This window comes from Podarcis filfolensis, assembly GCF_964270895.1.
Source record: "Podarcis filfolensis genome assembly, chromosome: 2".
Taxonomy (NCBI): domain Eukaryota; kingdom Metazoa; phylum Chordata; class Lepidosauria; order Squamata; family Lacertidae; genus Podarcis; species Podarcis filfolensis.
Window position 1 is genome coordinate 40954281 of NC_139605.1, and position 54726 is coordinate 41009006.

Below are 54726 nucleotides of genomic sequence, written 5' to 3' on the forward strand. Positions count from 1 at the left end.
TAATAATGGTACCTCTGCTTGTTTCTCACCTTTGGTCCTCTTTCTGTGAGAACTGACTACATGGCAGGCATGGGGAATGTGAGGTCTAGGGGTCAAATGTGGCTCTCAGGGCCTTCTATCTGGCCTGGGGAGAGTCCCCTTCCTCAGCCACACCCCTCAGTGGCCCTGCTTTACACCTTCCTTGCATGTTCTTGCCTGACTGATAATGCCTCTTGCTTGTCTGAATGGAGGCCAGAGAGGAGTATGCATGCAGAAACTAGCCTATTGTTCAAATGCACAATTCAAATTTTATTTATTTATTTATTTATTTATACCTCGCCCATCTGGCTGGGTTTCCCCAGCCACTCTGGGCAGCTTCCAACAAAATATTAAGATATAGTAGTCTATCAAACATTAAAAGCTTCCCTAAACAGGGCTGCCTTCAGATGTCTTCTAAAAGTCTGGTAGCTGTTTTTCTCTTTGACATCTGGTGGGAGGACGTTCCATAGGGCGGGTGCAACTACTGAGAAAGCCCTCTGCTCAGCCCACCACTGGAATCTGGTCCACAGAGGGTTGCCAAAAGATAATGCGGCCCTCAAGCTGAAAAGGGTTCTCCACCCTTGTTGTATAGTTTGTGAAACTGGAGTCACTGTTGGCGTTACTGCAACCCTCCAGTAAGACTATCAGAATGGCAAACAAAGCCATTCTAAGTGTGGGTTTTATACCAGGCATAGGCAAACTCGGCCCTCCAGGTGTTTTGGGACTACAACTCCCATCATCCCTAGCTAACAGGACCAGTGGTCAGGGATGATGGGAGCTGTAGTCCCAAAACATCTGGAGGGCCGAGTTTGCCTATGCCTGTTTTACACCACCCTTTCTCCCCATTTTATTTTATTCTTTGGTAGATTTGCAAAAAGAAAAATGCAAAGAGGCAAGGTTAGACATGGGCTCAAAAAGCATTTTTTAAAAAATCAAGACTCCTTGTGCTCTGCTCTGCTCCCCCTTTCTTCCTGCCCAGGGTGGTCCTCTGCCTGCCCCTCAGAGCTGGTGCATCACACAGGGCTGGGCCTTGGTGGCAGCAGTCTCCTCCTATTCACCCTTTCTCCAGCAGCTGCTATGAGCTGCCCAAGGGAGGAGGCTGGCAGCAGCGGCCATGGAGAGGCCATGGGATGCTCCCTCGCTGCTGCTGCCACCGCTCCTCAGGATAAGTGCCGGCTCACCCTCCTCCCTGAGCTCAGGGGCGGGGAGAAATTGGGACATTCTGAGATCAAATCAGAAACCTGGGTGCCTTTCATAATTCTGAGACTGTCCCTGTAAAATTGGGGCACTTGGAGGGTATGCTTTCTGTCTGTTGCCTCCCCTCGTTGGTTCAGGTAACTTATTGCAAGTGTTGCCTTACTCTCAACAGGTGTGCACTTTGTTGCTTAGTCTTAAGCTGACAGTCGTGTTTCCGTGTTGCATCTGTGACATTCTCAGATAGCTAACCTTTCAGGATATAAGCGGCTAGGCCCCTGCATGTGAAGCTGCCAGACTGAGAACCTTCTCCAGTGCCAGGGTTGCGGGTGAGAAGCCTTCGCCAAGGAGGGATGAAACCACCACTAGCGGAGAAGAGACATCGGAAGAACTCATCAAGCAAGATCAACACTTTCAAATAATCCCATCCTGGGCAGACGAAAAGACAAGCCACAAAGGGAATTCTGATAAAGGAGCTGTCCTCAAAATGCCACAAGCGCTCGCAGTTGGCATCTCCTGGCCTGTTATTTTTCCTGTGCCAAGTATGCAGGCTGTTAAAAGCAGATTGCTAGAGGGGACATCCTGGGTCCTGACTTGAAGGTAATGAGAGGATCCATTGACAATATCCCAGCCTTTTAACTGAGAGAATCTCCTTCCTGAGCTCATTGACATCGACAGGGCTCTCAGTGGGGAGAGCTGTCTGGTACCAGTCTTCTCCCTGGCAAATAGATCCCCTGTTCTCAGGAGGAGGCACAAGCAGAGATTGTGTGGGTGAGCTAGTCCTTTCAGCTCTTCTGCTGTAACATGAAATGGGCAAAGAAAGCCGTTTGTTTTGCTGCACTGGTCCAAGTCAGGAGGAAATACAAAGTATATGGTGTGTTGTTGTTGTTGTTTTAGCGGCAGAGTATAAATCCATAAAACATAAATATGAAGTGATGTACTGGACCAACTTCTGTTGTGGTAAGGGTACGGCAAGTTCTGAGTTATATTGGATTGTTCATTGAGGAGAACAGGGGGTTCTGGGTGATGGTCAACAAAGTTATTGGAATTCATGGCCCTAACTTAGTCATGTTCATTATGTTCAATGGGTCTACTCTGATTAAAACTTAGTTGAATACCACACTGTGTAGTTCAAAGGCTTGCATATTCTCTGTGTCAGTGTTTCTCAAACAACTGTCTCCAGCTGTTTTAGGACTACAACTCCCATCACAGGAACCAACCCCGGGGGGCCGAGGTCCTTCAGCCCCCTCAATAAAACATTTGAGGGGCCCCCCAGTTGATGGGCATTGCCGTTCAAATAGTGTGCATGTGCTGTGTCTTGTGATCGATAATGCCAGGTAGGGCTTACCTGGGATCCCCCAATATTTTATTGAAGTTGGCACCCCTGACTCCCATCATCCTTAGCTAGCAGGACCAGTGGTCAGGGATGATGGGAATTGCAGTCTAACAACAGCTGGTGAGCCAAGTTTGAGAAACTCTGCTCTATGCAATATACATTTTCCTCTCCCTCAAGTGCCATCTCACAGCAGCCGGTCTATCAGGATGCAGCAGATTGAGAGAAGGGAAACGGGCATTATCACCTGCTCTACTGAGTCCCCCACCCCTAGTCTGCACCCCGATTGACTGCGGCTCTCCAGGGTTTCAGATAGGGACCTTTGACAGCCCTTCTTGGAGATGCTGAGGGTGGAGCCAGCGATCTTCTGCATGTAAAGTATGTACATGCACAGAAGCCAATAGATTCAGACGAATGAATTTTGTAGGCCCATATTCAAGTTCGTACATACACTACCTATTCTCCTGATTCCGTCTCCTGAAGCCCTAGTGATTGTAAAAAAAAGAAAAAAAGAAACCGCAAACCTCCCACAGGCTCATAAAGCAATCAGAAGCCAAAGATTAAAAAAAGGGGTGGGGGGAGAAAAGTATCTGTTCTCTGCTCACTGAAGATGTCCCACCACCACCCAGACCAGAGACTCCTCTTGGGTTTGACATGGTTCCGAATTCCAGCCTCTTCCCCATGCTATTGGGAGTGTCCCCCTAGCTGCGGCCGAGGGCACTGCGCTATCTGCCGAGGCCTGGGCTCAGGTATGCCTCCAATTCCCTGGAGTGACAGGAATGCCCTTTGTGGAAGGCAAGATTAGAGGCAGCACACGGCTGCACAGCCTCGGCCCAGGTGACAGGAGAAGCGAGCCCCACGCTCTGTTGAAAAACAAGACGGAGGCGAGAGAGAGAGAAAAGTGACAGCCTTGGAAGGAGTCCAGTGGAAGGGGGGGGGGAGGTTTGAGGAAGAGTCTTCTGCACAAAGGGCCAGCCTGTCTTCACACCTGCTCGGACATCCAGGGAGCACGGAGGCCCAAGGCGTACAGTTGTGGGGAGGGGGGGACACGCACACACACTGACAGATAGAAGCAGGGGGGAAATAATTCTCACTGAAAGAAGCATGTCATTGGGAGATAGCTCCGTGAGACACTTCAAATAAAGGGAAGCAGCCGTGGTGACAGGATACATTCTTTGCCTCAAATGTGCTGCAGGGCTGTGAGTGCCAGAGAGACATCGGGGAGGGGCCAGGGGGCGACGGCATGCGGGGGGATGGAGAGCAGAGAGAGAGAGAGAAGGCTATTTGAGTCGCATCAAAGGCGACTCCCAGTGACACGCAGTTGAAAGCCCTTGTGCAACGATAGCCGGCCTGAAAGCCGGCTCGGCACGGGACGCTTTGTTCTTTGATTGGCCCAGTCACTTCGCTCTCCGCTTTCCCAACACTGGGCAAAAACAAGCAGGCCGGGAGCTGGGCATGCATCCTTCTCATGGAGGCAGGCCAGGGCATCTGGAGGCGTGAGGCCAATGCTACGTTCCCATTCTTAAGTTCCATTGGTCCAGCCTTTCAAGCACAAGTCCAACAAACCCAAAAGTTCTGCCGCCTTTTGTTTTTCTCCTCACAGCAACCCTGTGAAGTAGGCCGAGGGAGATAGTGAGTGACCCAACGTCACCCAGTGGGGTGGAGATTCAAAAATGGGTCCCCCCAGGTCCAGGATTCCAAGCACAACACCACACTCAGCACATGCAGTGCAACTCAGCAGGGCAAGACCAAATTTGTGTGTGTGTGTGTACTTTTAAAGTGCAGCAGAGTGGATGGGATGGGGAGCTGAATTCTCCACCACCACCCTTTGAAGATAAGTTATTTCTATTCACGGGGTCCTACCAGGGGGACCATGCCTGTAAAGATTAATGTGGGGAAGGAAAGGATTCACACCCCGTTCCTACAAGGTTAATGGTATATTTAACTCTTCTCCTTCCCTTACCACTCCCATCCCTGCTTTTTAGAGATTCGGCAGTGGCCAAGTCATCATATCGACCGCAGCACAATCCTATACTTGGAAGTGAGCCCTGTTATATCTGATGAGATTTAAATCCAGTAGGTGTGCACACACCGGAAGTGGGAAAGCTTTCTGCATCCAAAATGGCCACATTCCCTCAGGGGGTCACATGCCAGTCGTGGGCTGGGCCAGAACCAAAAGTGGGTGAGACCACCCTCTCCACCCCCATCCCTTCCCTTTCCCCCACACCGCCCCTCCTTCAGTCTATCCACACACAAGCACATCCCATTCTTCTCTCTCTCTCTCTCTCTCTCACTCACTCACACACACACACACATCTTCAAATTGCATTGAGGAAAGGCCTGTACATTGCAGCTTGGAGAAGCTTGGAGATTCTCAGTTCAGGCTCCTCTCCATGATGCTTGGGTGCAGTTGGGAATTTATGTAGCTGAATGTGCCTATCGGCTATTTGGCAAGGAAAGGAGAATGGCAGGGACTAAATCCAGCCAAACCAGCATGGCCAATTGTTGGGAATGATGGGCTTTCTTATTCCACAACAGCTGAAGGACCTTCTAACTGGGGCTACGTATGTCCAGATCCAGCTAATGGAATGGGTTTAGGAATCACATGCCCAAGGACTATTTCCACAAATAATTCCCATTGGAATTAAGGCCAGGCGGAACAACTCTGTCTTACAGGCCCTGCGGAAAGAAATCAGATCCTGCAGGGCCCTGGTCTCATGAGGCAGAGCGTTCCACCAGGCCGGAGCCAGAGTTGAAAAGGCCCTGGCTCTGGTTGAAGTTAATCTAACTTCCATAGGGCCCGGGACCACTAGGGTGTTGCTATTTATGGACCTTGAGGCTCTCCATGGGCATACCGGGAGAGGCGGTCCCTTAGGTACGAGGGTCCTAGGCCGTGAAGGGCTTTAAAGGTCAAAAGCAGCACCTTAAATCTGACCCTGTACTCCACCGGGAGCCAGTGCAGCTTGAAAAGCACTGGGTGAATATGCTCCCATGGCAGAGACCCCATGAGGAGCCTCGCTGCAGCATTACGCCCCCGCTGGAGTTTCTGGGACAGCTTCCAGGGCAGCCCCGCGTAGAGCGAATTACAGTAGTCGAGTATTAGGAGAATATTGCACTAAAAGGATGAAAAATTTTCATGAGGGCTTTTTTTGTAAAATTGTAAATGGATGTGGAAATGTAGAGAACACAACTTAAGAGTGGGGTGGGGGGAAGGAACTGAGCGAAACTGAAAATGACAGGGGGCATTTCCAACCCTACCTGGGTATGCCAGGGTTTGACCTTCTTCATGCAATGCTCTACATCTGAGCTGCAGTCCTTCCCCAAAGTAGCCCTCAGTGTAAATGAGTATGAAAGGGGGGGGAAGTAAGTATTTCCCCAACTCACACAATATCACATGTTTCTGTTCAGCATGGTGAACCCACATTAGTGATGGCAAATGTGAAATTAAATGCAAGTATGCCCTAGAGGCTTTTGCATCCTCGCACAGAGACCTCTGGGGGTATCCTCATTTTTGGCATTGGGGAAAGTTCTTCACCCTGGGGTGGGTGGACCTTCGTGGGCCAAAGTGCAGAGTGAGCATGGAGGGAAGACAGTACTGTTCTTATGCTGGTGAAGCCTGACATCACAAGGGAGCCTAATCTAGAGTGCAAGACCCTGCAAGCTGTCATAAACCACAAGTATCTGTCCTGGATACTTTCCCAAATTGACCAAAGACTGCACTGGTTGGACAAGGCTTGTCTATGTCTTATGGTAGATTATGCACACTGTGACCACATAGATATCGTCATCATACATATACACAATTTTTTGGTTTTTTTTAATGGATCTCTCAAGGAACCCAGGCTGAAAATTCTCCATGAAATCTGAACTAACTCCTAGCAAAACTTCTTTTCTTTGGTTTTTTTAGGTAGTGGTGGGAACTGAAGAACTTTTCTCAGGATTTCCTGTTTGGAAGTGGCGACAAGGGCGAGCTGGGTTCAGTTTGCAGTGCTGTCATTCTGATGCTTGTCTCTAGATTTCAAACAATTTCTTTTTAAAAACCACTAAAATGCTAGGAGAGTCGCCAGTAATCCCTGCTATGGTGCTGTAAAGTGTAGTGTTTATTTTTTATTTTTTTAAAAAAGAAAGCTGATGCATTTAAAGCCATTCAACTCCTGGCCCAGACAGGAATATTCCAGACTAATTTGCTGATAATTGAGTTTTCCTTGGAAAAAATCTATGTCCCCTTCTCCTCACAGTGATATAGAATGAAATCAGTACAGACCAGTACCATTCCACCCAATTTCTCTGTACCACCGGCCTTACAACATTCACTGGTGTTTGTAGGCCAGCGGGTGACACATCAAAAAGAAAGTGAAGCCACAATGAACCCAACATATCTCTTTGTTCTTCTGGTGGGGTCTATGGAAGCAAACAAAATAGATGGCTGCCTCACTAACCTCAGCACTGGTGGTCAACACAGAAGAAGGCATATAGAGGGCCCCCTTGAGACTGGTGTGTGTGTGTGTGTATTCTGCCACATGTGACACACAGTACATTAGTGGTGGATTTATACTGGACTATCCACACCTCATTCCAAATTATTAGCTGTTCTGCAATGTTTCCCCAGTGTTGCTGCATTACTGCCATGTGCAGGCAAAAGCTTGCACTACAGTGCAACCAGTGCCAGATTTATGTATAAGCTAAACAAGCTATAGCTTAGGGCCCCACTCTCTTGGGGCCCCCAAAAAAAATTAAATGAAAAAAACAACTGGATGTACATTTCCAAAATATAAGATAAAAAAACAAATAAAGCCTACGTACAGCATCACTGTTTTGTTTTGTGTAGGCTCCTATGATGTAAGTAATGGGCCATGCCTCCTAGCCTGCTCCCTAAAATATCACTGGTTTGCTATTATTATTTCATGTTATAGCAAGTTTCTAGAGACTAGATTATGAGTCTTTATAAATAGTGTGTCTAAAGGAACTTTTGTTATTGCCAAATGCCAATGTGTTTGCATTATTAAGTTTGTTATGAATAAAAATCATTTTAATTTAGAGCTTAATAACTATTTCACTATTAATATACTTCTTAATTGTATTTCACTATAAATATACTTCTTCTTAATTGTATTTCAGTTGAACAATTACTTTGATAAAATACATATTTTGTTATGTGCAAATGGCTTTAGATACCTATTAGCTCCATAAATATTCAACACAAAAAACAGCAACAATTTGTTGTTGACAGAGGACAGCTGGACATATAAAGGGCCCCATTACCTTCAGTAGCTTAGGGCCTCATCAAACCTAAATCCGGCCCTGAGTGCAACGAAAGCAGAGCAGAAAGTAACACAGAACATTCGTGGTATGAAAAGCTACAGGATTTCAGCAGGAAGTTACAGGACATGCGCTGATTGGCACTGAAGCAGTATGTTCGTCCTGAAGCATCTCAAGGTGTGAATCGTTTTGAAAGCAGAATCACACGTAACCACCCCAATATCATGAGCACAAATTCTTGTGAGTCACATAATTCAAAAAATGGTGTCTGCAGGGTCCCATCATCTCCTGAGTTGCAGTAAGTGGGAGAGGCAACCGTGTGTGGTGCTCAGTTGGTGCTGAGCCCATCAACACATCCCTGGAATGGCTTAAAAGGAATCTTCATGTTGCACCAGTGCCCTTCATGTTTCCCTGCCACCCTTTGAGGATCGCTTTTGTTGTAAGGATGCTAGGAATCTCTTCCAAGCAAAGTCCCAGAAACCACTTTATCTTCATCTAAATACTTTAGAGCTGCTTTGTGGATCATCCCCCAGACATGCTGTTTATGAGATCACCTAATACACTTATTTTTTCGTGCTCATTAAAACGCGTTTGAAGTGAAGATGATGGAGGGAAGCTGCTTGCGACGCTGCCTCCCCTTCAACAGGACAAACATTCAAGAACATCTGTCCATGAGCCTGGTCGGCTAAGAAAGCCAAAATAATTTAGGCAATTGCACCCCCACGTGGTAAATCACAGTGTCTGCACCAGCAAAAGACAGACTGTTCTCAAAAAGTGCTTTCCACTTCAACTGTGCAAACCCGTTCTCAGTCAATCTTGTTTACTTACTTCTGGAATCCCAGTTGTTTCCGGATCCTTCTCTGAGACTGCAAACTTATTAAGGAAACGGATAGGTATTTTGGGCTTTCTTGAAAAGATTTCACCTTGCATTTCTCATGACTAGTGCTATAAACATGAATTAAATGCACAAGAACCATAATAAAGGAGGACTCCAGGCTTTAGAAGCTGGCCGTGTGACCCACTACAATAGACTCCTAGCATGTTGTTATGCTGAAAAGTACACGCTATGCACCATGTCAAGCGCTAAGAGCCAGTGAAACTAGCTTTCTCTCTGCCACATAATAAAAGCTGTTTTATCTAACTGCTAATACCCACATGCTCCCATAGCCATAGCAATGCTTCTTTTTTCAGTGACCTTGAAGACCTGCTTAATGAGAATCTGAGTGGTTTAGCTATGAAACTTTGAAACTGTTCTGGGCAGATCTGGAGATCTCTGGCATCTTGGTATCATTGTTGTCGTTGTCATCACCTCTTCATTCTTCACTCTGCTGGATGCCCCTCTACTTTGTGTGGGAGCATTTTTGCACTTCTCAAATTAGGGGGCAAAGGGCAAAGGAGACCCATCCCTCTTACCTTCTGAAATGTCCCCTAGCTGTTATTTTAAGATGCCTATGGTGGGCATGATTTGGCTAAGTTGGGAGGAAAGAACAGGACAGGGCTTGCGAGCTTCCCTTAGCTGCCCCCTTTCCCCTATAACATGACCACTACTTATGGAGCGATAGGAGGAATCTCAAAATGCTATAAAGGCGCGTATTTTCAGAGCACACAGTGGCATTCTCCTCTGGCTTAATGTGCGAAAGGAATGTGTTATCAGACAGACTGAACTGGGAAAATAGGCTTTTGATGCCATCATAATATGCAAGGGTGCTATTTCTAGGACACTGAGGTTCCCTTGTCTTAATTGTTCCCACCATCCTCAACCTACATACCAAAAGAGTAGTGTATGAAGAGGAAGTTCCTTTTGTTGCCAGGCTTTCTCTCTTGGAAGCATCAAGGGGCGTTGAACGTTGGTTCTGTTCCACCTGCTTCTCTCTCCTTGCTCCTGAATATTGTCTCCACAATGGCCTTGCTATTAGGTCACACAGATCCAGGTCAGACGTGCAATAATGCAACGCCTGCACATGAGAGACGTGTGCTGTCAGGCTCATTGCTTGACTTTGCCAAAATGCATTCTAGATGGATGGCGTCCTTTGGGTGATATTGTTCCCCCAGGGGACAATGGCAACAATGAAGCCTGGATTAAGTCAATCCCAGAAGAATGCCCTGTTCTTCTGAACATGGAGTCAATTCACCAAGATGATCCAAGGCTAACAATCATTCCCCTCCACACCCCACAGCTTTGTTCCATGCAAACATCAAAAGCCTTGTTGTTCCATTCCTTTGAACTCTGCAAATTTGAGCTCCATCAAACCAAAGGAGAAACAAATTCCAAAATGAAAAGTCTCTCTCCAGTGAGGATGACCTGCCCAGGAATACTGAAAGCTATGGGTGATATCTGGAAGACTCCCTGCTTACTGCAGTTGGAAGAAGGCCATACTTACAACTGCCAAGAAGGATCCAGCTGAGGTTCTACAGATTACGTGTAAAATTCTTAGCAATGCAATGTATGGGTCCTTAACCAACTTTTGGGTGGGGAGCTGACATAGGTTACGACATCATATACAGTATTACTGTTATAACCAGCCTCAAAGGTTTCCTTCCGAGGGTGGAACTATGTGTTGCTAAGTAATTGTGGGCTTCCCATATCCATGTTTACCTCATAACGCTAATTCTAAACCAGGTTGGAATTTGCAGAGGAAAATCAGTGGGCAAGAAAAGGTTGCTTAACCCTCTTCCTCCCTGTTGATTCTCTCCCTCTCTCTTTCCTGATGGCTTTCCACTATTCAGAGACCAGGCATAAGTCCTCTAGCATAGTGAGGTTATTGAAATGGCCTGGGAGTGCAGAGTTGCAGGGGAGAACTGGTGATTGATCCTGTTGGCATGTTGAGAATACACGTTGGCTCAGTCCATCCAGAAATCAGCATATTGAAACTTTGCCATCTAACACTGACAGCCTTATGGAAGAAAATTGAGAGAAAGAAGGAATCAGGTGAAGCTAACATTGGACCCATGGCCCAGATGGCTTTGTTTAGTGTAAGGATATGGTTTTTCATGTAGCCATACATATTATAAAGGTTGTGAACTGAAAAGCGGGATATACCGGTAAATCTATGTGGTAATAAACAAACACACAGGGGGAAAATGAACAACCCATAACTCCTGAATGTGTGCACTGGGTCTGCTTTCCATGTTGAAGCTTCTTTCTTCTTTCCAGAGAATCACAGTTATTATGCAGCCACACATCATGAGACCTGAGCCTTACCTATATCATTAGTCATCTTTTGATTTGGGAACAGGCCTCTCTGACCATCTTTCCTGACTCTCGGACATGGTCCAAGTCTTATCCAAGGGAGCCAGGCAAAAAAACCACTAAAAATGGGGTGGAAATAAATAAATGCAATTTAACCTCCAGTAGAACTCTCTGCAGATGAGAGATGGGTAGAGACAAAGGTTCTCAGGAGATGAACATGACAACAGGAAGATGAAGGCTCTTAGCTTGGCTCCCAGAGAGATTCTCTGATGAGCTGAGACAGAGATGATATCAAAGCAAGGGTCTCCCCTCCACAGCTTTGGAGATTAAGTGATTAATGGCTTTTATTGTCATTTGCAAGATCCTAGGAAGAGGAATACTTGGCCGGATTAGGCAGGTGGAGTCTCTCTCCCCTGCCCCTTTCATTGTGCTCTCCTGACAGAGACAGTAGGACCTCAAAGAGGAGAAGCTGCAGTGATGACAGACAGGACATGTCCCCGAAGAGTAGGCCTCCTTCATCAACCTCTTTGCCCCCTCTCTCCCTTAAGTTTGCAGGCTCCAAGTTGCGCATGCCTCCATAAGGAAAAAACGCAGTGCATCCTTAGCTGCACATCTGGGGCGCGGCTACAGTCACTGAGGGCACCAAAGTGGTTAAGAGTTTGCTCGCTGTCATGGTAGGCTGCTATAACATTGAGAGCAGTTGTGCAAACATGGCCTCTTCTTACTCAACTTGCAAAATCTGCATCTCACTGAAGAAGAGGAAGAATACAGCCTTGCGGTAATGGCAGCAAAGTGGTCTCCATGAAATCTGAGTGCTTTAGTTCTTGCCTGCGAGTAGGATCCTAATAGTGTGATCCTAGGCGTGTTCAATCCTAGCCATTTGTTTGGGGTTGCAGCCTAATGTGTCCAGGACTAGGCAAACCTCAGGCTTGTTGGGGGGGGGGGTCTACTTCATTTTTTGCTAGAACCCTGAGGTATGGCAACCAATGCCTGGTGTGAAAGAAATACATTTAGAGTTAAGTAATTTTCAGCCCAGGAAATTGGTTTGGGTACCAGAACAAAATGGAGCTCAAGGCCCTTCCTTACAAACCCCCACTACCATAAGCTTCCTTCATTTCAGCAGTGTAATTTAGGAGAACCTTTCGTTGTCACTGCTATTGTAAAGCAGCCAGGAGATAAAAAATTTTTTGCTGATCTACTGCAAATTATGCAGTCGGCCCTGATCTAACTTCTGCCCACCACTGACTTAGTCTATCCACAATGCAGATACTTGGTATAAAATAAAGGGTAATTCCACCCACTTTATGGTTAATCAAGCCATCCATTCCTTTGTGTTATGACTAGAGCGTCCCCTGCAAAATGGTGAAATGGCTGTTTGCTCCCTCTCCCATCCAGAGGCACTATTTACATGCCATATGTATGTGATTCTGCCTCAGGAGCACCCAATTTAAAGCCAAAAAGAGTTCTGGTTCTGTCTCCTAGCTCAATCTATACACAAGTGAGGTTGCGATGGGCTAAAGCCCAAACGGTGCTATGTGGCTCCTGCACAACAGGATCAGGCTGACTCTAGTCTTGCCTGGTCCACTTTAAAAACAAAAACTAGATTCCTCATTGCCCACCAATGTATTCTAAATATAAGGGTTCTCTTAACAGTTAAGGCAGAACTAATCTGGGTTATGTGAAGGCCATAGCTCAGCAGTAGCAGAACATCTGGTTTGCACCCGGAAGTTCCAAGGTTCCAACCCCGGAATCTGAATGACCCTGTTCTGAAGCCCCAGGGAACTGCTGCCAGTCAGTGTAGTCGATACTAAGTTAGATGGGCCAGACTGCTTCCTGTGTTAGGCCTATAAGTATAGGCTGTTGCTTATGGGCATATCAAATGACATGACGGAGCCCAGTGTGGTCCAGCATTTGTTTCAAAAGGAAAGCAAAGTACCAAAGCCAATCTGCTGCTGCTGGTCTGGAGCCGCAGAAGAGATCAGGAAGGACTAAGGCACAACTCCTTTCAGGTGCTTATTTGATTAAATCCACTGCACAAAGAGCATAGCTTGGCAAAGCCAGGTGTTGTCATCAGTGCTTTTTTCTGGGGGGGGGACGCAGGGGTACACATACCCCTAAACATTTTGTGAATCTAAGTTTGGCCTCATTGAGGGGAAGTATTTCAATATGAGTAGGAAAATGAGAGTACCCCTAAACATTTTTTTAGGGGGAAAAGCACTGGTTGTCATTTGGTAAGCAGTCCTCCGTGCTTCACTAGCTGTACCAAACACTATACCTGGGAGCACAGGAAGTCTTCAGGATGAGGAACATGTGGTTAGATTCTGGAGATATATATATATATATATATATATATATATATATATATATATATTGTCCATGTTTATGCAGCACATCCTCAAATCTGAGATGGGAGGGGAGAGAGATCACAAATGCTAGGTGCCTGAGCAGGAGAGCTGATGCACCCACCTCCATTTTTTGCTAGAAGCCCTCAGGAGTCCCTGGGCTAGGAGAAGCAGGAAGACCCTTCCCATGGTGAAATCAGGTGGGTTTGGGTTGGTGCAGAAGGAGGAGGCTGGCTATCTGTGTTTTGTTTCCTTTGGTTGGAAATCCAGTTGGTAGTTAGTGCCTCTGAGAGTCTGTTATGTGCCGGTGCTCAGGGCCCAGCCCTCCCCCCACGACGAGGAGGTACAGTTTGTGAAATACACTGAGCTTGCGGTTGACCAGAGTCTGAGGCCGGAATTCATGCACTGCTCTGTATCCTGATGTGGTAAGAAAGCTCAGGCCCATATGCAGGAGGCTGAGGTGGGGGAATAACCAAGGCTGTGAGAGGCAGCAAAGAGGCTGAGAAAGGCCTCTGCCAAGGAACCCGAGGGGAGGCTTTTGCTCTGAGGGCCTCCGAAGCTCCGGAAGGAGCGACCTGACCCTAACGGAACTGTGATAAAAATGAACGTGACACTGGAACCAGAAAGATTAATGTCCAAATTGTCAACAAAGGAGAGAGTGGTGGTGGGGTGTGGGTGTGTGGAGGGGATGTCACAAAATGAAGGAAACAAAGGAATGGTGGGACTCAAACAGACACTTGGAGAAGGATGTGAACCGTCCAACGGAGACCACAGATCTAACTCCACAGTATCCCTGGGCTCCGTCAGTTGCCTGAAGGAAGAGAACAGAACAATCTGGAATCTCCTCAGGGAGATTTGCTTCACCCACCCTCCTTGCCTGCTAAATATCTGCTTCTGCATGTTTTTGGTCTCCTGGCTACCAGATCAATCTCACTCAAGTCTCTCCAGGGGTTTTCTCATCTGTAATCCCACCAAACGCTGGTGTTTCAGTGATACATCTCAGCAACTGCCGCCGCCACCCCCCACTGCTCTCGTTCTGAGCTTTGTGATAACCTCTCTCGCCAATTTTCTGATTGTACCTCTTCCATGATACTGGCTGAGAAGTTTTCCACCCACATAAGACTATCCAGGCCTCAGCAGCCTCTCTTCTAATTAAGAAAAGATTGAATAAGAATGCTGCTCCCATGATGTCATGGTTTATTATTTACATGTATTCGTCACCGATTAGCCTAGTCCCATACAGCAGTGATCAAATAATACAATAAATATCAAATCAGATAAAACAGCAGCAGCATAGGCACGCACAAGCAAGCAAGCAAGCAAACAAAGAAAGGAAAACAATGTAGGTGAGAGAGGCCAAGGACAGTAAGGGCAAAGGAGACGGGGAAACACAAATCGCAGAAGTGGGAGGCCTCCAGGCAAACAAAGGGCACTACGCAGTGTTACAGCAGCATAAAAATAAAGCATGTGTTCAAAGCCTGCAGGAAATTAGGCCAAAAGTGAGGTCTTTTCAATCTTCACAGAAATGAGTATGAAACAAGAAGAGGAGAGCTATCTCAACTCGTAAGGCAGGCCTAAAGTCATGGCAGCCTTCAGTAACTTGGCATAGCTCAGCCTTCACTAACTTGCTACCCTCCATACGTTTTGAGACTACAACTCCCATCAGCCATGGGGCCTGGAGGGTGCTAGGTTGACGAAAACTTCAGCAACTGCATCATTCAAGTGTTCACACAACCAGTGGAAGCATCAATTGCCAGTGGGCTTTCACACTGAACAGCATTTGCGTCTAATGCATCGGTTACATATAGCCTTTTTTTGTTGTTGTTGTTCCATGCTCCAAAGCTGCATCCTATATCCACACTTGCTGAGTGGTTCTGGAATAAGCAGCAGTCCTTGGATAACAGTTAGGTTTCATCCTCCTCCCTTAAAAAAAAAAAAAGAAAGCAGGAGCACTCCTGCACTTTTTCCCATCTGCATGTACTTGCCTGGAAGGTTATTTTGTCTCTAAACTCTCCCTCCTCCTAGTTCAGGGCACACAAGTACAGTTCTAGTACCAGCTTAGTCTGATGATCTAGTGCAGGATCAAGGAGAGACCAGATTTACAACTGGCTGCCATGCTAAGTCTGTCATCACATTTTCTTGGCCAGCTGTTATCTAGAAACTGCCTTTTCCAGAGCTGAAGATGGTGCGACATTTACGAACAGGGCTCTGTTATTTCCAACGCCTGATATTCAGACAAACACTGCTTCTGACCATGGAGGCCCCACTGAATTGTCCAATTCCCTTTCGAAGCCGCCTAAGCCGTTGGCCATCACCACCACGGCAAGGTGTTCTGCAAGTTAATAATGGGGCGGGTGAACAAACACTTTCTATTCTCAGCTTTCAGCCAATCCATTTTAGTGAGCCGCCCACGTTTGTTGCAGTAGTTTGAATCACTTGCACGTTCACACTTTTACTCCAGTGAACCAGACAACTGGTTCGCGTGAAACAGACAACTCTGTGCAGCTCTGCCTTTCCCACCGACTGTCTTAGACGGCCATCTAGTGGCTGCCAGGCCTCACGGCAAAAGCTAGCCTTCTTATGAGAGTGAAATCGCAGGAACAGGACAGTGAGGCAGAATTTACTTAATACAAAGCATCTGCCCATAAGGCATTTGGGGAGGGGGAGGAAGGAGGAAGCAGGGTATTCATTAGGATCGATTCCATGCATTTTTAAAAGGCAGATCAGATGATTCCTCTCCCCAGATTCAGCCCGTACATGTGAGGTGGCCAAGAGAACACCTGTCTCCCATTCCCACCTGATATGCTTGTGCCACTTCCAATGTGTCTCAAAGTCCGTGCAAGGGACGTAGCCTTGGAATGCAGCCTACATGCATAAAATCCAGCTGAAACAGGACCAAACTGCAGAGCCAATTACTGGATTTAATAGGAAGCTGACATACCAAGCATGGGCATAACCAGTATTTCTTTGGAGGGGGGGAGCAGGCCTTTTGTGGGGGGGGGCAGAACCTCAGTTATCTTTGTATTTGTTATTGATTTTTATTGCTAGGGGTACAGCTGCCCCTTCCTGCCCCCCTAGACTACGCCCATGATACCAAAGCAGACCATTGATCTACCTTCTTCAGTACTGCCTACCCTGACTGGCACCAGCTCTCCAGGGCTTCACGGCAGAATTCTTTCCCAGCCCTAGCTGGAGATGCCAGGGGGTGAACTTGGGGGCTTCTGTGTGCAAAGCAGATGCTCTACCATTGAGCTGCAGGCCTTGCGTTGACCCCGCAAGCAACTGCCCTGCACACAGCCGTCTTTTATGCATATAGGCTGTATTGTAATGCCGCAGCCCCATGTGGGCAGCAAGACACATTGGGAGTAGGGCAGACACACCAACCGAGTAGGAAATGGCAGGCACACTTTGGGGCAAGGTGTTATCCTTAAAGAATAGAGAGTTTATTGCAACATGAGATTTCGTAGGCTGGAGCCTAGTTCGCCAGATGCAACAAACGAAGCATCAGCAACTGTTCTGATAATTATCCAGATGCGAGGATCTGTGTGGTACCCAAGTTCAAACCACAATCCAAGGGAGAAGCTATATAGAAAACTCGTTCACTGAGTCAAAACAGAAACATCCACATATCAGAGGGAGGTATCAGCAGGCTTGGTGTGAGAGCGTAGATGTGCAGAAGCGCGTGCACACGCTGACTTTAGGAGAAAGAATAATCCCTAAGGGGGCATAAGAACATAAGAAAAGCCCTGCTAGATCAGGCCAGAGGCATGTCTATTTCAGCATCCATTTCTCAAAGTGACAAACCAGCTACCTATAGGAAGCCTGCAAGAGGGACCTTAGAGCAATAACCCTCTCCCTGCTTGTGAGTCCCAGAAAATGAGATTAAGAGGCATTTGGAGCAGGAGGACAACCCAAAAACACCCCAATAAGGACAGTGGGCATGGAATGTTAACTGACATGGGGTAGGAAACAGGGGGATGAAGTATCCACAAAAAGAACATGGCTGGCCAAAAGGAAACTCAGTGGCAGAACATCTGCCTAGCATGTAGAAGGTCAGATGCAACCCCTTTCATTTTCAGGCAGGGCTAGGAATGTCCTTTGTCTGAAACCCTGAAGAGCCACTGCCAGTGTAGACAGTACTGACCAATGGCAACTTCCTATGTTCCTGAAGCCCTCCATGCCATAACATTTTGTTGCAGCTCCCCCTTGTGAAGTCATTACAAGGGATGGGTGGATCTGTCAGTGTCTCTTTCTCCAGTTCAGTTCTCCACAGCTCCATATCAGTTTGTGATATATATGTGTGTATGTGTGTGTGTGTGTGTCTTCCCAAAAATTCAGCAACATCTTAGTGCGAATTAGTAATCCTCTTCACATTTATATAGAGTTTTGATTCATAGATGCACTTCTAAAAAGCAATTTTCACTGAATAGTGCATCTGTGTAAGTTATCATTCCACTAATATATGCATCTTTATGCACACTTTGTCCAATCCACGCAATACATGGCCGGAAGGCCACATTGCAACATTCAGAGCAGTGCGAATGTCTAAGGATGGTGCTGCCTTTTGGCTCTTGTATTGTTTTGGAATGCATGAATTAGGTAGGTTCACGTCTTGATGCAATCTGAACCAAATTTCTCCCCATTCCTAGTTATCACTATAGAGATGGTGAAATGCAGTGGCAGTGATGTAGTAAGCATTCTACAGAACCTGAAGGGTTTAGAACGTAGGCTGGAAACACAAGTCAGAGCCGCCAAGTTAAAGGAAGAGTTCACTGAAGGTGTAATGGCAATGGGGGCAGGTGAAGGCTCTCTGCAAGAGGCTGTTGGTGCTTTTGAAAGTGTATTTAACACATCCTGGCTATGATTCTTCTTGCCTTCACAATGAGGCTCTGTAAGAACACACTGTATAGAAACATTTACTGTATTTGCAAATTGGGGGTGTCAGAATATGTTTCTTTTAACATGAAACATTGTAAATTTCATTTTGGTTCCATCAGCCAGGGCTGCATGTAAGCCAGAAGTCCCAGCAAGACACCCAGGATAATTAATGTCTTCTAGTACTTTGTTTCTCCTGTTATTGGGTTGGTTTCTTTTCCTTCCATGAAGATACAGTGGTACCTCGGGTTAAGAACTTAATTCGTTCCAGAGGTCCATTCTTAACCTGAAACTGTTCTTAACCTGAAGCACCACTTTAGCTAATGGGGCCTCCCGCTGCTGCTGCGCCACCAGAGCACAATTTCTGTTCTCATCCTGAAGCAAAGTTCTTAACCTGAGGTAATGTTTCTGGGTTAGCAGAGTCTGTAACCTGAAGCGTATGTAACCTGAAGCGTCTGTAACCCGAGGTACCACTGTAGTTCCTAGAGAATAGGAACTTATTTTAATAAGGAAATGCTTATTTAAATACTGATAAACCACACTTCCATAAAAAACAGTATGCAGACTAAAAATGCAGATATGTTAAGACATATTTGTAGTTTGTAGTTAGTTTGTTTTTAGTTGTTAGCTTATTAATGTTGTCAATATTGTTTTGTGGATTATGAGTGCTGTTATGCTTTGTGAATTTTATAACATGACTTTTCTTGTGGTTGTGCACTTTAAACTCTTTTTAAAGTTTTTTTTTTTAACTGTTTTATAGAAGGTGGTCGTTTTATTAAGGATTTGTCACTGTTTTACAGATGGTTTGTTAATTATTTTATATGATTTATGTTGTAATTGACGATCTACTGTGTTGTTATTTATTTTATGTAAGCAGCTTTGTGACTCATGTGAATGAAAAGTGGCTTTGAAATACAATAAAGGAAAGGAAAGGAAATCTTTAGGGATAGGGGAGAAATTTGAGTCAGTTCACATTTAAAGGCAATTAAATGGCAAATTAAAGGCAAATTAACATTTTCTGAAATGATACATGAACCAAAAGGCAGCCACCCTTCGAAATCCCCACTTCTCCAAAGTTTGCGATGCAGTCCTCCAGCCATGTTATGTGTACAAAAATGCACAGGCTAGGGTGAAAAAATGCTTTAGTAGCATACAAAAATGCAGTACCGTCAGGAAAATTGCTTTGCAACCAACTATTGGTTGGGTAAAACTGCATTAAAAAATGTGTATATTATGAAAAATTCACACTAAAATGCTGATAACATTCCTTCCTTCCTTCCTTTTTTAATGCAAGCTGAAATGTGGCAAACTATGCTGGCCTCCTCACTGCCTCACTCAGTGAGATATTTCTGCTAGTTTGCAGGTTTTCAAGAACTCTCCATCAAGGATCTGAGGACAAAGCAGGCGAGGGAGAAACAAAGTACAAAAATTCGGCTATGAGGGCAGCATGGGAACCCAGTCATTCATCTCTCTGCTCTCAGACAAAAGTTTGTGGCTCAAAAGTTAGATGGTAAGCAAAGTGGGGTGGGAAGAGACAGAGGGGGGGGGAGCTGGCTTGTTGGTATTAAGCTATGAAGCCTCTACTAGTTGTAGGTGCTCTGGAAGTTTCAGGATACTGGAATGAAGTAGTGTACAATGGTTGCTTTCCCATTATTGAAAATATAAAATGTATCAGTTTTCTAGATATGTCTCCAGCCTTGAAAGATTGACAAAGCTTCCTTGTTGTGGAGAAATAACTTTCTGTTTCTGAAGGTGACAGAAATGTGGGAGTCGGCAGGTTTGGGCAATTAAGAGCTCTGCCTTTACCATTTTCATAGCGAGATATTTGTGGGGCATCCAAGGGGAAACAAACATGAGAAAATAGGGTTTGAGATGGTGTTTTGCAAAGAAGGTGAGACGGCAGGACCAGGGATGGAAGAGAATTTTCATTCAGTATGCATTTAAAGCTGAATCTATCAAATCCACACTTTTTAAGACAATATGCAAACCAAAATACAGCTCTCCTTCTGAATTTTGTGTCGCCGTTCTCCAAACCATGCATGTATTGGGGGAAAGTGTGCCCAAAATGAATATACTAGTGAAAATAACATACAAAATTGCATTGTATTAGTGGAAATTCCTTGCCAAAAAAAAAGTACTTCAGTCAAAATTGCATATAAAAATGTGCTTATTGGGAGAAATTTGCACTAAAATGCTGCTGACTTTTTCATGCGGATTTTTTTTTTATAATGCCAAATTGCTGCAAAATGTGATGAACTGAATTTAAGATTGGGAAAAAGAGAAACTAAGAGAATTGAAACTGACAGATCCTTCCATTACTAGTCAGGACATTGAATTTAGTTTTGGGACTCACCTCTGGAAAAAAGCTGAAGCCTGCTTAATGTCAGTGGGAGATAGAGAAAGAAAGAAAGAAAGAAAGAAAGAAAGAAAGAAAGAAAGAAAGAAAGAAAGAAAGAATAACAAAAGACCAAGAAAGAGAAGAGCCCAAGGAAGATTGAATAATTTAGGGGAGATGCAGTGCTCCAGTGCTCAGGCCATATCTTTTCCCAAGCCACACCCTCTCTCCCTAGGCCACGCCCCTCATCAGCCCTGCTCACTGACTAATTGGAATGTGGCCTTCGATTCTGATAATGCCTATTGCTTGCTTCGATGGAGGAGATGGAAGGGTGAAAGAGAGTGTAGAGATTAGCCTACCGTACAAAAGTAAAATTTACATTCTGTGTTCCCCCACTTTTGCCTCTGGCCCCGCTAACCACTGGCATGTGGCGCCCTCAGGGTTGCCCAAGGAAATGAAGTCTTTGCGCTGAAAAAATGTGTCCCAACCTTGGATTAGTAGTATATATATGGCAGGGCAAGATTGAAGGTCTTTTAAAAAGGGGAAAAGGCTCAAAGTGGGTTTAGATGAATTAAAGAGATGAGGTATGGTTGATAAGAAGCAAAAGTGGGAGTCCCTTGAGCAAGAGGAGTAGAGGAACAAGGAAATATGGGGCGGGTCATAGCTCAGTGTAGGACGCCTGCTTTGCATGCAGAATGTCCTGGGTTCAATCCTGGCATCTCCAGCTAAAAGGATCTGAGATAGTAGGTGATGCCTGAGCCCATGGAAAGCCAGACCATTTAGACAATACTGTGGTGGGTGGACAAAATGTTTGACCTGCTATAATGCAGCTTCCCATTAGCTGGGAAGGGATGAATGTGTGAAATGGAGATTCGTAGAACATTTAGCTTGCTTCTCCTTGTAACCATTCCACTTTGGCTTTCTTGTTGCAGTTGAGGAATATGTGGATAGGAGACAGGTGCCCTGTGCATCCATGACTGAAATAAACCCTCCTGGATGCAGGTTTCACCTTTAAAGTCCCCATGTCCAATGGGGCTTGCTCCCAAGGTACATGTGCATAGAACTGCAGAGTTGGTTCACTGGCTGAGAAAATGGAGAAAGACTCTTTGGCTTCTATCACCACAGATGCCTGACTGTGGTGAGAAGGGACAAGTGGGTGCTTGTAGTTTTAGGGCTCTCTGAAATCAGAGCAGGAATAGGAGCAGGGTTCAGATGCTAAGCTTTGAATTTCTTTACTGTTGTGGACTTCCTAGGCCTGGGGCATACACTAACATGTTCATCTCTGATGAAAATTAGGACATCATATGCCTTATTATTATTAATACCCTGCCCAAAAAGCATAATTAAACATTTAAAAAACAGGGCTGCCTTCAAATGCCTTCTAAAGGTTGTATAGTTACTTATGTCCTTGGCTCAGGAGTTGCATAACTCCATACCCTCCTACATTTCTCCAGTGAAAATAGGGATGTCCTAGGAAAAGCGGGAAATTCCAGGATCAAATCAGATACCAGGGCGGATTCTGTAAATCTGTGACTGTCCCTGGAGAAGAGGGACACTTGGGGGGTCTGCTGGGGTTGCCAGTGTGGCACAGAAGCCTTCCCTGGTGCCTTTCAGGAGGGTCTCCTCCTCTGAAATTGGGTTTGAAAGAAGTGTTCTATTGTAGTCAACAGAATAGGTTGTGCGGTGTGCTTGGTTGTTGTGATGTGTGTGCTCACAACAGTTTCTCCAGTTTGTGAATGTGCCCACAGGCCCAGAAAGGTTGACAACTGTTGGCCTAGCCTAGCAACTCTTTGTTTACATGAATGTTACTTATTCTGCTCAAATGATGATGATTCTGACTTCTGATTGCCTCCTGATCAGGATATATGACCGACCCCACCCTCTCTCTCTCTGCCTTTAAATGCAGGGCTCTTTAGAAAAGTAATTTGGTTAAAATTAAAGCATGTTTATTCTATCATTCAAATTCTCAAACTGAGACCATGGCTCTGTATATATTGCCATGGCTCTGTATATATTGGCATAGGTTGCACTGAAATCTAGGGGGCAGCCCCACTATGGTTAATTTAAAGCCAGTTGCTTGCAGTGAAAGTGGGGCTTGCCAAACTTTAACTGTAGAACTACTAGGCTACTTTTCTGTGAAAATTCAGAACCAATTTGCTTTGTCATATTATGAATATTCACCTTTACCCTAGATGTGGGCATTTCTTTATAATTTCATTGGAATACATTATTTTACCCAGACACTCCCAGCCCTTTCTTCTGGGCAATTCTGGACCCTTAGTCATCTTTAAAAAGAAAGCAAAGAATATATGTGCCATTTTGTGTGTGATGTACTTCTAGTTAACATTTCCAATGCAGAGAAAATAAGCAAAATTAGCCATTAAAGAAGTTGTGAATTATGCAACCATTTTCTAAAATGACTTTAAAGAAAGTTATCTTTAAAAATGATGTAAAAGAAAAAATCCTGAAATGGGGCATGTGTTCTTTTTATTTGTACATGTTTAAATGGAAACGTTTTTGACATGATTAGCACCAGTTAAAGTTATCTCTGAAAAAACTGACTTCCCGTGTTTTCTTAGTGATTTGTATCTATCTACCCCGTCATATAGAGCAGTGATAGACAATAAGATACTGTCCAGAAGTTGTTCAGTTACAACTCCCATTATCCCAGATTGTTGGTCATGTATGCTCATGGCAGCTGTAGTCCAACAACATCTGGAGGGAACCATATTGACACCCTCTGACATAGAGTTTCAGGCTTACAGAATAGAGGACAAATACTTCTGGTGCTTAGGAGATAGGTGATCATTCATACATTTTCCAGTATTAGACTTCACAACATAATATGGTCTGTTTTTTTTTTGTTTTTTTTAATAATATTTTTATTTTTTCCATATAAACACAACACAACAAACAAACAAACAAAGACAAAAACAGAACAAAAAACATGTATCATTTCATATCCTAATTTCATATCCTATCTTCCCCGACTTCCTCATGCCTCCCCTTTCTGTATTCCAAATTCTTATCGATTGTTCAGCAAATCTTCCCTTATTTTAATTTAAATTTAGACTATACTTCCTTATTCTCCTTGTCTTAACCATTGCTAATAGCAACCATTTACTTTCCAGTCCAACATCATTCTAACTTTCATTAACTTTGTAATATTTCTTTAAATAGTCCTTAAATTTTTTCCATTCTTCTTGCGCTGCTTCTCTTCCCTGGTTTCGGATTCTGCTCGTCATTTCTGCTAAGCCCATGTAGTCTATCACCTTCATCTGCCATTCTTCCAGTGTGGGTAGTTCTTGCGTCTTCCAGTACTTCGCAATGAGTATTCTAGCTGCTGTTGTAGCATACATAAAGAAAGTTATATCCGTCTTTAACACCCCTTGGCCGACAATACCCAAGAGAAAGGCCTCTGGTTTCTTGGGGAAAGTATATTTAAATACCTTTTTAAGTTCATTATAGATCATTTCCCAGAATGCCTTAATCTTCGGGCAAGTCCACCAAAGATGAAAAAAAGTACCTTCAGTTTCTTTACATTTCCAACATTTGTTGTCAGGCACATGGTAAATCTTTGCAAGCTTGACTGGGGTTATGTACCACCTGTATATCATTTTCATAATGTTTTCTCTTAAGGCATTACATGCCGTAAATTTTATCCCGGTGGTCCACAACTTTTCCCAATCAGCAAACAAAATATTATGACCAATGTCCTGAGCCCATTTAATCATGACCGATTTAACCGTTTCATCTTGTGTATTCCATTTCAACAGCAAATTGTACATTTTGGACAAATTCTTAGTACTGGGTTCCATAATATGGTCTGTTTTGCTGCTGCTGCTGCTGCTGCTGCTACAGCAAGCTTGCCATGTAGGAATCCTGGATGACATTCTAAGGAAATGGTTTATTCAAGGTAAGCGCCTTAAAGCAACACTACAGCAAAATGCCTGCCTTCAACCTTTTTAGGGAACAGTCCTTCTCAGTGTTTTAGACACTCTCCCCACTCCATAAAACTGAATACAATGTTCATCACAGTGCTTTGATCTGAAGATTGGAATAACCATTGCAATGGCTCCATCCATCACAATGGTGCTCTGCCATCATCATGATATTTTGGATTCTGCACCACCTTAACATTTTTTTTTAAAAGTGGAAACCGTTCAGAGATCCTTTCTTTCTGTCTATCTATCTATCTATCTATCTATCTATCTATCTATCTATCTATAAATGTTCCTCCTCCACACAGATATGTGAGCAACACAGGGGTATCCCACTGAGCTCTGCTGGCACATATTTGATGCGCTCATTCAAGGCTCTGATGCACATTGGAGCTTGGTCTTCAGAAATAAGTGGAGGCGGGTGGGTGAACTCAAGGGAATGCAATTTTGCTTCAATGATCTGTTTCCTCAAAGTTTCACTTGGACAGACTTTCGTAATGGGATGAAGGCCTCCTGGGAGGCTACGCATGCATGCAGCTGCTTAGGAGCATATCCTGGGCATGTGGAGAAGAGGCTACATGATGCTCCTGGCTTCTTTGCACATGGCTGTCACTATGCACATAAGGATAAGGATTATGGGCTGGGATAATGAGGGTAATTCTTACTATTCTAGCTACCCAAAGTGCCTTCCTATGGCCCCAATGGTTTGCTGGTTGAGCCACACAAAATGGCCCTCGGGGAATGGTTCTGAGTGGTTTCTGCTGTCCCTGGCAGGGAGGCTGGTGTGTCTGCCTCTCTCTGAACAGACAGTGGCAGGGATCCAGAGAGCCTTCACTTCAGAGCCATTGTAAGGTTTCCTGTCTGACGTCCTGACAGAAGCAGTGGGTCCCCAACCGCTGCTAACTCTTCGGCTTCCGGCTGGGGCTCCTGCCTGAACCCCCCCTGTGCTATCAGCTCCACACCAGATGCTTCTCAGGATACTGTGGTAAAACTGTGCAAGGCGAGAGCGGCAATTTGGGGTTTTTTCCTATGTCAGCCTCGAAGACAAATTGGACGGCGGGGTGGGGAGAGAGAGAGGAAAAAAAGATGTCCTGCCTTGTCACTGCCCATTATTCACTCTTGTTTTTCTATTGTATGTGCAGGAAAGAAGCAACGAGTCCCCCAGGCGGCTTTATGTCAAGGGCTGAAATTTGGGAGAAATCTGATCAAGTGGGTAAGAGGGGGCTAGATGTTTTCCCAACTTGGTATGACCATATTGGATCATTTGTGTGTCCCCCTAGTGGTAAAACAGAAGCCACTACACCTTATGAATCTCAACATTTTTGAAGAACAAGCCAAAACCTTTGTAATGAGACTAGACCCCAAAAAAGAGAGTAATTTTTAAGCCCCCCAGCATAAAGACTGGATTAGATCCTTTTCCTTAAGCAATGAATAAGAAGCTGCAGCTTGGGTCTTCCCTCTCCCCTTCTTGGATCTGTTCTGTGGACTTTTCGTCTAGCCTAGAATCGAACCTTTCTGGGTGAATGTATTCTTGTCTAAATAAATAAATAAATAAATAAGACTGCTGCTTGTAAGTCGTAAAGCAGCCTTTGGCATATGTTTGCATGAGTTGCATAGTACCTCCTATACCCTTTTCCTTTTCTTAGGTTCCTCTTCCTAACTAGATGATGGACCTGCTCTCTCACTGCTATACCTGTTTGGGTTAAGTCAGAGGTGGCTGGCATGGGGCACTTCCAGATGCCATTGCAATCTGACAACAATCGGCCCCAGCCCACACAGCCAAGGGTCGGGGCTGATAGGGAGCTGTAGGCTGTGCACAAGTTGCTAGCTTAAAACACAGCTGGGTTGCTCTTCTACTCAATTCAGATCAAAGCTGGTTTGGGGGGGAAACATATCAATGCACTAAACTTCATAAGAAACAACAGGATAGGTACAGAATAAAAACGGATCACAGTAAATGTGGTGTATACACCCAGAGGTGGGAGCACACTGGATGTGGAGTAAATGGGAGTGTGCACACAGTAGCACCTCTTGCTGCTGTCTCTGCTCATTTCCTTCCTTTCTGGGGCCTGCGTCTTACTGCAATGGGAAGACCAGGTACTTCATCATTTTAATGGTTCCCAGGAAAATGCACGCTTTTCCCAACCGCACATGGTTGGGGGAAATGGACACGTGAAATGGTCTTCCGTGTTGGGAGTGTGATAAAGAAACTGGCGTTGTTGTGAAAGCCAGACTGTACATGAGAGCTGGATGGAAGAATCAAGCATGATAATCAATCATTATAATTCAATCCATTCCTTTTTGAAAGGGCCGTAGCTCAGTGACAGAGGACGTGCTTTGTCTGCAGAAGGTCCCAGCTTCAATCTCCAGGTAGACCTGGGAATTTCCCTGTCTCAAAACCCTGGACAGCCACTGCCAGAGTGTTTAGACAACACAGAGCTAAGTGGGCCAAATGGTCCACGAGGACCATGTTCCAATCTCTGTACATTAAACAGCTTGTTGAAGATAAACTGGGTGAACAGTGCAGCATTCTGGCCACTAGATGGCACAGAACTACTTCTCTTCACTAGTTTGGCAGCTAGAAAGCAAACCCCCAAAGGTGATGCTGTTTACAGGCTTGTGGCTGTCCTGGCTTCCACTCTCAGACACAGTACTTGGACTCTCAGCTCGAGGAAACCCTAAAGCTTTGTTCAAGAAGTCAGGACATAGACTGTACATTAGCTCAGAGCACGGATTATGTGATTCACAAGCCTAAAAGTAGGGTTGCAGGGGATATACAGAATACTGCAGTCTAAATACTGCAGCCCGGGTGGAAATTGGAAAATCTGGACATATGGCAGCCCATGCCAGGAGTGCTGTTTTTGCCGATTTTCCATAAAAATAGCTTAACAAATGGTGATTTTGTCAATGAAAGCTCCACAACTTTTCCCAAAAAACTCAACAACTTTTCTGTCCAGATTTTCACTGTTTGAAATATGGCAACTGTACAGAGCTCTTAAGGTACACAACTAAGAAGATGCTAAGACTACATCCCAACACCTGGTATGTTCTTCCTGCTCCGTTTTTAAAGAGTGGGGTGGACCAGTCATTTGCTTAATTCTTTTAGACACCATCAGAGTTTTAAAGCTGTTATCCTATATAACCTCTTACCTGGGGATAAGCTCCACTGAATGGGGATCTCTTCTAAGTAGAGATGTAAAGGATTTCAGTAAAACCTAATTAAAATGAGAAACAGTATCCTACTTTTGTTTAGTGTCCTCAGATTCATAGTCGTCCACTTAAGGGGAGGCGATAAGAGACATCAACCAAGAAGAAGGGCCGCTCATTGCTTTGTAACTTCCAAGAGTGGACCAAATCACTGATAATTGTATGAGAGGGTATCAGAAAGCAGTAGCTTACTTTCTTTGGAGATGGGTTGCTCAGAACTGCTTCCCAGAACCCCTGCACAATGGTGAGGATGATGATAGTTTTTATTTTTTGTACCCCACACATCTGACTGGGTTTATCCAACAAAGTATAAAGGAACACAACAAAACACCAAACAGTGAAAGCTTCCCAGAACAGGGCTGCCTTCAGATGTCTGCAAAAATTTGTATGATTGTTTATCTCCTTGACATCTGAAGGGTGTTCCACAGAGAGGGTGCCACTACCGAGAAGGCCCTCCGCCTGCTTCCCTGCAACTTCGCTTCTTGCAATGAGGAAACTGCCAGAAGGCCCTCGGAGTTGGACCTCAGTGACAGGGCTGAACGACGAGGGTGGAGACCGAGTGGGGTCTTTACACTTTAACAAACCACAGCACCAAAAGTTCTTTGGAGAAAAGCCATGACTGTTTAAAGTGGTATCAAAGCGCTCTAAAGATCTGAGGCCTTAGAGATCTGAGGTCCAGGCTGCTCCCAGAGGAGGGAGAGTTGGTCAGTGCAACTGCGGAAAGCTGGGGAGTGATGAAGTGAGCCTGTCAAGTCTGGCGTGGGAGGGCTGTGCACATGACGCCTTCTGGCCTTGGAGCATGAAGAGGCCTGTGAGCACATGCCTTGCTTAATGGGCGGTGGGTGGGTGGCCACGCCGTGCCAAAGGCCAGCAAGCACTGCGAGAGATTACCGCTCCTTTCACTCAGCTCCCTTGCTAGCATTTGGGCAATTTCCTCGTGCCTTTAATGTCAAGGCAAATTACAGGCCTTTCAAGTCAAAGCCCTCTTGCTGGAGAGCAAAGCTCACTCAAGCCAGATGCTAATCGCTGCCTCCCACAAGGGGCCTAGCTTTAATTGCCCATGACATGCTAATCTGCTGGACAGTCTCAAATGCTCCTTTATCTGTGTGCCGCTCTCCTTTCCCTCCTCCTTTCCCTCGCAGCTCCCCAATCTCCACACTTTTTCTTCGGCGAGGCAGTTTGCCCCGACCCAGCCTGGGAGTGGCCTTCCCGGCCTAGAGAGGCAGCTCGCCTGCGGAGACAGAAGAAGCTCTGTTGCAGTAGCTTCCAGCCTGTGCCTTCTTGCATGTCGCGTGTGCCTTTCCCACCCCCTCGGGAGGCATTAAGGAGAGAAATGAAACTCTTCCCCCGCTTCAGCAAGTGCTTTTGTTGCCTGGGCTTCCTCTTTATGGTTCTGCGAGAGTCAGGAAGCCTGAACTCAGACAGCCCCGAGTGCAGCCAAAGAGATGACAACCCAGCATGCGCAGGGTCCCTGGTGGCCATGCCTCTCCCTTCTCCGGAAGGTGGCTGTGATGGGTTGGGGAGCTGCAGGCTCCACGTCCTGGGGCCTGAGGAGCCAGCAGTACCCGAGGAGGTGCAGGATGTCCCTGCTGGCGAGCAGCAGATGGAGTTCAAGCAGATCCTGAAGCACACTGGAGAGCTCAACAAACAAAGCTCTTCCAGGACCAGGACCCTGATGGACCGGCTCAGCTTGGTGGAAACCAGAGTGGTTTCCATGGCATCGGGCCTACAGAAGTTGCAGGAGGAAAGCCGGCTTAATCTGCACCGCTTAGAGGAGCAGCTCAGCTCCTTGGTGGCCCTGCTGCTGGGGATCCTCTCTGGCTGCAAGCTGCCTTGCAGCGAATCAGTCCTGAAGGCATCCATTCTTGGTGAGTACAGCGGGGGGGGGGGGGTTATCCACTTCCCATTAGCCTGTCTGCGAAGAGAGAGACTCTTCTCTCTCTTCACAAACAACAAAGTCCAGGTTGGGCTGGGGTGTGATCTGAAGGCTCATGGTGCAGCAGCCTTGCTGAAGCTAAGCAGATCTGTCTGGCAAGTGCCTGGAGGGGAGATCTCCTGGGAATCCTATGTATTCCCATAGTCCCACCCTGACACTGAGATCCAGCTCCGAGGACCTTCTGGTAGTTCCCTCGTTGTGAGAGGTGAGGTTACAGGGAACCAGGCAGAGGGCCTTTTCGGTAGTGGTGCCCACCCTGTGGAATGCCCTCCCAGCAGATGTCAAAAACATAATCAGCTGTGTGATTTTTAACAGACATCTGAAGGCAGCCCTGTTCAGGGAAGTTTTTAGTGTGTGATGTTGTATTGCGTTTTTACTATTTTTTCTTGGGAGAAAGGAGGGATAGCTCAGTCAGTAGAGCACGAGACTCTTAATCTCAGGGCTGTGGGTTTGAGCACCACCATTGGAGAAAAGATTCCTGCATTTCAGAGGGTTGGACTAGATGATCCTCGTGGTCCCTTCCAACTCTACCATTCTACGAATTTCTAAATAAAGCCTTGTAAATAGTTCACAGCAGTCTGCTGGGATACAGCCCCCTACACAGAGCTTGGAGTGCTGAGCAGGGAGGGAAGGAGGCCAGGCCCCGTCAAGGCAGCCCTCTTGCCTTGCTTTGGTCATGCCGCACCTGGAGTTCAGGTAGGCAAAAAGAGACAGGGTTCCTTGCGCAAATCTTATGATGTGGCTGGACCATGTCGGGTCTTTACTGAGCATTCATTCTGAATGCTCATTCTGTTTATGAGGCGGTTATTATGACAATGAACATTTATTCTTCATCTTGATTTGCTTCCAGGGTTCAAGGAGGTAGCCGTGTTGGTCTGCCATAGTCAAAATAAATTAAAACAATTATTTTAAAAGATAATTAAAAAGGCTCTTCTTAAAAAGCATGCACACACAAGAAAGCTTATACCTAAAACTGCTCAGTTGGTCTCTAAGGTGCTACATTGTAAGTTTTTAATTCTTTTGGAAGGATTCTTTTAAAGACTTTCTTAGATCATATAACTTTTTTGAAGATTTGATTCTTTTAAGGGAGTTTTTAGGCTTTCAAGAAGAGTCTTTTTAACTATCTTTTAAAAGAATTGTTTTAATTTATTTTGCTTCCAGGGTGTTTTCCTGTGGCTCCTTTGTTCCACCCTTGGTCATATTCCTATTTAAGCCCATGCTGAAGTCTCACAAGGCCAACTTAGCACACATACCAAGTGAGCTGAGCTTGGCATTGTCATTAACATCCTGGCCAGAATAAACCATGGAGAAAATTCCAGTGCTTGCTCCACACTGTGTATCAAAGTCACCATGCACTCAAGTGGTCCTGTGAATGTGTCTTGTCTCCCACTTTGGTTCAACAAGGACAGGCAAAGCCTTCAAAACCTCAGAGTCCTCATTCCGCCTCTGCCTGGCTTTTTCCTCCACCATTTTTCATTATTTCCTTCCCCCTCCCCACTTCTTCTGCTTGAGATGTTCCACTCGTTTTCTCTTTTGATGTCTGACATCTCAACAGTCCGTGTCCCGCCAGGAATTTCCGGACAGATGGATGCTGTATTGATGAGCAATATGTTTGAAGAGTTTGCGGCTGACATTTATGGCTATCAGGCTGACCGATGATGCAATTCTTTCTGTTGGACACAATCCCCCCACTGTTCATCATTTCCTTCAGATAGTGCCCTCTCCCACTCCACATCCTCCCTGATTATACCAGAGCAAGAGAAGAACAAGAGGGACAGCGATGCAAAGACACTGTTATGGGAGCAGACTACACAATGCCTGCCCAAGTTATTTTGCTGCCAGAAGCAGAGTCAAAAAGGCAGAGCTAGTGGTAGCACCAGATGCTGTGAAATCAGGGCATCTCGTCGCCTACACACCAGAAACTCTCTGGCTCCTGGATCTATCTAGTGGCAGGGGAGGAGACCTGATAAAATCTTAGGGAAGGCTGCTGATGACAGAAAATATTCACTTCCCAGCCTTAGATGCCTAGGGCTTACATTCGGGTCCTCAGATGTGAAATGCATGAACATGTTTTTCAGTGTTTCCCACTTTAAACTACTGTAGGCCTCCAGGTGTTATTGGACTTTAACTCTCACCATTCCTGCGCATCGGCCAAGGTGGCTGGGGCTGATGGAAGTTGGAGTCCAAGAAAGCCACAGATTCCCCATCCCTGTCTTACCTCCAGGTCTTTATTGAACATGGTTTGTGAGGTGGTTATCTATGACATTTGTGAGCACTGGGGCTGCATTCATCTTGATTTGTTTGTGGGGTGTTTCCTGTTAGGTGTTTGCTCATCCCATATTTTTCAATGCACTTCCCTGCCACTTTTCAAACTGCTATAAGTCTGGTTCTTTTTTTAAAAAAGCAGATTTGTTGCCCTAAGGTGACAGAGCCCTTTAGTTCACCTTAACTGTGCAAACCTCAGGTTCTGGTATGTGCTTGAATCCATCCCACAAAATAATGGGAGTCCCAAGGCACCTTAAGAGAAACGAAAACAAGAATGGTGTGTGTTGCAGGGGGCCGTGCGCCAATGACACTCACAGAAAAAAAATGGATCTGAATGTTCCACTCGGGATGTAGAGCCCCCTTGTGTAGAAGCCCCCTTAATGCCTGGGGGGAAGTTATCCAAACACTTAGCAAATCTGTATAATAACACTGCATTGAACTAGCTCAGTCACAGACTATTGAGAATAGAGTGGGCAGTGGCTTTTCTCAAGAGCTTTGCAGCAATCTCACTCACAGACTCCAAATTATCTCCCAGATATAGGGAAAGAGCACAAGATTGAGGAGACACCAGCACTTACAGGTTAGTATAAATCTATTATGTAACCTAGACTACAATCGTATGAAACCTGAGAGGGAGACCAGGTCCCCTCTCTCCATCATGGTCCATAATCTTGTGTCCCTGATGGTGTTGGGACTCCATCATCAGTAGGGCCACAAAGGGGACGTGTCAGAGCAGTGTGTACCCCAAAGGAGTGTGACAGCAAGGCTTAGGTCTGAAAGATTTGAATCCTTCCTGGTACCCTAGATACACGCCAAAACTTTGAATAAATTTACTCCAGCCCAAGAACTGGTGTAAATTGATCCCATTTATTGAGAGAGAAATACAATTTTAAAAAATAAACTGACCTTTTTTAAGAAAAAAAAGGCAAAGGGATGCCCTCACTTGCACCCAGCAAAAGAGCCTTTGGATATTCCTCACCGCCTCCACTCCAGTGCCTTTAGTATTTATATAGCCACTCAATAAACATTACCTGAGTGGCTTACAAACAAATAAAATATATAATAATTAATTTTTAATATTTAACAACGAAGAAAGTTATATATATATATATATATATATATATATATATATATATATATATTTCTTTGCAACAGAGGCAGCATAAACATAAACTTGCAACCCAAATTAAGCTATGCTAGACCACAACAGCTGAAGATTAATTAAAACTACAATGTCTCTCCTTCCTTAAGATGACGCGTTTTTATATAACACCATCAATATACATGGTGCTTTGGTGCAGAAGGTTACAATTTAAAATGAAGCCAAAACAAGGAGGAGAAAATATGGGCTTTGGGGGAAGCCAGGAAATGGCTTCGCACTTCAAATTGGTCAAGTCACAGGAGGAAAATGATGCCTTACGCACATGGATCTCCAGGTGTGCAAATGCAACTCCCCACCTCTGCCTAGGACCCACCTATTGTACATTATGTTTGAAGGCAGTCTGAGTGTGTGAAGCCCAATACACATTGGCCAGAACAACATGATAATTTCTTAACTCTTTGGGGAGACCTCCCTTGATTGCCATATCCAATAGCATGTTGAGGCAGACAGCAGTGCCCCAAGATTGCTCTGGAGGTGCAGTCCTGCTTGCCAACCAAACATCTAAGTCTACTCTCATAGAAGTATGTATGTCTTGCCCCTGCCTTCATATTGCAGGATACTCTTTGTCCCCTTTTTAGCATAAGTGTAACAGTTTCTAGGTGCCATATCACAGAAAGATCCCTGCAAGACAGGTCATATGTCCAGGACCTGTTGTTTCCATTGCCAGGACCCTGTGGTTTATTACATCTTTCTGTGCCTTCCAGATGGACCTATGGTCCAATTCAGTCTAAGTCAGCTTTCTATGTTCCCATGTACTTTCAGTGGAACCCTCTGAAAAATCTGAGCACACGTATCCTCGGGATTGTGCAGAGATCCATAAACAGGGCATCCGAGACAATGGGATATACACCATCCAACCCATTCCCCTCCGTCAACACTTTGAGGTAAGGTAGGTAGGTTTGAGGTGTCTTATCTAATGGAGTAAATAAGATATGCATGCAGCCAACTGGGTCTCCGTTTGGCCAAAGGTAGCACAATTGCAATATGCATTCAGCTCCTTGCTCCACTGGTTTGTGTTACTGCATGTAAAAGTTGTATCCATACATAAACGTTGCACTGGTTTGCTCCTAAAGTGGGCATTCTCTATTCATCCTCCTCTGCATTGCTATTGTGAATGATAATCTGCTATGCAATCCTGTGTATTCTTACTCAGAAGTAAGTCCCACTCACTCACTGTAGATTGCTTCCCTTGTTAAGATCATACAGCTTTTACTTTGCATTAATGAATCTGGAGTAAATATCCTGCCTTGCCATCATTGATGCAGATTAGAACCTTCATACACCTGCTCATCAAAATATATTGAAAGGGTGGTACAGTGGCACCTCGGTTCTTGAACGTAATCCGTTCTGGAAGACCGTTCAAGTTCCAAAATGTTCAAGAACTGAAAACTCAATACAGAAGCCTCAATTCAATTGAGAAAATTGAAAAACACACAGCGGAAGCCATTTGACTTCTGAGGCACGTATGAAAATGGAAGCATTTACTTCGGGGGTTTTCGGCATTTGTCAACGGAGACATTCGAGAACCAATGTACCACTGTAGTAGGTGAGAATTATCCTTTTTAACATTGCATTTATGGCCCTCTCTCCCCATGAGCAAAGTGTGTCCCCAAGTTCTTTTTAGACTTGGACTTTGCAAAGTCCCCTATCAAGAAAAAACAACTGGTTAGATATGTTCCCCATGGCAAGAAAGATTATGTGCAGCCACTGAAAATTCAAAAACCTAATGCTAAGTGTGTGGTTCTTAAAACGGGAACATCCACTACTCAGTTGATTAATTAGTAAAATAAATACATGCCCAGATGGGACACTCCTGCACTAATGCTGCACAGAACAGACACCACAGAATCAAAAATAAGTAAATCTAAACTGCTGAAAATAAAATTTCCAAAATGGCGCATGAACAGGCAGGCGGTGAGTTTCTGCCACTTACCATTAATCATATCTGAATGGTTTTCAAATGTTATTTAGTGAGAGTAATGAGAATTCACTTCTGGAGCTCCTTAGCCCTGTTCCCCACTGATGAAAATAGTTCCTTAGAGCAGCCAAAGGCCATTAAACCTGTTTAAGCACTTGATGTTGCCTGCAGAGTGGAAAATTTCCTAGGAGAGCATGATGTCACAGCCTGATTCCGTGGGCTGGAGCAAGGGCTCTTTTTCAGGCGCTCCAGTGCTTCTGCCGATTAACCTTCGTCTTGTGTATTGCCAGGCTTACTGCGACATGGTCACGGATGGTGGCGGGTGGACCGTGTTCCAGCGCCGGCAGGATGGCTCTGTGGATTTCAACCGCACTTGGCAGGAGTACAGGCAGGGATTTGGGAGCCTGCAAGGGGAGCACTGGCTGGGCAATGAGCACCTCCACAGCTTAACCCGCCTGGGCCAGCATGTTGTGCGCATAGAGTTGGAGGACTGGCATGGCGTCAAGCGCCATGCTGTTTACCGCAAATTCAAAGTGGCCAGCGAGGCCCACAAGTATCGCCTGACAGCCCGGGAATATCAAGGCAGTGCAGGCAACGCCCTGAGCTACAGCCGCAACTACAACCACGATCACAAGTGCTTCACAACTTGGGACAGCGACAACGACAACTACCCCATGGGCAACTGCGGTGCGTACTATGGGGCCGGCTGGTGGTTCGACTCCTGCCTGGCAGCCAACCTCAATGGGAAGTACCACCACGGACGCTACACGGGGGTGACCAGCGGCATCTACTGGGGAACATGGTACATTCTGGTTGACAAAAGGACCAATCAGAAGTACTCCTTCAAGAAAGCAGAGATGAAAACAAGGCCCGTCGGCTTTTAAGAGGATCCTACAACAAGAATGCCTGGTGCATGTGGAATTGCGGCAGGGAGACTTTACAGAGATAAGTTAAAAGAAAATAACCTGCTACTGAGATTTGACTTGGGAAAAGCAAGTTCAAAACAGGACAAAGTCCTACTTTGTGGTAGAGAATCTTAATACACTGAAAACAAAGGATAAATAGAAGCAGAGTCACCAAGTTGCCCACATGTCTTGTAACAATCACAAATGCCCGATTCTACATTCAACTTCAGTCACTGCCCTTCCTTTCCCATCTCATGATCCTGGGCAGTGTGTTGAGTTATATCTGCCATTCTTCCTACTCCACAGTGAAATTCATGTTCGGGTCAGAAAACATCCACGAGGGAACTTGTTTTGCAAGTGGCTACAAACTTCCTTTTGTAGCTTGGACACACATCACATTTGCCTCACCCTGTTTCATGGCTTGCTCTTTAGGCTTACGGTGCGCACGTGAGCAAGTTATCCGGAGAGGAATCATATAAAGGGAACAGGTCTTAATAATGTATCCAAAGTATTCTACTTCAGCTCAACCCCTCATTCAGATTTCTACAGAAAGGACTGAAAGCCTTGTTGAATTATCTGGACCTTTCCAATGCTCTATTTCTAAAGAGGTAGCCAGGGCTACTTAGCCAGAAGTTAATGGGGATGCACTAAATTGCAGGAAATCAGAAGCAGCAATCTGAATTATATAGTGACTTCCAGAAGATTAATATGCTTTTCCTGAGCACTAGCAAGCAGTTAAAAGTTGCTCTTGTATTTTCTGCCCAAGGTTGTCAGATCCAGGCCAAGCAGGTACTCAGATAACCTTTGTGCAAAGAGAAATGCCTGACCTGTAGTTTGGGCTGCAGCAACAGGGAATGCATCCTTACGCCTTTGGAGTAGTATCCTGACCCATATATAGAGCAGGCTAGGGAATGAGTGATGTCCAAGGCCTCCCCACTCTAAAATAAATGTTGCCTCCAACAGAATGTCTTCAAGACACATTGTGGTTCTTTGGTGGCACACACTAGTGTGCTCCAAGCCAATTTGGGAATCACTGCTTTAGACATGCTTCTAAAGGCATGAAATAGTGTTAGTGATAGCCCACCAAGTGCCTTTTTAAAAAATATTTGCATTTGTAAGTAATCCTGAGCCTAAAATCCAGAGAGGTACAAAGTCAGGGGGGTTGTTAACTAGTAGGAGCAGTTTCCTCGATTACCTGCAAGAGCATGAGAACCAGATTTTCTTCATTCTATTTCCTCGGTTTTTAAGACTCCGGCTTCTAACTCCTCCCACTATTAAATGTCAACAGCTATAGAATTGGCTGGAGTTAAACAAATTAGAGACATCAGGTGGTTCAAATACCATCCTTTTGGGGGCACTTTCATGGTTTAGGATGCCTGAAGCTCATGCTTGATAATTCCTTGGCACAAAACCGGTGTTCCATGAGTAACCAATATGCTGTAATTATAGTCAATCAACAAAGACTTCAGAGCCAGAATGATATAGATGGGAGCTGACACTTCAAGACTAGCTTGAGTCAAATCAGGCCATTGTATCTTCCTCATTCTGGCAAGAGCATCATACTAATTAGCACTGTGATAATTCAGAACTACAAGAGCACTGAACCTCAGGCTCTGGAAGAGTAAAGAAGCTACATAAACTAAGGTACCCTTATGGCAAAGCAAACAGTAAGGAAGCAGAGATGGACAGCTGTGCACTTAAGAGTTGCCTATCTTGTAATGCAGCCCAGGGTACCCTTTCCTTACCTTAAAGCTAAATAGTGCCTTGCTTTCAAGCTCCTTATCTCATAAATGTCATTCAATGGAAGTGGTACATGAATGGAAACTTAAGATGCTCTATAAACCGGACAAATATTTCAATTTATCCTTACAGTTCAAATGATGGACACATTCACTTACAAGGCCACACAGAGATGGCAAGAAGGGTATCTCCCTAAACAAGGTTCTTAAGGGAGAAGTCACTTTTAAATGTTAAGCTTTAGGTCAGGGATGAGAAACCTGCAGTCCTACAAATATTGCTGGACTACAACTCCTACAATCCCCAATCATGGAGTTAGAATTCAACTTTTGGGAGTGCTGCCACAGGATCCTCATCCCTGGTTTAGGTATTTGGCAGTCAGATTATTTGTGAGCCCTTTCACATTGCCAGCCACAGTTTTAACCCCGAGAGAACTTCACTATGCAGAGTCTTGTAGCTATTATCATGTTAACTCAGTGGCTACTGCTGTAATTCTCATTGTAGGGCAAATGCAGATACTGTGTGAAGAAGAGTTAGTGTACATGAATGAGGCTGACACTTAAAAGTGATTGCTTAATTGCATGGTATGAAGATATGTGGGGAGGGGAATCAACGCTACAAGATAAACATGTATTTACCTACATGTATTAAAAAAAATCAGTGGTGGAAGTTACCTTCTCATCTTAAGAAGTTAACAGAATATTGACTTCTTGCTTTTCAGTGAGCTTGGCGCCATCTGGTGCATAAACTAGGTCAAACCAAATCACAAGCTATTTATAGTCTAACAATGGATACTCCCTCAAGGGGGAACTGGCTCTTCACACAAGGCTCATTCCTCTCATAACACACTTTTTGTGAACCAATGCATTACAATGACAAGAAGATCCCCCAATTCTGTACTGTGATTTTATCTATGTTGTGCGCAATGGCAAGAGAAATATTAGGAATTTTTGTCCACCCGCAACAACTTACATGCTATATTAAAAAATGAAATTAAAACTGAAGCTGTTCAAGGCACAATGAAGGGGGGGAAAACCTCAGAAATAATTTACCTGGGAAATGCACTCTCCTCCCCATCTAAAAAGCAAGAAGGAACAGGAGAATGTGTGTTAAACTCTCTGCAAAAGGAGTCATATAGTTTGACAAAAATGGTTCTGCCTACGAAACTTCCAAGTGATAGCATATTTTGCACTGGTTGATTATTAAGTGATTCAGCATTACATCTTGAAGTATATCCTACAGAGTTTTGACCAGGTCAAACAACACCTAAAAATCACACACATTCATAGGAAGATCCAACTATTGCTACAACCAGCATTAATGCAAGCCAGTTTGTTACTGGCCGCAGTAATAATTCTAAAAGCTCTTAACAGCTTAGAGGTTCAGAATTCTTACGCAAGATGGAGCATGAGATAAAGATAGCCGATCAAACATAATGTGGTGCTCATTACAGGAATCCAAACAGCACAGGACACTCTAATAATAATAAGAAGAAGAAAGTAGAGGCAGAAGATCCATACATCTTTATTTCAGTTTGATCTTCCCTACAATTTTTTTTAAAAGAAACAAACCGTCTGAGGAAAAGCACAGGCTTCTAAGCAAATGAACCTCACCCGCTCCCTTCTCTTTCCCTGGACTCTACCCCAACAATGAATTTCAAGAGAGGCTCAGAAAGTTCAGGGGCAAGAATCTCATTTAGTGCGACAAATAGTTACAAAAAAAATCCTTTGTTCAAGTTACTTATCCGTATCCCCATCTCCAAAATATAAAAAAGTATAAATTCAAAGGTGGAGGACAGAAGGAAAGATTTGCTACCAAACCTTTGACTAAAACAGTTGTATTTATTCTCTGACTGAGACATTCAGTGCCAGTACAGGACCTGTGTGCATGCTTCCCTACTGAAAATTAGGGGGCCTCTCAGCAGACTTTGAAGTCGTGCTACTAACACTTTGAGGACTATGGTTTCATTTAAGTCCAAGGTATGGTATAAATACACCTCTTCTGTATAGTAGGTGTATCACAGAGCAAACAGGTCCTAAAAGTGACTAATACCACATTTTGGAGGCGATTTCCAAAAACTTTTTCCTTGCCGCAGTTTTGTAGGCTAGACACACCTCTCCACCCCACCCCACCCGCATTCCCCAACTTGGTGTGGCTCAGTATGCTCATTGAACCTTCTTCCACCCCTTTTAGCTCTTTCCCAAACTTTTTACTTCTAACTTATAGAGCATCAAGGATGTTGTCGATTTTGGTGATCAGCTCCTGACGCTTGTTAGAATGCATCTTCTCATTCTCTATGTATGTATCCTTCTTGAGCTTGCCAACAACCAGCCGCTCAGCCTCCACAGAAGATTTCAGGACCAGCTCCTTTACTTGGCTGTCAAGTTTCTGAATTTCGCTAACCTTGGAAGAAATTTGGGACAAAACGTTAGGTGACTGGACAACACCATAGCCATACAAAGCAACAGTAATAGGGTGCTTTCATTTTATTTTTACGGTCACCCTAGAAGTAGTAGATTTGCAGGGTCTAAGCAAACAATTACAGTCATACTTTTGAAGTTGAACAGAATCCATTCTGGAAGTCCATTTGACTTTCAAAACATTTGAAAACCAATGCGTGGAAGCCGCAGAAACCCCGTCGGATGTTTGGCTTCCAAAAATAGTTTGCAAACAGGAATGGTCACTTCCAGGTTTTTGCAGGGCTCGAGAACTAAGCTGTTCGAAAACCAAGGTACGACTGTATATGGCAAACTATACAATGATATGTTAGAAGCTACACCCATTTAAACTTTACATTTAATGGTTCTGAATATGGACACTTACTGCAACAAACATGTCAGTGCTGGTTCCATGATAGTAAGAGCACTTGATTATGCTACATTTCATTCATACTTTGTTTTTTAGAAATGAAATGCCTTCTAACCTTCCTTCCATTTTATGGCAAAACATCAGCAGAGGAATATGTAGAGATAACAGCTACAGTGTGTGTGCACAGCCCCTCCACTCAGCCCTCCTCCCAGTTACCAAGGGAGCTTTCAGCTAACTGCAGCTGAGCATTAACAGCCCTTCCATTGCAAATTATGCATTGACATCCTGGCAAAAGTGACCATCTTCAAGATAGATATATTCACCAACAGTTCCAGGGAGATCCACTGAATGCATCTCCTATTGTGGGTGAAAGTTTCACTCAAAGCAGAGTAGAAGCAGTCTGCTAAGAGAATGACACGTGGACCACGTTTGTGCCTAAGAATTAATACAACTTAAAATCAGGAAGTCGGGATGCCTTAGGCTTCGCTCACAAATGTTGAGCAGCAGCTTACAAAAAAACATTCCATTTCAAAGCAGTAGGCATGTTAGGTAAGTGGTAGCCAGAAGGCTTAATGCAGCCAGGGGGGCGGCTGAATGTGGTGGAGGACCCTGGCCAATGCATCTCATCAAGCGGGGATAGTCGACAGTCCTGGTTTAGATATTTTATACAGGTAGCACAATATTTAAAGCCATGGCAGAATGAAAACTGGGGGAAATTCCCCCAAGGCTCTCCAGCCTTATGGAGGAATGCTTGGAAATAAAACTATCAAGGAACCTAGAAATCTCAACTTTAGCAGTATTATTCTGGAATCATCATAATAAACTGTAAACACAGAACAAAGGCAACAAAAAAGAATTTCTTTAAAGTGTGAGGAAAATATCTGCCTTGGGAATGACAAGAGAAAAGGCAGTTTAGAATAAGGGCAGTACAGTAACAATACACACTAAGGAGGCCAAAGGATTCTTACTTTGTCACACAAGTCAGAGCCTTCTGTCTTCAGCTTGGACTGCAATGAAGCTATTTCATTGGTTAAGGCCTTATGTTCAGTCTCCAATGATTTTTTGCCACTGTTTAGGTTTGAAATATCCCGTGACTGCTTATACTTATTCACAGCTTCATCAAAATGGCGGTACAGACGTAGTCTCTTATTCACCAGGGTGAGAACTTGCTCTGTGATGCAGGCAACTTTCATCCTAGCTTCTGCTGCTGGGTCCTGCAAAAGCACAATGGCTTAAATATTTATTACAGCATATAGTGCATTCTAAGTGTCCAGAAAGTGTTTTGTGTGCTCTCTCGGTAGTCCTTACAACAAGGTAGTCCTTACAACAACCCTATAAGATCTGTCAGGATAACCTCCACCTTGGAAATAAAAGACTGAGGCAGAGAGATTGGCATACCTAAAGTCTATCTAGAGAGTCGAAAGGGCAAGATCTAAACCAAAGGAGTTCCTAGTTCACAATTCTGTCACTTATTCACGACACTGGCTTATTCACTACACTGGCTAAATTCATCAGACAGACTTTACCAAAATAGTTGTTTGGAGCAAAGTGGAAGAAACACTGAGGAGTTCCATTTGCTTCAAATAGACTTGTATGCGATAACGAAACAAGGATATCCACCGTGCAAGCCATCTTGACTGAATCAAAATTAATTAAAACATGGACCAAAACGCCGTTTTAAAAAACTACTTCATTCCGTGAAAATTAATAGATGAAGAATTTTGGCCAATTTGGATCTTAGCAGTGCTTTGAAAAAGGTAAGCCCTAACACAACATGCTCATTTATTGACTCAAAGAATTAATGTATTACAAGTATACTTTGCCTATGCTAAGAAACTATTAAATCTCAGAGCACCACTGATATAAAGATAAGGTAATAGCTTGCTCTCGCAATATATCCATGTTTTACGAAAAGAGTAAGTGCTAGCGAATTCAGTACTCCAGCAGTCAGTGCAAGGGCATTTAACACCAAGGAAAGGCCTCTCCCAAAGGAAACAGTGAGACCAACCCTCCTGCCGCATCCTCCCTGTTTCATCGTGACTGTATTGCAGTACCTTAGTGATAGAGAAGTCCAGCCTCACGTAGAGGATCACTGTAAAGAACAGGATGTAGAAAGCTCCAACTACCAGGAGAGGTTCTTGCAGCATCAGGATCTTGTTAAAATTATAGTGCACCTAGGAAGAGCAGGGCAAGCAGTGAGAAGAGCATAAACTTCCATTGGTCAAGATGACATGCTACCCACCTTACATTCCTATACATAAGAACAATGAGATACTTGCACATTTAAGACGCAGCTCAGGACTCAAGAGTGTTCATGTCACTTGCTGTAGAGCAATCTGGGCTTCAAAGAGGAGTGTGGTACTTCTCATTATTTATGCTATCTAAGCAAACGGCTTATGCTTACCACAATATCCTGGATGTGCTGCTCAACTAGGTTGTTCTTGTGCGCAACTATGACTGGACGGCCAAAGGTGTCCAAATAGGTGTAGTGAAGTTCATCAGGTGCCCGGCTGATGTCATATGGACTATCCACATGGATATTCCTGCAAACAGAGGTGTATACAATATTGTTAGCTGTCCCAGGAAAAACTTAACCTGGTTGTTGTTGGGGGGGTTGGGGGGGGGAAGAGAAATTAGCCCTGGATTAGCCCCTGCCCTCCGATGTCCATGGCTGGGGCATGGTCCTTTGCAAGTAAAGCTGTGCACATGAGCTGCCACTCACACACAGGGGCTGCATGTAACTGGGATGCCTGGCTGTGTTGGTATCCTGATTGAGTGGTGTCCCTGTGCACAAGCAGCTGCTCAAACATACGAGTTCCTTTGCAGACAACCATGCTCCACACACTGTCATTATACAGGGCAGGGGGATGTGGAATTGAGACAGGGACATAAATGCTGCTCCTTCTTGCTTCACCATAAGCAGAATAATACATAAGCAGGCCATGTGTTTTTTGGCTAACACAAAGTGCCTTGATCTCAACCATATTATTACTTACTTGGCACCTTCTGGAAGGATTATCTTTACAGTTAGTGAGTCTGTAACTTGCTCATCAAACACGTGGTCAACAAATCTCATCTTCAGGGCATACTGATCACCTGGGAAACAAAAACCAAGAGGACACTATTATTTTTTCAATGTATCAGGATACCAGCTATGAAAGCCCTGTTGGGTAAAACAGTCACAAGTTTAAAGGTGAGCTTTAAAAAGCCCCATTAAGCGCCACTACAACTTGTTTTAGCTGCATGTTGCTTACTCGCAGTGAAGTTCAGCAATATCCACACTATTACTGTGATAACACATTGAATTGTGCACCCAGCATAAGCTGCGCAGAGCACAAAGCTTAGTACAGCTTAGCTGGATATCCGCCATTGACCACACTGTATATCATTTTGTATGTTTTGGGAAAGGAACAGAATGGTGTCAGGAGAGTAGGAAGTGCAGGGAGGTGTGCCTGAGAGCAAACCTGAAGGAGCTTCTAACCATGCATGACATTTTTCAGGAGATGCCTGCATCATTTAAATTCATATAATCAAGTACTGAGATGCACTTTAACAGTACAGAACCTGGTTTCTGAGCACACATGTACAAATAATAAAAATAAGAATCTTTGGAATTCCAAATATACCATTCTGCATAGAACTGCAGACAGCGAATAGCTTTGTACTCCAGTTGCTCAAATTATATTCCAGATGCCACTACCGTAACAAAGAAACCTACCAAGATTAAAGAGGTATTCATAGCTAGGCAGGTTATAACCAATGATGTAATGTGTCTTCCAACCACCAAAGAGGGGGAAGCGAGGGCGGATCTCCATTTCCACGGAGTCATCCAGGATGAGGAGATGACTGGTGGATATGTTGCCAATTTCATCTCTGTAATACACATCTTGAGCAGCAGCAGGAAGGATAGTCTGCAAAAGCAAGATAACCACTTAATGTCAAATTCACCAGTACCGATAATTGGGGCACTTGCTAGTCACTGTTTTTAAGAGTGCATTTTCACTAAAAGCAAAGAGTTATCTCCATTCTCACAGCAGTTGCAACCACAGTATAAGCAAATCATATACAGCAGACTGAATTTTAAAAATCACATTGGAAGAGATTCTGGTCATACAGTCCAACCCTCTGCCCTAAAGTATCGCCAACCAATGCTTGCCTGATCTTTCCTTCAAAGTCCTCAGGTTCTAAACGTAGTGCCTACATTTCTAAAGAGTACAATACAATGCTACCTTGGTCAACGAACAGTCCTGTTAATGAACATTTTGAACAACGGACTCTGCAAAACCGGACATAGGTATTCCAGTTAGCACACTTTGCCCCGGAAGATGAATGGAAGACGAACACTGGGGGTGGGACGCCTCATTAGGGAAAGCACGCAGCTCGGGTTAAGAATGCTTTGGTCAAAGAACAGACCTCCAGAACGGATTAAGTTTGTAACCCGAGATACCACTGTATGTACCTTTTTTTATTACTGCGTTTCCTAAGGCAATCACTGTAATTATTTTAATATTTAACACCTTTTAGTTTTAAATTGCCGTCTGAGCAATTCTTCCAAAAGTTAGTATGGGAATCTTCTCACCCACTGCCTCCTTTAGCTTTGTTCCAAAACAGAAGAATGGTGGGGAAGGCAAGCGACCTAAGGCTGCAATCCTAACCATATTTAAACAGACCTAAGTCTTACTGATTTCAATGGGGCTTGTTCCCAGACAAGTAGGGCTAGGATTGCGCCCTAAGCCTGTACTTCCATATCAGAAACAAGAAGCAACATAAAAAAGGGACAGAAAGAAAGTTTCCAGTAAGGCACCATCTCCTCAAAAGCAGATCAGTAGCAATGCTTCCTTGCTGTCCCCTTCCCTACCCCCAAAGCCTGGTCCTTCTGGCAAGGGGAAGAGGAACTGTTTACTTATACACCCCCCTCCCGAGGCTCCTTTTAAGACAAAGAGAAATATGCAAGGGCAGACCTTGAAAGACTTCACAGAGGATATTCCACTGTCCGGCTGTCTTTGGTAGTCATATCTGGAGAAAGGCCCTTTGAGCACAGCTCCTGTGTGCTTCAAGTCAACCGTCTCTTCTACAGCAATATTGCCCCAGTGAGAAACTTCAATGACACGTGTCATGGTAGTGATCGTCAGGAACGGACTGTTGTTTTCATAGTGCACCTTAAGGTTATCCTAAGGAGAAAAAGTAGAAACTGAAGACTTTCTGTGCTCGAGTGTGTTGTAGAAAAAGCCATGTCATTTACAGCAACGCCTATTAAGAAGACCTACTTGCAAATCAGACTCTCAATAATTTTGTTGAGGTATTACACAATCTATGTATTGATTGAAATATTGCACAATACTCATTAAAAAATGTTGGCTAGATCTAGCAAGGATCCATCTTGGCCAGCATTCAGCCTCCGACACAAGTAAGCTTCTGAGAAGCTCATAAGCAGGGCATTAAGAAAACAGTATTTCCTTGCCTACCCCCAATATCCACTTAGAATCATGGAACTGTAGTGATGGAAGGGACCATGAGGGTCATCTCATCCAACCCTCTGCAATGCCAGAATATTTTGCCCATCGTGGGGCTTGAACCCATGACCCTGAGATTAAGAGTCTCATGCTCTACTGACTGAGCTATCCCAGTCGGAAGGTGTCTATGCTGAGAAACCACATGTGGAATAATGTGAGCAATGTCCATAGACAGTGGCTGCATTACTTTTTCTGAGCCCATTAGAAATCTGTAATAGCGCACACACACAAAGTGCCTTGTCTGTTTTCAAAGATTAAAGGCTTGGTGCCCTTTGGCTGAATCTTGTAAATACTAGCATGTTTCTGTGCTGGCCAGGGAGGAGAAGATGCCTCTTGGCAGGCCTGCAAAAAAACTGTCTTGTGCCAAAGGCTGGCAGGCAAAGGAACACAGCAATCTCTCTCTTCTTCGCTAGTCCACTCACCGGCCTGCATATAACCTCATGTACTCACCTGTGTGGTATTCTTTGTCCACCCATGATGAACAGGTGGAGTTGTTACATACAAGGCAGATTTAGTTTACTTTAGTTCCTTTTAAGCCCCTTACATTCCTGGTTTTTGGATTTATATTAATCATCTGACACAGCAGAATGGCATGCATGTATTTTAATTCTACATGAGTGACAAATTCCTTTTAAACAGCTTCTCCCCTAGGAATGTTAACTGGGATTAAGAGTTTACCTCACTGTATGGTGGAACATCCCTGAAGGGTCCATATTCAATCATGTCCTCTGACCGACTAGGATTGCCTAGTTTGGTGTAGCTTTCCACGTTCCTTGAGGCCAGCTTAATCCGAGTAGTTTGGGTCTTGGTTGGATACGGAGAGTAAAAATAATGATTGCCCTCAAAAACCACAAACTGTTTCTCTGCTTGGGTGATATGAGTTGGGTACGGCTGCAGGACATGTGTAAAAACCGTTTCAACAGATAAGCGAATCTTTCCACCTGGAGCCAAAGGAGACGGCAGTTTTACAGTGAAGAATTTGCCACTGTAAAGGAGAAAAAAAGATAGAAAAATCAATCTGGCTCTGCTGGCTTTACAGACACCCATAAGCATGGAAAGAAGCTCAACAAAGATTCTCACTGAAGAATATATCATCTCCACCTTCATTTGTCTGCTGCAGTTTTGGGTCACGTAGTGGTTTGAGTGTAGACTAAAGTTAAAATCCCCACTCACTGGATGATCTTGGACTAGTCAGAGTTTCTCAACCTAATCTATTTCACAAGGTTGTTGTGAGGATAAAAGATGAAATATAAATGCAATAATAAATGTAATGCTGTGGATACCAAAACCATCTTTGTATTCCTAGCTCAGTTATACTAGCCTGGGTTTAATCAAAATGACAGTAATGTGGCCCACTGCTGTCAGCAATCAGAACATGGACTCTTGGGAACGTTTGCTATTTCAGAGAACCCTGATCTCAATTGACTAATGTTATAACAGCTAACAGTTTGATTTAAATGTCAAAAGATATATTGCAATAGCTTTTAAAGACTGGTCAGTAACGACTGACAACAGATAGGTTGGATGCGAGCTAATAAAACTGAAGCTGAATCCTGAAAAGACAGAGGTGTTGTGTGCCCCATTGTCACACCTGGGAGGTGGGGAGGCAGTCTGCCTTGCACTCCCATGAAAGGAGCAGGTTTGTAGCTGGGGAAGGCGTTTTCCTGGATTTAAAGCGTCACTGGAGGATCAGGTGGCTAGGAATGCCTTTCTTCAGTTCCAGCCGGTTCGCCAGCTACAGCCCATTTTGGATACAGATCACTTGGCCACTCCTTGATCTGGTAACTTCCAGACTGGATTACAGCAATGCACTCTATACAGGGCTGCCCTTGAAGATGACTTGGAAACTTTGATTGGTTCAAAATGCAGCAGCTAGATTACTGGTTGCAGTTTAGTTCAGATCTCACATAAACTCCTGTGCTAAAACAGCTGCACTGGTTGCCAGTTCATTTCTGAGCCCAGTTCAAGCCACTCACATTAATGTTCAAAGCCCTAAACGACTCAGGCCCTAAATACCTAAAAGACCACCTCCTTCCTTACAGACCCTTCTTGTGGATTTCTTCAAGAAGCACATCAAGGAAAGTTTAAGGCAGCTTTATTTGGTCAAATGTAACATTTGGGGGAAGTCACCAGGGTGAATTCCAGCATCCCTAGGAATACCTGCGTTTTTTATAAGGTTTCTAAGCTCCTAACACATGCACAATACCCAAGTACCGTACACAGCATGGGTCTTATCAGGTAACTAAGCAACTGGAGTCTTATCAGGAGAGATAGTACAAGGCTAAAAAGCTCATCTATCAGGGCCAGCACATTCCTTTGCAGCATATTCAAATACATCCTTTCTTTCTTTCAACAGCATTCTTTTCACAACTCTGTAACAGCTCTTCCTAGCTCTTCAATACATGCAGGCTATATTTCCCATTTCCCACCCCACTCTCTTAGGTGCTAAGATTGCCAGAGCGGGCACACTTGTTAGTTCCTCTGCATTCAAAAGCTCACGCAGTAGTGGCCTAGGAGGGGGTATTTTCTGTGGCAGCCCCTAAGTTCTGAACTCCCTCCCCACAGAGGTGCATCTGGCACTTTCATTATGGTGAACGCTGAAGACACACCTCTTTGCCCTGGCTTTTGACACTTGAGGTGTACATTGATAGAACCCGCCTTATTTCTGTAATTGTAAGTTGTTTTACTAGTATGGTGTTGTAATGTTGTAACCCATTCTGCGGGCAGGTAAATAATGATAATGATAATTTTTGTTTCCAATAGACAGGTTTAGGCTTCTAAGAAGCAAGCAGATTATAATGCAACTCTGTGAATTATTATGCCTCCCAATTTCAAGTGATAACTGCATGTCATCAGAATTGTCAGATTAGATTTATTTTTCTTAATTTTTTAATCCAATAATCAAAAACAAAGCCACTATTAAAATAGTATCTGAAGTCTTAGATTTTCTATGATTCTGCAGGGCTACAAGCAAACATCTCTGACCTAGTACAATATTTATTTTTTAAGAAACACTTTGGAAATTAAGGAAATATAAAGTCTGAATGTGCTAAGTATATGTGTCATACAGACTGGGCGCAAATTCTTCAGTGTATATTTTGTGGCAAACCTGGATAGGATATAGTTTCCCTTGGCAAAACTCACCTTTTACCTTTTACCTTTGTCTCCTTCAACTCAAGAGTACTCTCTTCTTCTTCCTCGCCTTTCACCTATAACAAAAGATTGAATTCAAGTTTGGTCATCGTTACTATTTACAGTTTCCATGTGAGACAGCTGAATTCATCACAAGTGCTAATTCCTACTCCCAGGGGTCTGCAAGTCAGCAAAGACACACTTCAATTTGACACACACACCAATAATTAGCCATCCAATCATGAACAAGTTGTTGGCTAACTCCACAAACCCTGCAGCATTATCTAAAAGCAACATACACAGAGGTCTGTTAAACCCTTGAGACTCTTATACAAGAACACGTAAATGCTGGCTTGGATTACTAGCCAAGCCCATTGTCTGAAGCTGTCATTCACCCCTTCCTTCCTGGAGTGCTGCGGCATTTTGACGAACCTGGAGAATGGAGGGGTGTTTGCCTTTCTGAAGGGATCCTGCAGAAGGAGCAAGCAACAATGTGCTGCTGTCTCCTGCAAATTTCAAACTATGAGAAAGCATTCCTCCCTTTTCTCTGTGGTGATTTTGAAGAGGCAAATCCTTTCCCTCTGAATTTGGCTTCTGTAATTCTAAAGCAACAGTGAGGCACTACTGGTGCTTTCTGCAGAAGCCAAAACAACAGAGATAAAGCACATTTTTCTTCTGCTTACTGGACAGGGAGTACACACACTGCTGGCAAGCAGGTAGGCAAGTTCTGGAACCCTGTTACTGTGTTAGCTTCAGAACAAGAGACATACAATAGTGATTTATGGGATGCAAGTTCTGATCAAAGACTTACTGTTCTTCTACCAGAAGTCTTTTGTGAGAACTCACTGAATAGCCACAACTAGACAGACAAGTGTTGGATGACATGATTTGTTGAAAACAGTCCTGATTTTACTTTCTCCAACAGCCTCCCCAATGTTACAAGGACAGACGATGCACCTGACAGCACTTTTCTTCTTAATTTGAGAGTAAACTGGCCAAAATTTAAAAAGATACATGTGATTCTTTCAGGTCCTTGGGAAGGGGTTCACTAGAAAGTAAAGGCATGGCTAGGATGTAGAATTATTTTACTGATAATTCATATTTTCAGACCCAAATATATATGTACACCTACCCCCAGGTCAAAAATAATTTAGTTCCATTTTTAATCCACAAAGGGCTTCACAGGCCTCTCACTGTAACTCTAAGATGGTTCAAAACTACCAGATACTGCAACCAGTATCTGATTGTCCAAGGACTATCAAGAAATTCATGTATGAGAGTGCAATGCCTATCCATATTCAGCATTATCCACTATCCAATAGGCCAGCAAGTATTCCCATTTTGCAAAATGATGAAATAGAAGACAACGGCAGTTATCCTATGCATATAGTTACAAGGAAGCAAGTTCCATTATTTAGAATGGGACTGTAAATAACATAAGAAATCATACTTGGGGGTAGCTTTGCCTAACCTGGTGTCCTCCCATTGTTTTTGACACCACCACCCAGGTTGACTGGGAACCAGCTGAAGGGCACCAGGTTGGGGAAGACCCCTATAGAAACTGTGATTGCATAGGGAGCAGGGCCTAAGTTCCAATGAGCTCACTTTTGGCCATCAGATACAGTGCCAAAGACTCAGTCCACTGCCCTTACTGCCTTCACTTTATTGTACTTACTTACAACCCTTTCTTCCAAAGACAAAATAAGCTTAGCTCAGCTTTCTAGCTGCTATTACATTCCTTAAAATCAAGTTGCCTTGCGGAATGAATACTCTGCAGCAAATGGGAACATAGGAAGCTACCTTTTATCAAGTCAGGCCACTGGTCCATCCAGCTCACTGACTGGAAGCCACTATCCGGGATTTCAGACTGGCCTTTCTCCTGGTCCTCTCTAGGAATACTAGGGATCGAACATAGGACTTTCTATATTCAAATCAGATGCTCTACCACCAAGCTACAGTCCTTCCCAAATAGCTGTGACTGCTCACTTTCTAATAACAGAGCGCACTCCACTATGATATCTGCAGCCATTCATGGTTCAGGACAGAGCTTCAACTAACCGTTTTCATTAACACGTTGCCACACAGATAGAAGCAGCTAAAACACACCTTCTAGAAAGGATTTCTCCTAAGCTCACATTTACGAACACCTCCAATTATTGCAGGCAGGCAGGAAACACAGGCAGCAATGAATAATAATAAGCCACTTAAAATGTTCTGATGCCAGCAGCCTGCTGTTCAGCTAGCCACAGGCCCTGCAAACGCATGCATTATGCGGTTTTATAGACATGCCTTGAGATCCACGCCTCCTTCCCTCTAGGTTGCCACTGGTTGCTCTCCGATTGCAGCACTTACGCTTACGTGTCAGTATATGCCAGGCCATTTACTACAGCGGCAGCTCTGAAGGGAGTCAGCAGCCAGGAAGAGGAGAAATAAAACAAATACGTGGTGAGCACTGCTGCAAAGTGACAACCCTTTCCATGACATTATCTGGGTCAAAAAGCTGGCAAACCCCCAAAGGGCAGCTTACGTGTAACTTTAGAAAAGACCTCTATTTCCACCCCCACGCCAATGTGGATCACATATTCTTCTAACACTGCATTCCCAGATCACAATCCACTATGTGTGCTGCCCAGAAGATCCCAGACTTTTATTTCGGGTGGACAAAAAATTGATAGGGTTTTCTTTGTGGCCCATATATCTCTGCAGCACGGCCTCCTCTACGGGAAGAAGGAGATAGCCACCCCAAATCTGCAGTTTAGCCTCCATCCCTGCTAACTATACGGGGAAAGGAGCCAAACACACCACAGTCAGTACAGTTAAGAAAGACAAACCCCTGAAATGCAATGCCATAGCGTTGTTGAGGCGAGGGGAGGGGATGCTTTGGAAATGATATCCGCTCAAATGCCAATAAGCGAACTTATTAGGGAATGAAAAGCTGCAGGGAATGGAGGCAGATGCCCAGGAAAAACCAAGAGGCGAAGGCAAAGTGGGTTGGAGGGGGGAAGATGATTTTCGAAGCCTGGGCGCGGCGAGGGAAGGCGAAAGAAAGGCAGAAGCACAACTCCTAGAAACACTTGCCCCGCGCGCAGAAGGAAAATGAGAAGCGCGAGCGGGGAGGCGCCAGGGCTGGCCGAGGGCGCCGTCTCTGCGAGAGGCCGGAGGGAGAGGGCGAGCGAGGCTCACGGGGCTCCGAGACATGAGGCGCGGCGGGAAGGGCTTCGGAAGCGGAAGGCCGCGGAGGCTGCGCGTCCCGCCAGTAGCTCGCTCACCTGCACCCCCAGGTAGGCCAGGTGGCTCTCCAGGCCCGGGTCCAGAGCCAGCAGGAAGGAGGCGGCCGACCCGGAGCCCCCCGCGGGGTTGGCCAGGCTCAGCTCGGTCGTCACTTTGGCCAGGTGAGTGCCGAGGTCCACAGTCCTCTTCACTTCTTCGTTAACCAGCTCCGGGGCAGCCAGGGCGCCCCCCAAGCAGAGGAGGAGGAGGGAGACACGAGCGGCGCGGCTCTCCATGGCTGGCCACGCCGAGAGACTGAGCAGCCGAGCGAACCGGATAGACTCCCCTCCCTCGCGGCAAGGTTCATTCATCTGGCGGGCACAAGATGGCGCCCTCCACGCAGAGAGAAAGACAAGATGGCGGCGCCCAGAGGCCGTCGGGGCTCCAAGATGGCAGCGCGGACGACGGAGAGGGAGCGGGGGAGGCTTCCCCGTCACGTGACCGAGGGCGGGAGGGGAGGAGCCTCCTCAGATGTAAAAGAAAACGTCAGGCTGAAAGCTGCCGGAATGCGTCAGATTGCAGCAGCCGTAGTAATGGATACCAGCGGGTCAGATGTTCGAATATTTTTTTAAAAAAAAATAGGCAGTAGCGTAGAAACTGCTCTTGGAGAAGGAAGCTGCTTATCCAGGGAGACCTTTATTCTCCAATGTAACCTTTCCAAAATTCTAACATACGGTTTTCAAATTATGAAGTCTCTAGTTAAAGAAGCAGAGGGCAAAACAGCCAGTGGGATTAGTGTGAGAAAAGCAATACTGTAATAAATTACGCTTGTGTGAGAGAGTGTGTCCAGGTCTTTATGGAAAAACACAGAGAACAGTTTTATAGAAAACAGAAATTAGGTTGAGTGGCTAATCAATTATAATAAAGTTATAATGCATAGGATTTCATGGGCTACAATCCACTTTGTTGATTTTTCAGATGCCAGGAGACTGCTAACAGAATAACAGGGCTACCTCTAGATATAAGATTAGGAGCTGCTTTTTCCGAGTACTTCAATGTTTGCACTACCATTTGTATGGGAATTTGATTAATTCTAATAACTACTGTATTACGGGTATATTTCTGTGTAATATGTTACATTTCTATATAGTTGGTTTATTAAGAAAATACAGTGCACAATGATAATAGCAGAAGTTCATACTAACAGTGATTCTAGGGCTGAGAGAAAAAGCTCTGTTTATTTCACATCCCATGCATAAGGGAAGACTTTGAGCCAGGGCAGGGCAGAGCTTATCTGAGGCCCAGGATGGGAGTCTTGTTAGAATAAACTTATCAATTCAAACAAAAAAGCAGCTGATCCTTGAAGGAGGACCCTGACCAGCTTAGTCCTCCAAGGCCCATGGCAAGTGTACCCATCTGCCCCCCACAGGTCTGCTTTGAGCCTAAGGATGTCTTCAGGAAGAAATCTCTGAGAGTAAGAGCTGCTCAATGGTGGAACAAATTATCTCAGTAAATGGTAGACTCTCTTTGGAGGTTTTTAAATAGGGGTTGGGTCTGTCATGGATGCTTTAGTTTTTAAGCATTTGAGATTACTGCTTTTCAGGGGGTTGGACTAGATGACCAACATTTCTATATAACTTTGAAGTTGCACAGCATCTGCATAACAGGCAGCCTCCAAACAAAGCAACCTAGAAGTGCACACTCACTTGGGAGTAAATCCATTTGAACTCACAGAGATCTGCTTCTAAGTAAATATGCATAGTTCACATTTATGTATATATTATTAGTAAAGGTAAAGGGACCCCTGACCATTAGGTCCAGTCGTGGCCAACTGGGGTTGCGGCACTCATCTCGCTTTATTGGCCGAGGGAGCTTCGGGGCATGTGGCCAGCATGACTAAGCCGCTTCTGGCGAACCAGAGCAGCGCACGGAAACGCCATTTACCTTCCCGCCAGAGCGGTTCCTATTTATCTACTTTGCACTTTGACGTGCTTTTGAATTGCTAGGTTGGCAGGAGCAGGGACCGAGCAACGGGAGCTCACCCCATCGCAGGGATTCGAACCGCCGACCTTCTGATCGGCAAGTCCTAGGCTCTGTGGTTTAACCCACAGCGCCACCCATGTCCCTTATATTATTAGTAGGATGCAAAAATGTGTAGCAGGAAAGTGAATACTCTAAAACAGATCACCAGATCACTAGTTCGTTCTAAAAACTCTTTTGAGCAGTCCCATTAATAGCAGGATTTGGGTTAGTCCTAGTATAATCTTCCTACTGTAGATTAATGTTCTTTTCCATAGTACACAACCTTCCTTTGAACCGTAGCAAGTATGATTAACCTGTTTTCAGGTTGCTCACTTTGCAGAGAAAAGGTACAGCTCCATTTGAATGTTCTGTGTTTGGAACCAGTAAAACCAAAGCACATGTATGACCCTTGATTACTTCACAG

The 54726-nt window shown here is 44.6% G+C and overlaps 2 protein-coding genes and 1 long non-coding RNA gene across 4 annotated transcripts; 2 read left to right on the forward strand and 1 right to left on the reverse strand.

The window, feature by feature from the left end:
* The first annotated feature begins 13448 nt into the window (after window positions 1–13448).
* Window positions 13449–25968, forward strand: LOC310754083. Its single transcript, XR_014543604.1, has 3 exons — window positions 13449–13761; window positions 19568–19721; window positions 25630–25968. It is a non-coding gene; the product is annotated as an uncharacterized lncRNA (long non-coding RNA).
* Window positions 25969–28679: 2711 nt separating this feature from the next.
* On the forward strand, window positions 28680–38616 carry LOC310757629 (fibroleukin-like). 2 transcript variants are annotated; one of them, XM_083603079.1, is made up of 4 exons: window positions 28680–29562; window positions 32431–32475; window positions 33820–33941; window positions 35266–38616. In XM_083603079.1, the coding sequence occupies exons 1-4, from the start codon at window positions 28785–28787 to the stop codon at window positions 35857–35859; spliced, it is 1539 nt and encodes a 512-aa protein (XP_083459205.1). In that variant the 5' UTR covers window positions 28680–28784; the 3' UTR covers window positions 35860–38616. The 2 variants fall into 2 exon arrangements, with proteins under 2 accessions (XP_083459205.1, XP_083459206.1); XM_083603080.1 differs by lacking the exon at window positions 32431–32475 and having other exon boundaries at window positions 28681–29562.
* A 501-nt stretch (window positions 38617–39117) lies between these two features.
* On the reverse strand, window positions 39118–52778 carry RPN1 (ribophorin I). Its single transcript, XM_083603065.1, has 10 exons — window positions 52340–52778; window positions 49083–49147; window positions 46617–46923; window positions 45387–45596; window positions 44144–44336; window positions 43422–43521; window positions 42830–42968; window positions 42480–42599; window positions 41394–41639; window positions 39118–40020 (listed from the first exon to the last, which is right to left on the reverse strand). The coding sequence occupies exons 1-10, from the start codon at window positions 52649–52651 to the stop codon at window positions 39838–39840; spliced, it is 1875 nt and encodes a 624-aa protein (XP_083459191.1). The 5' UTR covers window positions 52652–52778; the 3' UTR covers window positions 39118–39837.
* Between the last annotated feature and the right edge of the window lie 1948 nt (window positions 52779–54726).

Coding starts and splice junctions, on each gene's coding strand:
- LOC310757629 (XM_083603079.1), top strand. CDS start 28,785: ATGCTCCTTTATCTGTGTGCCGCTCTCCTTTCCCTCCTCCTTTCCCTC. Junction 29,563..32,430: donor CCTGAAGGCATCCATTCTTG/GTGAGTACAGCG, acceptor ATTATCTCCCAG/ATATAGGGAAAGAGCACAAG. Junction 33,942..35,265: donor CCCTCCGTCAACACTTTGAG/GTAAGGTAGGTA, acceptor GTGTATTGCCAG/GCTTACTGCGACATGGTCAC.
- RPN1 (XM_083603065.1), bottom strand. CDS start 52,651: ATGAATGAACCTTGCCGCGAGGGAGGGGAGTCTATCCGGTTCGCTCGG. Junction 49,148..52,339: donor TGGCCTACCTGGGGGTGCAG/GTGAGCGAGCTA, acceptor CTTTTGTTATAG/GTGAAAGGCGAGGAAGAAGA. Junction 41,640..42,479: donor TGGACTTCTCTATCACTAAG/GTACTGCAATAC, acceptor GTGCTTTTGCAG/GACCCAGCAGCAGAAGCTAG.